At 26.6% G+C, this 72,089-nt stretch overlaps 2 protein-coding genes across 4 annotated transcripts; both read right to left on the reverse strand.

Annotated features, from left to right (window-relative positions):
* Positions 1-4,153: 4,153 nt before the first annotated feature.
* LOC129610773 (ras-specific guanine nucleotide-releasing factor RalGPS1-like) lies at positions 4,154-50,099 on the reverse strand. 3 transcript variants are annotated; one of them, XM_055523482.1, is made up of 8 exons: positions 50,071-50,099; positions 12,116-12,493; positions 11,358-11,995; positions 10,024-10,345; positions 9,451-9,902; positions 8,807-9,007; positions 8,177-8,284; positions 4,154-6,047 (listed from the first exon to the last, which is right to left on the reverse strand). In XM_055523482.1, exons 2-8 carry the CDS (start codon positions 12,173-12,175, stop codon positions 5,396-5,398), a joined length of 2,433 nt encoding a protein of 810 aa, XP_055379457.1. In that variant the 5' UTR covers positions 12,176-12,493; positions 50,071-50,099; the 3' UTR covers positions 4,154-5,395. The 3 variants fall into 3 exon arrangements, with proteins under 3 accessions (XP_055379457.1, XP_055379458.1, XP_055379460.1); XM_055523483.1 differs by lacking the exon at positions 50,071-50,099 and having other exon boundaries at positions 12,116-12,340; positions 12,435-12,464; XM_055523485.1 differs by lacking the exon at positions 8,177-8,284 and having other exon boundaries at positions 4,156-6,047.
* LOC129610798 (putative nuclease HARBI1) lies at positions 34,164-35,237 on the reverse strand. Its single transcript, XM_055523521.1, has 4 exons — positions 35,217-35,237; positions 34,765-35,160; positions 34,394-34,694; positions 34,164-34,330 (listed from the first exon to the last, which is right to left on the reverse strand). Exons 1-4 carry the CDS (start codon positions 35,235-35,237, stop codon positions 34,164-34,166), a joined length of 885 nt encoding a protein of 294 aa, XP_055379496.1.
* Positions 50,100-72,089: the final 21,990 nt, after the last annotated feature.

Consider the following 72,089-nt stretch of genomic DNA (forward strand, 5'->3'; position numbering starts at 1 on the left):
ATTAGATTTCGATGTTGAATAGTGGGAGCTAATCTTCTGTACAACAGTTTTTCAAAGATTTTTGACATAATTGGCAGCAGCGATATAGGTCTATACGACGAGACGTCAATAGGGGATTTGCCCGTTTTTAATATTACTATGATTTCTGCAATTTTCCATGTTTTAGGAACGTACATTAACTTAAAGCAGGAGTTTATAATTTCTTTGAATCTTAATAACGCGATGTGGGGTAGGTTCTTCATGATTTCACCAATGATGAGATCGAAGCCCGGAGATTTTTTGTTACTGATGTTATTAATTTCAGATTTGAGCTCGGCTAATGTTGTTAACGGAATTTCTGCCACGTCGTTTTTATAAATATAACTGGTATCTTCCTCAACACTCAACTTAGGGAAGGGTTTAAACACACTTTTCAAGTGAAGAGCAAAGATATCAGCTTTTTCCTTCTCAGTTTTCGCCCACTGGCCGTTTGGTTTTTTAATTGGCGGGTCCTGGATTTTTGGACGCTGGATTTTTTTGGTTGCCTTCCATAATGAGTAATCTGTTTCTTTATAGTTATCCAGTTCGCTTAGATACTTTCTGATGGACTCGTTTTTCGAAAGTAACCAGCTTTCTTAATTTGTTGTTTAATTGATTAACTTTTGTTTTGCCACATCTTGCGATTTGCCACTTTTTCCTAGCCTTTCTTTTTTCTTTGATTAGCTGTACAATTTCAGAAGGATAACTCTTTTGCACGTTCTTTGACTTAATTGCAGGGCTACTTTCGAGTGCAGCTTGCTGTATATCCGCCGTAAGTTGCTCGACCTTTTTGTCCAGTTGTGCACATGTGAGAATTACGTGCCCAGGCAGTGAGAAGAATATTAGTTTTTCCTTGAATACCTCCCAGTCGGTTTTTTTATTTATCAATCGGGGAGCAGTTTCCTTTTCAATAAAGTTGCCATTAATAGTCAGTGTTACTGGAGTGTGATCAGAATTCAGGTCGAAATGTGATTTAATTTCCAAGAAGTTGCTATTAATTCCTTTAAAGACAAAAAAGTCCAAAAAGTCAGGTTTTTGTTTGGATCAGATGGCCAATATGTTGGGGAGCCTGTTGATAGCAAATCACAATTTTTTTCTCTTGCAGCGTTAAAAAGGGCTCTGCCACTAGGAGTTACCAGTCTCGAACCCCAGAAATTGTGCTTAGCGTTGAAGTCGCCATCAATTATGAAATTGTTATCAAGATGACTAAATATATCTACAAACTGTTCTTTCTGAATGGAAAAGCCAGGTCGACAGTAAATAGCAGATACTTTGAATATTTTATTTTTATTTTTAGTTTGGATGCAGGTTGTTGTGAGTTGGATACTTGATGTTTCAATTTTGTAATCTTCATACGACAATAGATTTTCCTTGACAAATATTGCTGTACCTTCATGTGCAACGTCGTTTGGAAGGGAAGTAAAGTAGAAGTTAAAATTACAAATACTAACATATGACTGGTTAGTAAGATGTGCCTCGGATATTAAGTAGATATCAATATTATAGTAATTAAGAAATATTTCAAGTTCTTTTAGACGGGACAATAATCCGTTTGCATTCCATGTAGTTATACGTAAGGGACGAGTCATTATTTGTGCTTATTTTTAAGTTGGAGAGGTCTTGGCTTGCTTATTTCATAAATAATTTTTTCGTAGGACTTTTCCTGTTCGTCCAGCCTTTTAATAATATAATTCAACAGCACCTTGATCGAGTCTTCTTCATTTTTCCTATGATTCTTAACAATATCCGAATATGTATTTTCAACATCTTTGCTATGACTTGGGATGCTTTTTATAGTGTCCTTAGTATTTTTAACCTTGTCTTCTGAAGCACTTTTTACCTTTTTTTCTTGATGCGAAGGAAAGTTTTTTTCAGATAACAGCTTGAGTCTCTTTTTCTGTTGATCTTTTGCGAACGGACAACCCCTATAGCTTGCGCGATGCTCGCCCCGACAGTTGACACATGTAGCAGGTACGCTTTTATTTATTTCGCATTGATCAGAGGGATGATTCTGAGCACATTTGACACATTTATAATTTCTGTTGCAGTACCGTTGGGTATGATTGAAAGCTTGACATCTTGTACATTGAACAATTCTGCTGACCTTTTTGTGAATAGGTTCTATTTTGACTTTTATGCCCATAACCGAAGTAATGCTGTAGATTTTTTTCAAATCATTTTCTTTGCTGAATGTTAAAGTGAACACTGGCATTTTAATTCTTCTAACTATTCTGGAGCCATCTTGGTTTGTGATAGTATCTCTTTTTATCAAATTTATCGCACTTACGGCGTTGAAACCTTGCATTAACAAGTCTTCAAGTATGTCCTTTTCCTTACAAGACGAATCAAGTCCTCTCGCTACAACTCTAATTGGTGTGGTATTGTATTTGAAGTTGATTCAGTTTTGCGGTAAGAGCCCTGTATGAGTCACTGCTTGGAGTATTAACTTTCCAGTTCTGATCCTTGAAAAAAGTAAATTTACATGGTTCTTTGGTTGCATCTGCTGTGACTTCCTTAAGGAAATGAAAGGTTTCGATTCCAGAGACATAGATAGGTGGTGGAATATGCTTATCCGTTCTGTCTACTTCTGTTGTGTTTTTATTGTTCTTAGCTTGTTCTTTTCCTTGAACATTTTTTCCTACCTCAATATTTTGAGATGGGGTTTGTTCAATGTGTATACTTTGCTTACTAGTTTTCTTTTGCTCACTTTTTTATTTTTTTTGAACTGACACCTATAGGTTTTTCGGGTGATTTTTGGCCTTTCTTTTCGTGGCAAGCTTTGATTTAATATTAAAAAAATTAGATAAATTAGTGTTGCTGTCTTCGGTTTCAAAGCCAGTAAAGTCCTCTTCACTTGTGCTAGATGCTGTACGCACACTTGCTACTTTTGGTGGTTCTGAATTATTTGAGCTATTATTGTTTCTTTTTGCGTTTTCCAGCGCTGCTTTCAGTGCTGCGTTTTCTTTTTTTAGTTCTTTAATTTCGTTTCTAAGTTTTTGACATAATGTTTGAATTTCTGACAGACTTACATTTAAAACATCATCCTTTCGGTTAACCGTGCTACGTACAGTGTACTTCTCGGACACGTTTATCTCAGGTATCTGACTCTCCGTGTTGTCACTTTGGTTGTTTTCACCTGACATGGCTTCAGACGCCTTAACATTGGGAGGAGCACGCGGTGTTAATGTGCTCCTCCCCGAAATTCTATTTGTCGGAGTTACCGACGTCGAAGTTGAATTAAGCAATAGTTGGCTCCCCCCCCAGAATCCGTGGGACCGACCTCATTGGAGGGTGGATTTACCAAACTATGGCTTACCACCTGGGGTAATCAATCCTTTTGTTTTTTCCATTGCATCTTCATCTATTGTCTATATGAAAATTTTTATTTTTTACTTTCTACTTATATTTTTTATGCGATGTCATATTAAACATAATGATAATGAATCTGAAATTCACATATGTGCATAATTCTTTCAGTACCTTTTTGTCGCATAATGTACGTTTTTTATACAACAATAGATTTTAAATTATGTTAACTGAATTAATTTCGCAAAAATGTTGTAAGGTAAAATTTAATCACCATAAAGGACTATTTGGGAAACAAAACACAATATAAACTTTAAAGACAATTTTAAATGGTCTTTATTATAACACGGGTTGGGTATAAACTTCAATATTTTTACATAAACTGAAAAAAAAGAAAATAATAGGTAATTAGCTTCCATCTGCAACTACTTTCCAAATATTACTAAAAAATCATATTTTTTCTTTTTAAAATTTGTAATTATTATTAAGATTAATTACAATTTTAGTAAATATAATTCTAAGTTTTTCAATATACATATTTAAATATATGCATAAATAGCTACATGTATATATTATATAGGTATATAAGTATGTAACTACATATAATATAAATATGTATTTATGTATATTTGTGTGTATACAATTCATATTTCAATATAATTATTAAGTTACATATACTATTCTATATAATATATTCATACATAAATATAGATATATATACGGGTATATAAAACAATTCTTTAACTTAAATTAACTGTAATCTGTATATTATACTAATATATTTATATACATCAAATTATTTTAAATGATAGTATTCTTTGTATTATTTTCGACTTGCATTTAGTTACATTATAGAATAAATTTTCTATATACATAAACGTTGAGAGAGCTTTGTTTGGCTAAGATTTTATCTTAAATTTTATAGTAAATGTAATATGATAGAAGCTCAAAGTAGTTATGCATATACGAATATATCAAAAGTTATTTTAACGAAATTTTTAATTTAAATATCAACGATTTATATTAACAAATATTAATAGAAATATCAACTTACATTAAACTTAAGATAATAGTTAATATTTTTCGAAATAAATTTAAAAATCATTGCTTTCTAATTTAATATGCGTATTATATGAGGACAAAACTAAAAATTAATATACAGTGAAAAGTAATTTTTTAATCCTACCAAAAAATTTTAGACAAAAACGGATAAACTTTATTATGCTGTATATTTTTTTGAACTCGTTAACTAACAGTATTACAATAAAAAGAATAATTGTTCATTTTGATTTTTATAATTCTCTTTTTATTAAAGCCTCTATTAGGAATCATTTATATTATTTTAATATATGTATGTATTAATGATATGAATTAATTTAAATTTATTTAAACGAATTTCTAAAGAGTAAAACAAAACTAGATAATATATTGAAATTTAAAGCTTTGCAACCAAAAAAAAATTTTTTTTGACGCAAGTTGTTTCTTTTCAGTCTTTTGATAGTCGATGATGATGACAATAATACCATTGAGTTTTATAAGATTTTAAGCCTATTATTTTTATTTTTAAAAAACAGATATGAAAAATTTGTGACATGAAGAACAAAGGATTTTTTATTTTTATACATTTAAAATTTTTATAAAAATTCTAATAGCATTAATAACATTGTTAATAGTTACATTATAATTAATTTTTTAGCATAGATAATTTCGATTTAATAATTCAATATCGATTTACTAGTTTTAATAGTTATATAAATTACTTTTTCAAGAGCAATTTTATAAAATCACACACAATAAACGATAATACGAAACTATTTTTAAGCATTTTGCAATTAAAAAATCATAAAATGTAAAGTGAAAATTTTACAAACAAACTTATGATTTAACAGATTTTCAATAATAATAATTTGAATTTTTGTCAGGGTATTTAAACTACGCTCTTCAAATCACATAAAGTTTTATTTTAAAACAATTAGCAAAAAAAATTTAAAAGCTAATATTAAACTAATCAAGTTTCACATAATTTTCTTTTCTTTATTCAGGTCTTGTCGAGGCAGGCTTACAAATAATATTATTCAAAAGACATTAAATTGGCTGGTAGTGGTCTCTCAAAATTTTTGGATGACGCTTTGCAAATGGCTGTTACCCATCGTTCGGTCATATTCACACAATCTGTACGAAATTTATAAACGGTACCTAAAGTTGGATTATATAATTCAAATGTATTTTTGTGTTTTGAATTGTCTGAAACTTGAGCCGACCAACCATCCAATGGACAGACTTTACACGGCTCACGTTTAAAGTCTGTTCTTTCAGAACCTTTAAATGATTTCGGTGGGAAATATACCAATGAATTAGCCCAAATTTGTAACCAGTACCGTTGCCAAGATACAACAACAGGTTTTCTACCTTCTTTTAATATTGTTTTACGTCTTACGCATCCTTGAAAACTTAGCGACTGAAAATTGTAATCTGCAGCATCAATATCTAATGAAAATAAAACACCATCAGAACTTCCAGTCGATGTTGCATCTGATGCAAGTTGTGTTCCACTACTCGGACGTTTTTGACAGTGACTATTTATTACTTGATCTTCAAGTACCGAATCATCAAGTAAATGGCGTGGTAATTGATGAATATTGGCAAGACATTCTGAACCATCTGCTGTAACAATTTCTGGATGATGATGATGATGATGAGTACTATTGAACTTCCCAAAAATGCTACAAAATCATGATAAAAAAAAGAATTAAAAACAAATTTTAAACTTTAATTATTCGAAATATTTTAGAGTACAAATAAGGGAATTTGTACTATGCGAAAAGAGTGAAAGAAATTACCCTACAATACAATTAAAAAAAAACTTAAAACAACATGTGAACATGAGAGGTGATTTCATTTAAATCGTTTCAGTAATAAGAATTTATTGAATTCCTACCCGCAAATTCACTAGTTTTTAAGAAAAATTGTAAAAATTTTTAATATGCATGAATTAGAATGCAGGTCAAAACATTTGAAATAAAATGAAACCTAAAGCAATGTTTTAACAAAATGTTATAAAACATGATGTGAAAAACAAAATAAGTTATCAAATATGTAATTTATTTTATGATAAGGCAATAAATTAAAAAAAAAGTAAAATATTTCACAAAAATTTGTTGCTTGAGTGCTTGAATGCATTTTTCTTACAAGCAAAATTCAAATTGAAAAAATAAAAAAAAAAATTGGATTCAAAGTAAAAATCATTTATGTTGAATTAACTCTATAACACTAACGCTTGTAATTTCCATCTAACTTTTGGCCAATTATCACATTCTCCTAAAATTTCGTGTTAATATTTAACTTTAATACTTACATTCTTTAAATTATTTAGAATACTTTTGCAAATTTCAATTTAACAATTTATTTTAAGCGTATGCATATAATATGACTGTACTTTTACATTTTAATTGAAGAAAATAAAGAATTATGACAATGAAATAGCTTTAAAAGGATAATTTTATAAAATTTTAATATAGCTACATGATAATAAGTTGTATTTTACTCAATAATAGATTTAAATATTCGATACATTCCAGGCTTCTTTTAGAAAAATGTTTTTTTAAACTAAATGATTTTTCAACAAAGTAATAAAAAATAAATCAAAGTATAACTTTAAACTATAGAATATTAAAGGTTTGCTGTAGAAATATATGCAAAGCGTAAATGAAATAAAAAAATTTAGAGAAACAGAATATTGAAAAAAATTCATCGTCTAACAGTGCTATTGATAAGAAACTTTATTTTTCTATTGTTAATTTGTTTACTTATATTATAAGTAGTCGACATGTTTTAATAAACCAATTTTTATTCACCAAATATTTATCAATAAGCAGCTTTTTCTATTTATTTTAAACACAAATTGTTAATATGTTGCATCTTTATTTAACTTACACTGCTAGAAAAACACACAAAAACGCTATACGCTAAGAAAACATAGTTTTTGATTGTTAATTCTATTTTTTACTAACAGCTTAATCATAGTTAAGAAACAGTATGAGTAAAATATTAATTTAATACTTTTATGTAACAAAACATATAATTTGAAATTTTAAAATATTATAAAAAATATATAATATGTAATTAGATTAACGTTGCAATGAAAGTAAAATCCAAAAAAGAATTAATACTGGATCTTTAAATTTAATCATAACATTTGGAAATAAATTACATGTGCATTATACATGTAAAATTAGAATAGAACTAAAAGAATATATAAATTTAAACTAATTTACGAGAACTTCGAACTTGAAAAAAATTTTATTGAAACCAATGTGTTCAACTTATGCTCAAATTTAACAAGAGTTTTAATTTAAAAATAAATTGTTATTTCAAAATTTATAACAAATTGGACAAGAGCCACAAAAGGACATAACCTTTTCCAAATCCGCAAGGATAAATTTCTGTCTAAGATCATGCGTGATAAACATAATTCAAATCCAAAAGAATGTATTATAAAACTTCGGGTGATATATCGAAACTTTATTCTACAGTTTAATTTTAATAAACAACTAATTTTGTGATTACATATCAAATTCTTCTTTGTATGCATAAGACAAAAATAACTTTTAGAAATGTGAAAAGTATTAAAAGATAAAATTAACACAATCATTTTTTAGAGTTTGATAACAATTTGCAGTTTTTTATTTACAACAACAATATATCTACATATAATATATTTTTTGATCTCAAAAAGATTTCATTTCCATATAATAAAAGAAAACAATATTTTTAACAGTATATATGTACATAACATGTAAAAATTTTTTAATAATTTTAATATTTTTTTTTGCAAATTTAAATTAAAACTCACCGACATTTGCATCGTTTATTCGAAATAGTACCAATTCCAGGTGCAATAATTATTATCGGGCATTGACATTTTTGATAAAAATTTCTAGGTAAACTTGTACTACGAAATCTATGTATATGCATGTATATATGTATGTATGTATGTGGGATTATTAATATTTAAAATTTCGTTTAATTTGAATATATAAAATTAAAAAAATAAATGTTTTGTTTAATACAATATAAAAAAAATTATTCGTATCAATGCATCGACAACAATCAAAAACGAAACGCATAAAATGTTGGCAAATATAAGCAAAAATACATTATTACAATTGAAATAGAAAACAAAACAAAGAAAAATATAATTAATTTTCAATTAAATTATGAATATATTTTCAAAATTTATATTAAATTTATGTAGTATATGTATGTATGTATGTATATTTATTAAATAAATATATTAATTGATTTGATTCTCTGAATTTAACTAAAAAATAATCAGATGAATTTTTATGAAATATAAATGAAATTATGGCAAACAATAAAAATGATAATTATATCTACATCCTTTTCTCTAATATTTTCTGAGTAATAAAATAAGACAAATTCAAAGATAGATTAGCTCAGTCAGTTTTATTGTATTACTTACTTTGAACCTAAACTTCTACATTTTCGATGTCCTGGAATGAATTTTTGAGCTCCGGTGTTTGATATTCTGACAGAACCAGTTTTTGCTGGTGACAAATTTAAGCATGCCAATGCTGGAGCTGCATCAACATTAAATGATTCTTTTGAACTACAAGATGAGGAGCTAGGAACAGACGATGATGGTTCCAATTTCAAAGATTTCCTAAAAATGAAAAAAGAAATTAATATTTTTACAATAAATAATCATGTTAATTACTTAATAATGTTATAACATAGTTAATTAATAATATTTTTTTATGCTTTTAATTTTATTATTAATCAAGTTTTATAGCACAATTGAAATTATTTCTCATACTTTTAATTTGTTTGTAAAAATATAGCAAAATATATGGATACATATGTAATCAACAAAAAACATTTCAAAAAAATTAAAGGACAATTTTTAATTTCAAAACTGAATAATATAAGAGAATATACTTTATTCAAATATTTAAATATTTGAGTGTTTATAAAATACTTTATATTTTTTTTGTGCAAAATTAAATACGAAATGTGTTTCTCTTATATTTCTTAGGGTATGGTTTGATTTTTGTTTACTTCTTTTCAAACCAAATTCTATTAAATTTATATTCTACTTGCACTAACTTGTATTGATCCTCTTCAAATATATTCTGCAACTCTTCAATATATCTTATAGATTGTAAATATTTTTGAGTCCTTTCAATTGGTACAATATGTCGATAATCTGAATGTTGATAATTTGAAATCATTCTCAATATATTATTCATCTTATTACGCCTTTGTTCTGGTTCTAGTCCCCCAGAATGGGGATGCGCTAAATCAATGTAAATCAAATCAGTTAAATAGAGCCCTAGATATGGTATACATGGTAAACGTAAACTTTCCAAATATTCACGCAAATTTTCCCAATTATTTTGATCACTAAAAATATCAGCTAAACGATCAAATGATTGCTTGTCTTTTTTAGAAAGACAGGACCAAGTTTTCTTTAAGCGATATATACTAGCTGATTGCATTGCTGATATTATAGCAAAAAGAGAATGCAAATTATTCAATTCATAAAGTTTTTTTGCAACCTAAAAATTAAAATTTAAGACTTTAATAAATCACAAAAACTATTTATGATTTGAAAAAAGAAACGCATTTAAAGATAAACAATGTGAAGCGTAAGTTTTTTATAGTGTTTGACATATTTACCTTAATAAAATGTGTCAAAATTTCAGCCCGAAATTTTGGCGTATCTCCACTTAAAATTTCTTGCACAGTCCAAAAACTTGTGTGATTAAATCGTTTGGTAAATGCAACAATATTTGGTGTGTTTACATGTTTATCTTTTTTAGTCCAAGCGCAACTTGTTAATTCGTCGGGTTGTATTGCAGCAAAACATGGAAAATCTAAAAGTGTTATTTGATTTGCCAGTTCTTCAGCAGAAACCCTCAATGCACTCATAATAACTTCATCATAATTTTTTATAGAAGCGTTCGGTGGCAAACTTTGAGTTTTTGCTGGTGGGGTTGACCTAAAATAAAATTAAATATCCGTTCAAAAGTTATTCGGGCAAAATTGTTACTTATGTAATTTTTTTTCATTTTAATTGACCTCCCACGTAGTAAAATATTTCTAATTCCTAAAGGAACCTTTTTGTGATGTTTCTTCATTTCAAAATGAACTTTTTTTCATTTCAAATCAACTCAATTTTAATTTACAAAAGACATTTCGAATATAATTGAAATTCTACTTTACAAATTTTATTATATATTTTTAACTTCGTGAATAAGAAATACTAAATTTGAGGAAAAGTTCAGCCGTACTTGTACTAGAATGCGTAAAACAAGTTTATTAAGTTCCATTCAGCGTTCAAATTTGCAATTTCTCTAGACATTATCTTGTACCTAAATGAACGGTTTCTTTTGAGAGTAAAAGCTGGAAAGCCAAATTCGGCAAACAAAATTTTAAAATCTGAAAAAATTTAAAATGAATCACTAATTATATTATATAATGCCTTGTATTATATTACTATTTTATATAATATCTTGTTTACGTGTTCAAAATGAACGAAATGTTAAATAAAAAAGAATTTTCAGTCCCTTTAACACAAAACTGAGGGAAGAAATTAGATCCGATGCTTAGAATGCTCTTATGCCTCTTACATCAAAAATTGGGACTTTTAAATTGGGCAAGATTTTTGGAACTTTCTGAATTTTTTTTATTCCAGGCAATGATTTTTTCTTATTTTAAGTTGAAATAATCTACACTATTGTTTCACTTAGTTTTTCATGTTATCAAATTTATAATTAACTCTTTACATTTTTCTGAAGGACTAGGATTAAAGCAGAGGTATAGGGCAAAAATTTAAAAACTATGTTTTCTACTATACATTTAAAACCTACACTTTTTACGTAAAAGCCACGTAAAAAGCAATACACGTTACAGTTATTGCTCCTATCAAAATAAAAATTAACTCAACAAAAGAATAAAGTCAAATAAATTGAAAAACTCAGTTTAATTCAATTGCAAATGATTATATTTACCCATAATGATAATAACAACCAGAAGTAGGTGACGAAGACATCGCCGTTAAACATGCTGAACCCAAAGCAGAACCAATTGAATTTTTTCTTCTTGAACTCTTTCCACTTCCAGAGCCGTTGTTACTTCCACCAGATATTGTTATACCACGTACAGAAATGTTATCACAGTCTTTGCTGTTATTACGACTCAGAAATGAACCTCCACCAGGAGAAATAGTGCTATTGCTGTTTATGCTATTGTTAGCAACTACTGAATTAGATGTCTTATTACTATCTCTCTTGTCAGAATATCGGCATCCGCTAGGCAAATAAAATGCAGATGACAATATTCCTTCTTCTGTTGTTGAAACAGTAGCTACACCGTCTGACTGTTGAAATGGTTGTTTAATACCATTTTTCATTGTTATCGATTTACTTGGTGACATACATTGATATTGATCAACCATATCTCCACCATTATTTGAAATAGAACTTAAACGATGCTCCCGATAATAGAAATTATTCCTAGATTCTGGTGTATTATTAATTGTTGTGTTATTTTTTAATGTTGGTGAATTTGATAGTGGGCCACTATTGTTAGATATGTCGCTATTTGGTGATTCGTCACGTAAATTTCGATAAATATAATTTTCACTGTTCTATAATTAATTAACAATAAAAAAAATTGAATAATAAAAATTATAAATACTTTAATTAAATAAATGAAAATTAATATTATACTTTATTAATTAAATAATTAAATTAAAAGGAGTGCTCACTTCTGCAAATCTCAGACTGTCTGATGATAGTTCTCTTGAAATTTCTGAGTACCGCATCATGGCATTAAACTGAACATTTATCTAATTTTTAATCCTGTTCAATTCTACTATTTCCTCTGAATTTGTTTTTTGGTTGTCGTCAAATGTTGAACCACAAATTGTTTTAGTTTTAATTGACTTAGTGTCCAAAAGTTGTAGGCAAAAGTATAGATATCTATAATATTACTACAAGATTCCACAATAAAATTTTTTAAACTTTCATAATTTAGTTAGTTTCAAAACTACAATGTGGCGAGAGCTATACAATAATATATTTCACCTCTATAATTTTGTATATTGTAATAATTTATCAAAGTAATTCCGCCAATTCGAAAAATTCTGAAAAAGAAAAGAATAAATTAAGTAAGAAAAATTACAAATTAATAATGAAAGACTGAAAAAATGGGATTTAAATACATATGCGCACAATTGAAAAATTTAAAATTTATCATTTTCTGTAATGAAAACCAACTTTTATAAACTAATATAGAACTTAACGAACTTCAGGACTCAGGAGTTTAAAAGCTATTGTTTGCGTATAATTGTGAATTTTTTACAGAAAAATTTAGATTTTTAAAAGTATAGAACAGAAAATAAGCAACTACTTTGTTAAAATACAAAAAGAAAATTGTTTTGGGCATATGCTGTTAATTTAATTCAATATGTTATTGAAATTTTAACTTTCTTAACCAGTTTGTTTCCCAAGACTAGTTGCTACTCTTTTACAAATAATAAAGCATAAACCAACAATGGATGTTTTATTCTTGAATGCGTAAACCTTCTTACATTAATGCAATCTTTTAATTTCATGTTGGTTTTTTATGATGGAAAACCGTTATTAAATTTTTTACTAAAATTTGAAAAAGAAAGGTTAAACAGTTTGTCTGCACAAAATGAAGAACAATTATGTATTCTTATAAGAATGTATTTTTTCGACTTGACGGCAGCACATGCATATGGAACTACTTTATACTCGTATATGCATGTAGGCAAGAAGAATTTTATAAAATTATTAACATGTGTACAGAGTGACCGACTGTATTTAAAAGCTTTGGTTTGTTTATGCTTAAATACATCGATTTTTGGACAAAGTTATATTGTTGTAGATACCTAAAAATTAAGTATTAATATCAAAATGTAAAAACACAATATATAGTTTTCGAATTGTAATAATTATACAAAAATTTATTTTTAGGCAATATATACATATACTCTTCCTAGCATCATATTCGCAGCATCAACATAATTTTAAGTGTTCTATACCTCTATTTTACTAATATTAAATTGAAAAGTTTTAAATTTGCAAAATAAAATTAATTTTGAATTACGGATCTATGTTGAAAACTGTAATAAAGTAAAATTACTTCAAGTTATGCATCTTAGCGAATTATGACCGCATTCAAATTGCTAATAAAGCCTTCCAAATACATATACCTAGTTTAAAGATCCTGTTTTCTGATTTGCATTGTTCTTTTTCAAAATTTTAAGCAGTGCACTTCTATCTGATGTTATTGCTTAAATTTTTTGTTGTTCAAATAAACTTGGAATTTTTTGAAAATATCTACGTTATTTGTATTATTTCCCAATTTCAAGAGGAAAGAGGGCATTTTCAAGGATTACAATATGATTTTTCGTACAACATAATTCTTATTCAACAAGTTATAGTTTAAGTATTCCTACTACACATACAAGTAATATTTATATACATATGGTATGGTTAAATAATCATTACGCAGTTAACCTAAAAACGTTAGATTTAGACACACTGTTTTTCTCTCTCATCCATATGAAATAAAACAAACGACAAAAGAAAAATGAAAAATAATAATAAACTGCTGTAAAACCACATTAATGTAAGAGAAATTTTATAAGAAAAAAGACTTAGTAAAGTAACAAAGAAAAGAAAAGTTGTAGGTAGCCGGAAAACCACTTCTTGTCTATCTTCTTGAATTCATTTTTTTCTTAACTATATTACAATATTCAAAATATATTCAAAAAGAAGTCATGAAAATACTTTATTAACCAAATATGCACATATATGTTACATATGTATATATAGACAATTTAGTATTTAATAATAATATGTGTTTTATACGTCTTTAAATTTAAATATCAATCCAATTAGTATGTAAATCATAGTCGAATGAATAGAACGAAAAAACTAACAACCCGTGTAAGTTAGTATATACTTAATCAAATAAAGTTAAATTTGTAACAAAAAAAAAAATCAAGTTGGAGAATGTTAATCCAAAGGTTTAGGTTAAAGAGTGCAATGGATCATAACTTTTTTCAAACATAAATAAAAATTAACCGGAATATATGGAAAAAAAAACTTCGATTTCAATGCAGTTAAGAGACAATAAGAAAAAAAATTGAAAATTAAACAATGGCTGCAAAACAAAAGCATTTTAATTTATAGTTGACCCATTTCATTTATAGATTTAATTTTTTTTTACTGTTGAATAATTATTTACGGTGCAGTGTACCAAGAAACATCTATTAATTCTTCAATGATAAAATTCGTATACTTACTAGCATAAGTACAGATTTATATATCATAAGATTAACAATTTCTAAAAACTATTTAAAAGCTTTCACGATAAAATAAGAAAATGTTCATGGATGACCTTTGTTTACAACGAGAGATATTTTAACACACAAATTTCTGTTTGCAAAATAAGTTTCGGAAGTAAGTTTCAGTAATGTCATAAAGCGTTTCTAAATACTACGAAAAAAAAGAGCCATTTAACTATATATTTTTACTCAACTACTAATATTGATTATTTTATTGACTATGTGCTATCTCACGATAAAAGAAACAAGTCGATACTTTTCTCCTTTTTTGGAATTTAAAAAATTGGTTTCAATACAAGAAATTGTCAAAAAATGATATTTTCGGGAATTTATAGGTTAATTTTTTCTAAAGAGGGGTAAGGTAGGCAAAATTTTTCTTTTAGACTTCTAGAGAAATAGGTTTCTGAAAAAACTAGGATTTATTTGTACATAAATAAAATTTCAGGTTTCTATCCCAAAAGGTGTAGAAGTTTTGTAAACAGAAGCACGGACACAAGGACGGACCGATAGAGTTAAACTAATAATAACATAATAACTTTTTTCGATTTTGTTGATCAAGTATTCAACTTTTAAAAGTGGCCAAGTATTCGGATCTTAAACTGATGGTTTAGATTAAATTTAAAAGTTCAAATTAGAAAATTCATCATGATACAAAATTAAACACAAACATCAAAAACTTTAAAATTGATACAATAATTGCATGAAATCAGATATATGGTAAAATTATAACAAATATAAAACAAAATTAAATAAGCCCAAAGCATCCCAACTGAAGGAAGGTTGATTTGAGGAAATATCATTAACTTTTTATTTAAATCCTTTGACAAGCGTCAAAAATTTAAATTTAAAAAAAAAGTATTCTACTCGTATTTGGTATTTTTTACTCAATGCAAAAAATTATTAAATATTGCATAACTTGAATAAGAAAAATTAAAAAATGTTTCCCTAAATTTAGCTATAAATAAACACTAAATACGTACATATATGTACATATATGTGTACATACATGTACGTAGAAATTCCGAAAATGTATTTGCATGAATTTAGCGAAATCCGAAATTGTATTTAAAGTCGAAATAAATTGTCAACGTGTGCTTGCTACAATATAAAACCGACATACATATATGTACATACTTGTTTGTCACCAACACATAACTATCGTAAGTAAAAACAAATCGAGTATTTTAAAAAATTTTTTAAAAACTATTTATAATCGTGAATGTTTTGCATCGTTACATATGTGTTTACAAAAGTAGACAAAATAAAAGATAAAACAAAATTAAAAAAGTACAAAATTTTAGGCAGACACAAAGCCTAAAATTAGGTATTTGAAAGTTTTCCTTTTCTTATTTTTAATCCCAACTGAATGAAGATTGATTATAGGAAGCGGCATTAACTTTTCCATTTAAATCCCTTGACATGGTAATTCTTATTGTTTGCGCTATCATATTGTGATTCTAAGTGTTATTATTTTAACTCAAAACGGTGTCGAATTAGTTCTTTTTAGCTAACTTCAAAGCAAATGTTGATTAAACTTTACCGTAAATTGTGCAGATAAGAATTTTTGTAATATGCAAATAATTGAAAACTTTTTAGCGTCAAAAAAATATTTATGTTTAAATTTCTTACATTAAGTATACATAATTGGTATTATATGTATTGCTAGATGTATTGATGCTTACAGTTTATGATCAGAAATTGATATTACATATTCTGAAAAGTGTAATATGAATTTCTGATAACAATTTTCCTCTTTTTCTTTCGTTTCTCTCCATAGCAAAAACGACAATTTTCCACCTAAAACGACAAAAACAAATTTATTGAAACCAAAGAATTTTGATGGCCACTTTAAAAGTTCAAAACAATAGTGACCTTTGCACTCAGTACAGACCTAGAAATGATCACTTGCAAAATCATGTGCCAATTTAAAACAACATTTCCAATTACTTATAAAAAAAACAAAAGCGGAAAATTAACGTTCAAATATTATAATTAAATTTTGTTAGTGAAAACAAAAAAAAAGTTTAATGATTGTGAAAAAAAAATTCTTTTATATAAAATTAATTTTATATTTTTAATTGAATTGAACCTAATTATGCATTTACTTTTACGCTAATAATATAATTTAGCTTTTAAATCACTCAGGGACTGAATTTTCAAAATTCTTATTCATTAAAATTGAATTTAAAATTCACTTTTTAATTTTATTACACGTTCTATTAATAGCGTTTAAGTAAATTAAGTATTAAGAAGTAATGCATTAAGTAATTCTAAATTTTAAGGTGAAGAAAGAAGTTTAACCCCTTGAATACATATATACCTTCAATTCAAAACTTATTCTTTTGAAATCAATTTATTCGTAATAATTATTAAGTTATTCGTTTATTAAGTATAGTTAAATTTTATTAAGTATATCAATTTAAATAACAAAATTTAATAAATGTTTAATTTTTATTTGTTCGGTGCAACTAAGACCAAAAGTAAAAATAAACAGAGTATAAACTAATTGCATAAGAAAACCTTAATTATTAGTCATTGTCATTACACATTTTAAATTTAAATTTCCGTATTTAAGTCAGAGACATACATTCCCCAGACTCTCCTAAATATACTCCAGAAGTGTTATATTACATTGCTGTAAATAACTTTTAAAGAAAACATGCTGAAGTATATTTCTGATGTCAAAAAAAATGTATCAAAAATATTAGCCTCCGTCTAAAAAAAATACTAAAACATTGTTGATCGATTTTATAAGATATGATAAATATTTTGATGAAAAAAAAAATAAAAAATCATTCATGAACCATATTTCATGTGTAAACACTAAGCAAAGCTTTGTTTTTCGACATATTCTTAAGTTGAATACTTTCAATAGAATTTCTTTTAATAAAATTAATTCGTCTTTAGAATGTCTAAACATCTACACATTACTTATTATTGTAAACACTTCGTATAGTAGGTATAAGAATAATTTGAATTTGAATACAAACTTAGCAATATACTCGTACATATTTAAATTCAAATGGCCAAAGTTACCTTGGATAAAAGCAGTAACATTGCTCGAGCTGTACTGCTTCTTTGTATTATTTTGCGTTTGTTCATCCAAAAATTTCTTTTTAGGTTCCGTACAGACAACCCCGTCAGAAGATAAAGTTTTCCTTTCATATTGTTCCACCAGCATTCCTCATCCGCTTGTCGAAGATGCAAAAGCAATAAAATACTGAATTATGCGTTTGTACATATAGCTATTCGTTATTCACAAAAACTTTTATAAATTTTCATTTTTCTTACTATTTGATATATGTACGTAGCTATTTTTGTAGAAAATCAGACATTTTGATTTCATTTTTAAAATTTAAGAAAAAAAATGAATAAAAAATAAGAAACTTTAAGAGTACAAACAAAAATTGGAAATCTTTTTTAAAAGAATTGTTGAAACAACAACATATTTGTATGACTTTTTATTTGTAAAATTTTGAGATTGAAAATATATACGAGATGAATTTTTCAAGTCACTGTAAACAAAACAATTCGCGCTCGAATGACAAAACGTTCTGAGTGAAGTTGTCCTAAAAAATGTCAAACTTTCCAATGGAAGTGTCAGATTGCACCTGGTAGCACTACCAGGACCCGAAATATAAATAGTGACCCTCGTACTAATTTCAATTGTTTTGGAAGACAATTAATTGGTTAGCCCTGTTTTCGATTCTCCGTTTTAACTAAGGATTTTCTCATCCAAGAACCATTATTTAGAAATAGTCAGAAATTCGCATTTGTAAAGCATTACTTCTTGTCATTTTAGTTACTTTTGATTACGAGAGGGTTGATATCGTTAGTTGCACTGAAGACAACAACAAAATTAGTTAGAAATAATCAGATATGCAAAATTGTAATTACGATATATCTTTCGGAGACTAAAAATCTAAATTTTAAAAATCGAAAATTTGTTTATTATTATACCCTGCACTTCGTGATATATATTCTTGCTCATGTCTGAGCAAGAATATATATGTATATATATTCTTGCTCAGACATGTCCGTCCGTTCCTCCGTTCGTCCGTCCGATCGCACGATAACTCAAAAACGAATAATGCAATCGACACCAAACTTTCACATGTTTTTTCTTTTGTGCCAACGACGGCTGCTATTGCAATTGGACCAATTTGGAGAGCGGGTTCGGGTAGCTTCCATACTACTCAAAGAGATGTTTTTTAAATATTTCAAAAAGTAATAGAGATATTACTATCAAATTTTGCAAAGTTGTGTCCAATTTCACTTCACATATGTTCTGAAAATTTTAATGGAATGGCTGCACTGTTATGTGAAAACGAAACTCGGCAGTCGTGTGTCCACAGGTTAGACATAATATCCTTGAAGTTTCTATTGAGTGGTTTGATAGGTTGCCGTCATTAGCAATCAAAGCTATTTCTAAATATTTCAAAAACAAATTTTTAAACTCAGATTGTCAAAGTGCAGGGTATTATTCAGTCGGTTTATACCGACTGAAACGTTTTTACTTTAAATTTGTATAGTAATAATAACATAAACATGAACACGCATACATATATTTTTTTAACAAAATTATTAATAGTAGGCAGGTCAGGGAAATAATGTGTAAACAGAATAATAAAATATTTAACAATAATCGGAAAATAGAAACTTTTTTCCGCTAATTTTTTCGTTATTTATAATTTATTGTTGGTCTATTCTGAATCAGTGGGTGGCAGTGAAAAGGGTCATTTTTTGACATTGATTTTTAAATATATATGTATGCATATATACATATATACATATATTTAAATTGTGTCTTTTATTAGCAAAATTTTATTTAATATAAATGCAAGCATGCGTGATTATACTCATAGGATATGTAGAAATGAACAACTGAGTTCATTAAATTTTTGAAGGCTTTAGCATTGATGAAATGCTTGCAATTACTGAAAACTTTAGTATATTAATGTCGTAAGCATGTGTAAACATAACTTCGATCGCTCATAAAATTTGAAAAAGACAAAAGTTAATTAGAGTTTTTTTAATTTTTTATTTTCGAAAAAGTTTGTTATTTGCGCTGACAATGTCCTATTGACTGTTAATTTAGAAAATATTTATTTAAAATTTTCAAAATAAATTTTGTAATAAAATTATAATAAAAACATACAAAAAACGTTTTTTTTTTTATACACTTTCTATTTTGAACTCGTTTAAAAAAAGGTCATAAGAAATAATAAAATTTTGGAATTGCACACTGATTTAAGACACGACCTATAAATTTTTTTATTAACTAAAATTAACGAGCTTATATAGAATTTGCGAATTATACAAGCGTAAGCGAAAAATCGCTTATGTGTTAAAACATTGTCAATAATTTAAACAAAAATAGTAAACTATTCGGGAAATAAATCAAGCTAATATTTTCTCAAACTTATTATTAGTATATATGTATATGAATTGTAAAATTAGATGGAAATTGATAATATTAATTATAGAAAATAAAGAATACAAGGAAAATAATTCTAAAATATCAGTTAATGCGATTTCCTTTATTTCTTTAAATAATCGGACTCCTGAATTTGTAACTCTTGCAGTTTCTCTATTATTATACTCTCTATTATAATTATAATTGTAATTGTAATTATAATAACAATTATTATTATTATTATTATTATTATTATTATTATTATTATTATTATTATTATTATTATTATTATTATTATTATTATTATTATTATTATTATTATATTCTTTATTATTATTCTCTGTTAATTTCTACAGTTTCCCGTATTTTAACAGAAATTAAGAAAAGTATGTCTGAGAATTGTATATCAGTGCCTCTATAGCCTTTTCCGAAAAATATATTGTATTAGTTGAATTTCTAGTAGCGATCTGTAAAGCTTGTTCTAGTTTGTTTGATGTCTCTTTTTCAAAATTGACTTTTTAAGAATTTTAGAAAAATTTGTCTTTTAATTTCGAATTATAATTAGTATAACAGAGAATTAGCGAACAGAGTTTTCTGGCTGGAATTAAAGTTCCAAAACCTGTACCGAAATTTTACTAATGTTATTTATATAAAACCCACCATGCTTACCACAGAACTATAAAAAAAATTTTAAGTTAACTAATAACCGCCCGCAAAGAAAATTATGTCGTTTAAAGGAAGTGTTTTACAAGATTATGAAAATATCTGTAAACATTTATTTTAAATTGTAAAAAAACTAACAACTTTTAGCTAGGATGAAGTTTATATCTACCAAAATGTAAATTTTCAATCTGTACTAAGAGGTTTACTTTATGTGATCCGATTTCTCTGAAAAGTTTGTCAGTTAGTCAGTTGTCATATTAAAACTCAAATATTTAATATCAAGTACTTATATGCATGTAATTCCTTTAATTAGTTTCTTGCATATAGTAAAATTTGAATCCAAGCTATGATATTCCTGAAAAGTTCATTATAGGTAAAAGTTAGTTATAGGTATTATAGGTATAATATATAGGTAAAAAATCCAAATTTAGTCTTTGAGAACAATTGCTGTCACCTTGGTGCCACCTGATTTCCCCAAAAAGCTACGCTTATCCTATTTGTTGTAAACTCCATACTAATAAAATTTCAAGAAAATCGTTTTAATATTTTCTTCAAAACTATCAAAAATTTTAAATCACCATAGAGCAAAGGTCTTAAAATAGGTTTGTGTTTAAAAATTGTGGATATATTAAATTAGAAAACTCTTACAAAAACGTTACTCCATGTACAACAGTGATTACTCATAAAAATTTCTTTAATGTTTAAAATACAAAAGAAAAAACAATAAGAATAAATGAACAGCTATGACTTTTTTAATATCAATCGGGATGTGTTGATTGATGTCAATTGAATATTTGAACCTGTCTGAGAAAATCAAATTAATTAAAATTAAAAATTCATGCTCGTAACATAAGTAAAAGTAGGTAGATATGTACATAATTCCTTTTTTATAAGTTTTTTCATACCCATATATTTTTGGAAATTAGGTATTGTGCAATTTAGAAAAAATTTAATGTCTGAAATGTTAATGAAATTTTTCATTTATCAAGTACGAAGGTCTTTTACAAAATTCCATATTTAAATTTGAAATTTACAAGGTCAAGATGTGGCCAATGAAAACATTTTACTTTATTTCGCAAGAATTCGATAATTTAATTATAATTAAAATTAAATTGCAATAGCTATACGTATATGATTTTTTGTTAAGCGTTAAATCAGATAAAAGATGGTTAATTTATGAAAAATTTATTAATAGAGAAGAATTTCGTAAAAGTAGTTAGGTACAATATTTAAATGCGAATTTCTTAGAAATTTTTAACAAATTGAAACAAACAAAAATTTCGAACTAAATTGAATTGAAAGAGTTAATCAAAATGATTAACATGACAAGTAAACGTATATGCACGATAATCTACTATTGGCAAGTAAACGTATATATACGATAAACTACTATTGGTTACTAAAATGGTTGGTTGCCGATGTGATCACGAACTATTGTATCCCAAGATTGAGTTTCGGCAAGATATTTTGTATCGAGCTTCCTGCTGTGGGCAGTAGAGAGGACTGACTCCTACGAGAGGTTTTGAGGTTTCTTTATCCCATGTCGCATAAAGATGAGAATTGGCTTGGTGCTGGAGTTTTCTGCTTGATGCTTGAGGTCTCTGAATCGTATCGGCTATCGAGTCAAGCGTCTTTAAGACGATGCTTTGCGCCATATGGAAAGCTTGCGAGATTTTGACGTTTTATTGTCTCTACGAGTTTCAGGTTCTGGGCATGACCAGACTGGTCACATGAGGAAAACAAAAGTGGCGGGTCCGGACGAGAAATCGAAGATTATCATAGGGGATTTAATAGGTTCCTCAAGGGAACTAAGGGGTTAGATAGACCACCTATAATCTTACGCTCAATGACGGCCTGGTGATCACGGAGTAGTGCTAACAAAACGACACAAACAATGGGAAATATTAAGAAATGTTCAAACTGACAAATAAATTGAGAAGAATTGAAAAAATTTTTGTTTCACACAGGTTCCGGATTATTATACAATACTTATATCTTAAAAACCTGAATTTTAACTATACTATATTTGTGTTAAATTTCATTCAATTTCGTGTGTTCAATGGTCGAGTTCAATTTCATTTTTATATAAACATTTTTAAAATTCATATAATATTATGATTATCGACGATTTCTTGAATAAACTATAAAAAGATCGAAATTTGTTAATTACGAATAGAAGTGAGAATATGTATACATTATGATGACCTTCACATTGTTGAATAATAAAGTTGGGTCAAACCAATGGTTTGTATTATAGCACTTTTCCCTTCAACAAGTGAAAATTCTGTTTTTAAATGCAGTCTATGTATACCTACCACACTATTAAAACTATTTTCATTCATATATAAAACTATTTCTAGGATTGCATATATTTAGGATGACGCATATATGCAGTCTTTGAAATAAAGCAAAAATCAATATAAAAAGGGGTTAACATAATGCTCGATTTTAAGGGTTAATTGTGTGAGTTAAGAAAAATAATTATATTTTTTAATTTCATGGAATTTACCGTTAGCTTTTTGCGTTTATAGAAATTTGAAAAAGCTTGCGGTTTATGAACTATTGTTAGTTTATATACAAAATGAACTATTTGTTAGTGTCTAAAAGTGCCTTAAATTTCAAAGTTCTACATTATGGGGTCTAGAAAAAAAACGAGATCAAAAATTTGAAAAAAAGGACTTTAGATAACGGTAAATTTGAACGGCCATTTTGTTTTTATAAAGTTTAACTATAGTATACCGCGCTAGGGGAAGCAAGCCACTGCCTTTCTGCGTTTGAAAAATTTCAAAAATGCTTATGGTTTCATTGCAACAAATATTTAAAAAAGGCCATTTTTAGGGTTTTGGGGGGGTATAACTTCTAGAGGGGGGGGGGGGGGGAGATAGGTAAAAATTTTGTTCTACGGAAATAAGTTTCTAGTGAAGATCTATGTACGTATGAAATTTCAGCTTTCTATCTTCAAGGGTGTAGAAGTTTTGTAAACAGACACACGGACAGACGGACGGACGGACGGACGGACGGACGGACAGAGTGAAACTAATAAGCACTTTTTTCAAAAAATTTTTTGGAAAAGTGCTAAAAAGAGAAATAATAATAAAATACAAAATTTCCACAAGAAAACACGCTTTTCATTCTGTTTATTTAAAATATAACGCTAAAATACAAGTGTCTATGAATAAACATAGCGAAGAAATTTTCAAATATATATGTACATACATATATGATGTATACAATAATAAAGAGACCTCCAAGTACATTTAAAAGAATATAATTAGAAATTCCAAGCAAAATAATCAAATCGACTAGTAGGCAATAAATGTATTTAAATTGAAGATATTTTACAACAGAGTGGTACAGCGCTGTACTTAAAAAAATAATATAATCGATAGGTGCTTATAAATATATTTTAATGTTTATGTACATATATATGTATTGTAAGTAGAATAAACTGATTTGAAAATCCTTACTTGACTTTACATTTTGGTAAGATTACATAAAATATTGGCTTTATGTCTGAAAGAGTTGAGCTATTATTTCCGAAAGAGCCTTCACTTCTGCGATTTGTTCTTTAATTTAACCATTTTTCCAATGAAAAAATAATGGAAAATGCTCTAAATATTAAAAACCTAATGGACAACACCAAATTCAATATTTTAGTAATAACGTATCCCATTCATAATCAACTTATTGCGCTTTATTTTAAACATACTTCTTGCGGATTTTTGAAAATTATTTTTATAGAGTAATGCGACCTCAATTTATGTTTTAACAAACTCATTAATCGGTATAGATAAGCTTTGTGCTATTATATTTGAGATTACTTTAATACTATTTGGGTTGTTATGATGTTCAATTTGGCAACGATACAATTGCTTTAGAGCAGTTGATTTTGACTATAGAAAATAATTTATAAAACATACTTACACCGACTAAAAGAAAATTAAGTGTCAGATAATTTGTATAGTACATACTTATATGTACTCACTTCGTGAAGGTGAGTACATATAAGTATGTACTATTACCCATATTAACTTTGGTATGGAGTTTGTTTGTAACTACTTGAAGGAGCCGTCTCCGGTATGGACATATATATATATTCTTGCTCAGCGTCAAATTCTGCGTCGATTTAGACATGTCCGTCCGTTCGCCCGATCGCACGATAACTCAAAAACGAATAATGCAATCGACACCAAACTTTCCCAAGTTTTTTCTTTTGTGCCAAGGACGAACCCTGTTGTAATTCGACTAATTCGGACAACGGATTCGGGTAGCTGCCATACAACTCAAAGAGTTTATTTTAAATATTTCAAAAACTAATAAAGGTATAAATATAAAATTTTGTATAAATGTGTCCAATTATATTCTACATATGTTTTAAAAATTTTAACGGGATAACTGCACCGGTTCGGGTGGCTGCCATACAACTCAAAAAGCCAATTTTTTATATTCGGAAAAATAATAAAATCAGATTCATGAAACTTGTCAGATTCATGTGTCCAATTATAGGTCAAATATATTTCTGAAGTTTTAGTCGAATTGCTTGACAGGCTCGGGTACATGCCATACAACCCCAGAAGCTAATTTTAAATATTTGGAAAAATAGTAAAATCAGATTCATGAAACTTAGCAGTCATGTGTCCAATTATAGCTCAGATATATTTATGAAGTTTTAGTCGAATTGCTTGACAGGTTCGGGTACATGCCATACAACACAACAAGCTAATTTTAAATATGTGGAAAAATAATAAAGTCAGATTCATGAAGCTTGGCAGATTCATGTGTCCAATTATAGGTCAGATATATTTCTGAAGTTTTGGTGGAATTGCTTGACAGGTTCGAGTAGCTCCCATACAAGTCCAAAAGCTTATTCTAAATATTTGGAAAAATAATAAAGTCAAATTCATGAAATTTGGCAGTCGTGTGTCCAATCATAGGTCAGACATTTTTCTGAAGTTTTGGTGGTATTGCTTGACAGGTTCGAGTAGCTCGCATGCAAGTCCAAAAGCTTATTCTAAATATTTGGAAAAATAATAAAGTCAGATTCATGAAATTTCGCAGTCGTGTGTTCAATTATAGGTCAGACATATTTCTGAAGTTTTGGTGGAATTGCTTAACAGGTTTGAGTAGCTCCCATACAAGTCTAAAAGCTTATTCTAAATATTTGGAAAAATAATAAAGTCAGATTCATGAAACTTGGCAGTCGTGTGTCCAATTATAGGTCAGACATATTTCTGAAGTTTCTATAGAATTGTTTCAAAGGTTCGAGTAATTACTATACAACGACGAAAGGTGCAGGGTATAATTCAATCGGTTTATACCGACTGAAACGTTTTTACTTGTTTGATTTATAATTTGTATCTAAAACATTTGAAAATTAACTACGTATTTTATTTTAGAACGGAAGAATACAAAGCATACTGTTATATAAATGGAATTTTATTTTTTATTACTTTTAATACAGAATGATAATTTACATATACGCGAAAAAAAATAACTTTAAAGAAAATTTTTTTTTTCAATATAAGAATAATTGCTTTCTACTTTAGTGGGCGTTAATTTAATTGGTAATTGTTTATTGTTTAAATGATTATTCTAACATTGATCTTATATGTACTCATATAAGAAAAAAACTTTTTTGGTTACTTCATTTTTTAGTAAATATTAATTAGTAATATTTCTTTTAAATAAACAAGACTTAATTAAATTATCTTCTCAATTACATAATTTAAAAAGTTTTGTATCTTTTAATTTTTATTTGAATGTTTTGTTCTCATTTTTATATAATCTAAAATATCCAATTTAATAATCAGAAACAAAAAATACATACATAGCTTGTATTTAATATCTTATTATAAGAGCTTAGCAATTCTGGTTGAAGTATTTCTGACAAAGTTTAAAAAAAAACTAAAATTTTAAAGGACAGGAAATTTTACTACTTGTAGTAGTCTACTGTACACCAATAAATTTTCTTTAAATATTTTTTTTACGTGGAATTAAAAAATAAACTATTAAAAGACAATTAAAAAATTTAAATAATTTGCAATCATAACAATATTTCAATCTATCAAATATAAAATTTTATTTTATCTAAAGGAATTTTTCAAAATGAAATAAAGGAAACCTTGAATAAAAAAAATTTGATATAGCAAAAATATAATTAATATTTTTTAGCCTTTTCTTAGGCAATAAATGGCAAATATGGAAGATTATTTTATAGGCTCTTATTACCGATCGCATTATGTATACAATAAGGTGATATGTGATGGCAATAAATTTTGGGTACCGAGTTATCGGTTGGAACGCACTTCTCCATGGTAGGAAAACATAAAAAAACTATTTTTAGAGAGATGTCGGTTCGTCTGTCTGTATGTGGACGCGTGTATCTCTAGTTCGATTGAACCGATTTTTATGAAATATTATATGTTACTTTATTTCGGCTATTTCACGGATTGATCAACTTTTGGGATATGGCCTCGGAAGCTGGACCTTTTTGCAGGCCAATTTTAAATTTTTGGCCATATAAAGAGAAATAATCAACCAATTTTCTTGAAATTTAATATTTAAATTAGAGTGTTAATATAAATTTTTTGAAACCAATTTTTTATCAATTATAATAGTTTTTTACCGTTTCTAATGAATACAGAAAGTGCAGATGAAGAGTTTTGCTTAGATGCTTTGTCAGACTATAGCAGTTATTCCTTACATAAGGGAGACGTTACGAGAGATACCACTCTAAACAGATATTAAAAAATTTAATTACTGTTACCTTGAATTTATTTCATGAATGTTAGTTAAACAGGCAATAAATTGTATAAAACAAATACAAAATAAAGTATTAATATCAATAAAATTCCATTACTTTTAAACAAAAGGAATAAGCGCAACGCAACGCATAGTGAAAACTTAGCCGGTACTGGGAGTAAATTCGGGCAGCCTCAACCACAACCGGTCGATAAAGTGTTAAGAATTGCTATAATTTTCGAGCTTATTTTTGAAGAATATCAAAAATTTTTAACGATGCTTTGGAACTTAAGACATGCTACGATTTTCGAACTTATTTTTTTACCAACATCCTATTTTACAAATTTTAAAGTTTTTATTTGTCGAATATATTTCGTATTAATTTTTAGTTAGCACGGAATTATTGAAAATAAACAATATTTTCTTTAATGTAAGGATGTTTTCAGTAAAGCTTTGTTATAAAATGAAAATATGCTTAGAGTTTCGTGAAGTTACCCTATAAAAATTTTTAAATTTAAAGTTTATTTTGAATTTTTTTCGTAATTTAACTCAGTACACTTCTAAATGGCAATGAGAGAAGTCTGTATCGATTAGGATTAATCGATTTTAATAAATATTTTTAATGAAATTTATTTCGAACGAAAACTTTTCTTTTTTGGCAATTCTTTTTTTGCAAGAAGTAACAAAATAAAACTTCAAAATTTATTTATATGAAAATCTTTTTAGGCATTTTTAGACGTAAAGGACTTAAAACAACAGTCATTCTATTCTAAATAACACGTTTGAACGTTAAAGGTAATTATTATGAGCTAAGTGCTCATATTTACTGCACTTATTTTTTCCCCTATATAAGGAAAATTACAAACAATATAATGTTAAATGGAAATCCAAATAAAATTTTAAATATTCACACAGATTTTCCCTTTGTATACAATCATAAATTCTAAAGTTCTTTAGTAAATATTTTGATTTAAAAAAAAATAAGTTTCGTTTTTTTACCGACAGCCATTACATACAATAAGGGAGGTGATGTGATGGCAACAATTTTCGGATGTCGAATTTTCAGTGGGAACACACTTCTTTATGTAGGGAAGCATAAATAAACTATAGAAACATAGAGATTTCAGTTTGCCTGAAGCTTCAGTTTTCGAGGAATATTAACTTAAAACTTTCCAGTGTCCTTAAAATTGTAAAAAATTGTTTAAAACGCATTTTGATAACCTTCTCTAACACTTTTACTAATCTAGACAATAACCATTACGGTAGGTTATGTGCTGACCACATTCGATTTTTTATTTTGGAAGTAAGCCAAAATTTGATTGAATTTTGTTTTGATATTTTTTTTTTTCAAATAGAAATTCAAAAAAGTTTCATTGATAGAAATTGTACGAAAGTCAGACATACTCATGTACATAAAAATTTAGCATCGTTTTGAGACTAAATAAGTTAGTAGCATGTTAATATATATAAAACTTATTCAAATACAAGTATAGTGCAATGTACACACATGCACAGTGTATAAATTTAATTACAAAGTTTAAATGAAATGAAATAAGGGAACAGGAAAGTAATTGCAACATTATATTTAACATGAAATTTAAATATTAAATATTAACTAATTTCTTAATATTTGCAAATATATTTAATTTAAGTAACGAAAATGTTTTGATCAATTAAAAAATAATGCAAAAAATTCAAGTAAGCACATTAAAATAAAATTGTCTAAAAAATTTTAAAACCCCAAAATAGCTCCGAAAAATTTTTGCTTGAATTAATCAACAACTCTTAAATACTAGTGAATAAATATAAAATAAAAATATTTATAAATCTGACTTTAACATATTTATATACATATAATCGTTGTACCCGTTCAAGTAAGCAAAAAAAAAGATTATCATTGGGAGACTGAAGAAAATATTATACGGAGAACTTTTACCTCTCATATTGTCGCATTGAAAAAAAAAATAATAAAAAAAAATCTTCGAAAAATTCGTGTTTTTTTAAAAAAAAGTTAAAAACAAATTCAAAATTCTTACTTTGGGTAGCTTTTTTCAAAAATTAAAAGTGTGTTTGACCTTAAGTTTTCAATCAATTAATTTATTTTAAGAACAAAAATAAAGATCTAACTTTAAAACAATTATCTAATGGTCCACTCCGAAGTTATTTTTTATATGACGAAAAATTTGGGGCTGATTTTTTTCAATAGGCTGAAGCTCGGAAACAAGTATATCTGCACCCCAACCCATACGATTTTCTGCTGAATCATTAAAGATCATGCAAAAAATTAAAGAATCATCCCTGAACTTGTTTGCAACCTTATGTGAAACGCCCTCTGTGCCTATGTAAAAATTAATATTTTCGCGTGTACGACACAAACTTCATATATTTGATGTTTACACATGATTATTTTACGCTGAAGACCTTATCCAATAGAATTAAATCTGATTCACATGAAAAAAAAACAATGGCATTGTAATCATAAATGAAATTAAATTGTTTATTAATTTTAAATTATATATATACGTTATAGTGATTTTATTACGATGACCTATATTTTATATAAAGTTATTCATATTACATACTTAATTAGATTTGTAATATACGAAACTACTCACCTGATTTTAAAGTTTTCTTAAACTTGTTTATAAAACAAAATAAAAATTCTTAAAATACAAAAGCGAAAAACAATATTGCATTATTATCTATGTAGCTATGTAGAAGTATTTGCGTTAATTCACTTATATATGTGCATACATAACAATATTTTTTGCGTTTTATATAGTTGAAAAAAAAACAAGACCTACTTCATTTAAATTTAAGCTTTAAATCAACCACAAGCACTTACATAAAACTGAATTATTATATTTTGCAATTTTTCATTTTGTTTCTTCGATTTCTTTTTGTTCTTATTTCGAACGTCTTGCAGAAATTCGCAATAATTCAAGTCTATTTCTAGTAACAAAGTCCATTTTTTAATTAATTAAGGTTACCAGCAATCAACATGTATGCTCTTAATTTAAACGAATATTGTCAGTGTAATCATCAGTGTAAATACGGTTTGTAACAGGTGAGTAAAAGGCTTGGTTAACGCAAAAAATAAATAATATAAGTATGTATGTGCAAATTATTGTTTTATGGCTGTTATAACTTAAACGTCTCAGGTTTTAGTAAAATATTACATATCGTTAACCTTATGCAATTTTTTTAAGTTTCTTTCATTTATAGCGTTATTTTAAATTGAATGATTTAGCAACTCTAAATATAAAGAAAGGCAAGAAATTAAGAATTTTAGCGACGAAAATGAACGGGTCTAAACAATTAAATAAAAACATATATGAGATACATTATATTTACAAAACAAAATCGAGCTTCTTATTTGATTAAATTATACTTAATGTTTAAACTAGCTATTTTACAAAAAAACTTTTTGTAAAATTATCTTTTAAAAATTTTTATTTTAAAAAAATTCATATATTTGAAAAAATAAATATATATGTATTTTCACTTGTACTTTATAAAAATTTGCGATATTAAATAATTGGTCCGTCCGTTCGTCCGTAGACACTTTTTTTGTTTACAAAACTTCTATACCCTTGAAGACAGAAAGCTGAAATTTAATACGTATATAGATCTTTACTAGAAACTTATTTCCGTAGAACAAAATTTTCACCTACCTCCCCCCCTCTAGAAGTTATACCCCCCCCCCCCCCCTAAAAAACACAAAAAAATGGCCTTTTTTAACTACTTGTTGCAATGAAACCATATTAAGCATTTTTAAAATTTTGCAAGCGCAGAAGGGCAGCGGCTTGCTTCCCCTAGCGCGATATATTATAGTTAAACTTTAGAAAAGCAAAATGGCCGTTCAAATTTACCGTTATCTAAAGTCTTTTTTTTCCAAACTTTTGATGTCGTTTTTCTTCTAGACCCCAGCCTGTAGAAGCTGGAAATTTTAGGGGATTTTAGACATTAACAAATAGTTCATTTTGTTAGAAGAAATTTTTTTCCATCTCCACCCCCTCCCAAGTTATCGCCTCTTGAAATTTGTAAAATTTGAATTTTTGACACCCTATATTTCCGAAACCGCAAGCTTTTTCAAATTCCTATAAACGCAAAAAGTTAACGGTAAATTCCATTAAAAAATATTTTTTTTTATTTAATAAATGATATTGCAACTAAGAAAATAATTCCTATATAGGAAATTTTCTGGCTTAATATGGAGGTTATGGGTGTATCATCCACTGATGAGTTCCCTGTACATTATATTTGTCTAGCCGATGAGTTCAAGCGGTCTGACCCTTTTTAATCGTCGATGTACATGATCAACATCTAAAAGTTGCAGCATCTCGGGGTTTATCATGCTGGAGTAATCTTGATTGAAGATTGATTGCATACTTCTTTATTTCATCTTTGACTGTCGGCACGTTTAGATCTCGATGTAGAATATCATTAATTACGTACAATGGTGCATTTACAATGATTCGGAGGACCTTGTTTTGGAAAGTTTGGATGATTTTCAAATTGAATTCTTTGGTACAGCCCCACAGCTATAAACCGTAAGTCCAAACAGGCTTAAGAACCTGATTGTAGAGTAGTAGTTTGAGGTTAGAATGTCTTCCAAGAAGCCAATACATGTTTCTCAATTTGATGTTCAGCTCATTTTTCTTTTTTTTAACATGCTCTTTCCACTTTAATTTAGCATTCACTGTCATACCTAGGTATTTGGCTTCGTTGGCGTACGGAATTGTTACCCCATTAAGTAAGACACCTATTGGATCGCCCCTTCTGTTGGTATAGCTTACGTGTACTGGTTTAGCTTCGTTGAGCTTGAACCTCCACTGTTTCGTCCAAGTAGACACTTCGTTCAATGAGACTAGCAATTTATTCCTAGCTTCTTCAACAGTTTTACCGGTCGCTAATATTGCCGTATCGTCTGCAAAAGTTGCTAAAAAAGTTTCTTCGCTTTGCGGGATATCTCTGGTGTAAAGCAAGTACAAGTAGGGTCCCAGCACACTTCCCTGAGGCACACCAGCCCTCAAATTTTTAAAGGTGGAGTACTCTTCCTCAAATTTTACCCTGAATATTTGGTAAATTCTTAAACGTCAAATTTTACAAAATCTGAGTTGTCTGAGTTTACGGATACTCTACTACGTTTTTACTCTCAGTCAAAGTTTAAATTCTTAAACGTTTAAAAAAAGTCAATTAAGCGTCAAAATTGTAGATTTTTTTTTTACATGCAAACAGTCTGACGTAGTAATTCAGTAAATAAATTTTTAAAAATGTATTGAGTGACTATCATTACGTTAAAAATAATATAAAAAATACATTTTTTATTAATTTTTAATGTGTAAGTATAAAATTATTTTAAATCTACGAGTATACATAATAAGTGTCGCAAAATTTTAAAAAGTTTCGTTTAAATTAACACATTTTTGTAAAAATTGAAGGTGCAACAGCGAATCAGAAGAGGAAGATGCAGTGGGCGGATGGACAAGCTCTGTAATTAAATTATTAATAACAACGCGGTTAGAAATGGAGGAAACGTTCAAATCAGGAAAACATAAAAAGGCGGTGTTGTGGGGGAAAGTTCTACGAAAAATGAAGGAATCTGCAGATATTACCCTTTCAAAGGAAGACATCACAAAACTTAATTTATTACTTAATTAGATTTTTTAATTTATGGGCTACTTACAAACGAATCAAAAGAAGAAACAAAGAAACTGGTCGCGATGTTACATCATGGGAATATTTCGAACTTTTCGATGAAGTTTACGGAATCAGACATAGCATCGATCCACCAGCAGAATTTTTGGCATCAACAGCTGCATCTCCTCAGCAAACTGAAATCGAGTCGACCAGATCTTCTAAAAAAACATCTAAAATAAGTCAAGCCCTAAAATTTCTTCAAGAAGAATCGAAAAGAGATGAAGAGAGGTAAGTATTTAATTTCTGTTATAATACCAGTTATGTATTGTTAACATTTCTATTTCCAATTTTTAGACACCAGGACTTAATAAAAATAGAGAATGAAAAATTGAAAAAGGAAGCAGAAAGGTTGGAAACATTAAAAAGTATAAAGAAGTTAATACAAAAAATGATACCTCAACCCACCATGGCTTCAAGTGACGATGATTCTTAAGTTTAATTCTAATTTTACATTAGGTGTAAAAAAATTTAGTTAGAATGTATGTTTTTTTAAAAAAGGCTGTGAAGTAATGCCTATTTCCTTTTTTAGTTGATTAGTATTGTAATAGCTACCATAAAAAATGATACCTCAACCCACCATTCAAGTGACGATTATTCTTAAGTTAATTCTAATTTTACATTACGTGTAAGAAAAAATAATGTAGAATGTATGTTTTTTTAAAAAAGGCTGTGAAGTAATGCCTGTTTCCTTTTTTAGTTGATTAGTATTGTAATAGCTACCATAAAACAGAAAGGTGGTAAATTATTTTTACTTGATATGTACGTTATAATACAATAAAACTGATTTTTGGCTTTAATTCCTATTATTTTTATTAAATAAAATTTCAATTTAACTATATTTGAAATTACTTATTTCTATTCGAATTAACTTTTTTGCAGGTATATGATAAAATTATAATATTATAAAACTTTTTAACTGCAAAACAGCATGGCCAATCTGTCACGAATTTCCCCTCCTTCATCTGAGTCCACTACATTTTTGTTACCAGCATCATCAATATTTGGTTCAACAAAATTTAAATCGTCATCGTTATTAAAATCTTGAATACCTTCATAGTCGATAATTAAATTATGTAGTACTATACATGATAAGACAGTATATTTTATGTAGTTTAAATTTTTACTATCTATATATTTTAAAATTCGAAACATAGTTTTTAATCGTCCAAATGCTTGTTCTATTATTACTCGTGTTGAACTGTGAATATAATTAAATCGGTTTTGCTGGTCAGTTAAAAATCCATTATCGCGGTATCGTACAATTAAAAATTTTGACAGTGGGTACGCGGAATCTCCTAGTAAGAAAGATTCATTAAAAAGTTTCCGCTTCCCCGTTTTTACATCCTTTGCAAGTGGACTATTTTCCCATACCGCGGCATCGTGACAAGAACCAGGACACCCAAAGAAGACATCAATAAATTTTAAATTGCTGTCGCAAACTGCCTAAAAATAATGTTTTACGTAGGTTTATTTGTATTAAATGTAAATACATAAAAATTTATACTATAAGTACCTGTAACACCATTGAATGCACTTGCTTTCTGTTAAAATAGCTTATGGAGTCATTTTTCGGTGCACTAATTTGAATGTGACAGCCATCAATACATCCTATTACAAAAGGAATAGGGTTTTTTCTTAAATTTTGGAAATCTTCACAGCATTTTTGCTGTGCTTCTTCAGTATATGGCCACTTAACAAATTTATTTTTCATATTGAATAAAATTTTAACCACTTCTAAATATGCTGAAAATGTTGCTCCTCTGCCTACATTGAATAAATTGGACAATTCCCGAAAAGAACACCCAGTAGCTAACCTCCAAATCGTCATTAAGAGAGCAACTTCCAGTTTTAGTTTTATACGGCCGGTTGCTTTTTTTTTCCACATAGGTTTTACTTGTTTCAATAGATACTAACAAACAAGATTAGCATGCTTAACTTTTACTCGAAATATTTTTTTTTACTTACCTGAAAAGTACTTCTTTCCATTCTGAAGTGACTTCGGAATACTTGAGGGGGAAACTCATGTACTGACTTTATAAAATCCTTCACTTTTGGCACATTTTCTTTTTTCTTTTGATGAAACAAAAGAAGCATTTTCGCTGGTTTCTTTTTTTTCATAACTTCTATATTTTTCATAATTATATTTTTTTCATTAACTTTTTTGTCGTTTAGTTCTACAACACATTGCAAAAACATCGGCAAAATTTGTCCATCTGTACTCATTATTGAAATTTAAATACGTAGTTCAGAATTATTATAATTTATTATACCCGTACGAATGTATGTTCGAAGGGTATACTAAATTTGCCTTACCGTTTGTAACGTTAAGAAATAACGGTGTTAGATATAGACTTAAGTGTATGTTTTTGATCAGCGTCAAATTCTGAGTTGATTTAGCTTTGTCTGTCCGTCCGTCCGTCCGTCCGAACGATAACTCAAAAACTAATTGAGCTAAGTTGACCAAATTTTCACAAATGATTTATTGTAGTAAGTGCCAGAACCCTATTTAAATTGGACGTGACCGAGGTACCGGTTCGGGTAGCTGCCATACAACTTCAAAATTTATTTGGCTATATCTCAGAAACTATAAAAATTATGGTATTGAAATTTCACACAAACGAATATATTAGTAGGGCCAATGGGTCTCATAAAAGTCGTTGAAATTACTTGGCTCCTTCTGGTACCTGCCATACAACTTCAAAAGTTATTTGACTATATTTCAGAAACTATTAAAGCTATGGTATTGAAATTTCACACAAACAAATATATTAGTAGCGCCAATGTGTCTCATAAAAGTCCTTGAAATTACTTGGCTCCTTCTGGTACCTGCCATACAACTTCAAAAGTTATTTGACTATATTTCAGAAACTATTAAAGCTATGGTATTGAAATTTCACACAAACAAATATATTAGTAGCGCCAATGTGTCTCATAAAAGTCCTTGAAATTACTTGGCTCCTTCTGGTACCTGCCATACAACTTCAAAAGTTATTTGACTATATTTCAGAAACTATTAAAGCTATGGTATTGAAATTTCACACAAACGAATATATTAGTAGGGCCAATGTGTCTCATAAAAGTCGTTGAAATTACTTGGCTCCTTCTGGTACCTGCCATACAACTTCAAAAGTTATTTGGCTATATCTCAGAAGCTATAAAAGCTGTGATATTGAGATTTCACAAAAGTGAAAATATTAGTAGGGCCGATGTGCTTGATAAAATTCGCTAAAATTTGTTGGCTCTTTCTGGTAGCTGCCATACAACTTCAATAGTAGTTTGGCACAACCAGTATTTTGAAAAACACATAGTACTGAAATTTTGCATAAATTAATATGGTAATACGGCAACTTAAAGTCATAGTCTGCGCCATAGTTAGTTATGGCACATTAGTTATTCGCTCATAGGATAACAAATTCGTACGGGTATCACAGAGTTGACAAGGTCAACTCTACTTTTTTTCTCGTTTTTGTTAAATTTATGAAAATGATGAACCAAACACGCGCCTTTTTTTTTTTGGAAAAAAAATTTTTTGACGTTTACGGAGGCTCAAAATTCAAAGTCAATTACGGGTAAAAAGTTTACTACATTTCTGTCCGTAAAAGTTTTAGTTTCAGACAGTTTGCAGACTAAAATCAAAATTTTCACGTTAAAGAATTTGCGGATTCTGTCAGAAAGGTAGGACTTCAATACTTTTGGAAATGGCTCAGGCAGAAACTCCCTTATTTTGAAGTTCAGGCCCTTGTGCCAAACCGTGTCAAACGCCTGGGCTACGTCCAAGAAGACAGTTGAGCAGTATTCCTTGCTTTCAAGCGCATTTTCAATGACGTTTGTTAGCCTGTGTACTTGGTCGATAGTGGAATGTCTAGACCGAAACCCAAACTGATGGTCGGGGATGAGACCTCTATTTTCTATTATTGGTTTCAGGCGATTCAATAAAACCCTTTCAAACAGCTTCGACAACACCGGTGGGAGTGAAATAGGTCTACACGACTGCATCTCATTGGCAGGTTTTCCAGGCTTGGGTACCATGATGATTTCTGTGACTTTCAGCGACGCATTGAACAGAAAAAGTAGCTTTTTTACAGCAATGTCTGACAGGTTTTTCAGTATTTCAGCTGTTATCAAGTCGTAATCTGGGGCCTTGTTATGTTTTAAGAGCTTGATTTCAGCCTTGAGTTCAGTTATTCTAATTTTCGGAACTCGTACAGCGTCAATCATGTTGACTCACACAATTAAACCTTAAAATCGAGCGTTACGTCAACCCCACTTTATATTAATTTTTGCTTTATTTCAAAGACTGCATATATGCAACATCCTAAATATATGCAATGCTAGAAATAGTTTTGTATATGAGTGAAAATAATTTTAATAGTGTGATATGTATATACATAGACAGTATTTAAAAGCAGAATTTTCACTTGTTCAAGGGAAAAGTTCTACAATACAAACCATTGGTTTGACCCAACTTTAATAACAATTAAAAACAAAAATTTAAAGTAAATTAAAAAATATTTTTCCAATATACACAATTAATTATAGATTTAATTAAAATATTCAATGAAAATTATTACCTCAAAAATAGGAATACTCTAATTATTTATTAAAAACTTAATGAAGTTCGACTTAACGTTTCGGGTAGTATTCAAATGTAAGTTTAATTTTTCAAAAATTCTATCAATTCCAACGATCCTTAAGCCAAGCACTTTAATATCTAAAACGACAAAAAGATACAAATCCCGCACATAGAAAATATTTGAAAGCAAGGATCAAAGTTATCTTATCACTTATTACGCAAAGCACGTATCTTAATAAATTTGATATTATTATCAAACGAATAGTACGTATTGAAACTACCTATACTTAAATGCCCACAATCAGGTACATTTATGGGAATTGTGTTAAACAAAAAATTTATTCAAAGACAAGAAAATGCGTGTACATATATGTATATAAACAATATATGACATAGCACATATGAAAATTATGCCATTACAAATTACGTATATGTATCTGAAAGTTCTGCCGTATATTGAATATATATATTTATAAATATTTTGTTTATATAATATATATATGTTATATTATATACTATATATATAATATATATACAGTATATATTATATACTATTTATATGTACTCAATTTGCATACTCATGACACATTTCCAAGGAAAATCAAAAAAAAAATATGCTTATTAGTTCCATTCTGCTCGTTCATCCACCTTGCTTGAATAGTTATTACAACGTTTATAAAAGAAAGCTGAGAAAGACCCAGTTGTCGAGAAAATTATTTTCCTATATAGTAGAAAAGTTTTCTTTTCTACGATTTCTTTTAATTTTTTCGCATTCTAAAAGTATGTAAGAACTATTAACTATCAATATGTATACAAGAGTTTTCTCTTGGAAATGCGCTACTGCACAAACAACTTTGTTTGATACTAATTTAATTTTCCTAAAGTTCTTATTTTAACAAACAAAACTGTAATCGCTAAAGTCATACAGTTTCAATTATTTTTTTCAAAAAGAGAATTGAGGTTAAGTTGCCAAGAACAAACATAATTCAACAAAATTCGCAAAGATTTTTATTTTTCTTCCGCTAAACACAAATGTGTTATTTAAAATTTTATGCTAAAGAAAAGCAATTAAAAGGTTTTATTTGTGAAAAAAAAGAGCAAACAAGAACTGAAAATATAAGTAGGTAAAATGTATAAAAAGTATTAAAACGAAAACATTCCATATGAAAAATTTTATTAGAGGAACAGACATACAAATATGTATACATATATACATATGTATAAAAGCAATTTATGTATTACATAAATAGACTATATACGAATCTCTATTGTATTAATTATGAAATGTTCCGTACAAAAACAAAAAATGTTAATTTATTTTATGACTTGAAAATTAAAAAGTTCAATTAGATTCGCTTAATGCAAATTTAAGCCTAACTATAACAATTTCAGTTATTTTTCTAATTATTTAAGTACATAAGTATTTATGCTTCATATTACAACCTTACGACTTCTTAGAATATTTTAATTCATCTGACTGAAAACAAAAAATTGTACTCAATTTATTTAGGAATTGCGTACAAATTAACAGGTTTTATGTGAGGGTAAACGTAACAAATGATTTTCTGCAACTATTTGAACCTATTCTTCCTAATTTGTTATTTTATTTCTTATATATTAATTAGTAAAGAGAATTTACATAAATCTAAAAGAATCTATCTTAATTTTGAACTAGTAATTGTACACTATATATAAAAATACATATATGATTTTTGTAGTGAAAAGGTGCTGCCAGATAAAGGCTTAATATTTCGTGTCGTCATAAAGACTTTTAAAAATAAAATTACTAAAATTTTTAAAAGCTAATATTTCTTAAACCAAGACATTATCATTGTGTTCTACAGTATGTTCTAAATTTTTATACCCTGCACTTATACCCTTTATACACAGTGAATATGCCACTTTAGTATGGAGTTTGTAACCATTTGAAGGAGTTGTCTCCGGTATGGACATATGTACATATTCTTTCTCAGGGTGAAATTCTGCGTTAATTTACCCATGTCCGCCCGTCCGATCGCACAATAACTCAAAAACGAATAATACAATCGACACCAAACTTTTACAAGTTTTTTCTTATCTTCAAACCAGAAAGTGTAACACGAAATTGAATGTTTTATTGTAAAATTTGTGGTGCAGTCAGCAATGTATTAGGTATTGACTTTTAATTCAAAAGGCCGCAGATTCGATCCCAGATTGTAATAAGGAACATATGAAATATTAAAGTACTTAATTATTACCTTTTTTATGGGTGTGTTAGAACAAAAACTCTGATGCTGTTTGACCAAAAAATTTAATTAAACTCTGACTTCATTTTTGAGTTACTTCTTATAATTAGTTTTATATAATCCAATTGCTTCTCATTTTTCGTATAATTTTCTGATAACTGTAATTATTTCCGTACATTGTGCAACTTAATTCTAATCACACTTATTCAGAAATATTTGAGTAATCATTCTCCTGATATCGCTATCAATAAACAACTAGTAACAATTAAAAGGGAAGACGGATCCGTCCAAATCGTTATTATTAAAAAGGTTAAAAAAATTTCAACGTACATACATATGTTTGTATGTGTAGGTATATAATGTAAACCATCAAGTGTAAATATAAAAATCATTTGATTATTTATTTATGTTGATAAGAAAATTCAATGAACCGATTGATAAAAATTATTTCAAATTTTCAATACTTTTGGGTTTCTTTAAATTTTCTAGGTACGTATATTTTCAATCAATTAAATATTGTATTTAATAATATTTCAATCAATTTGTTAATAAACGTTTGATAAAAATTTAAAAATCTGGAAATAAGTATTTATTTCCGTTGAATTAAAATATTGCGGCCTACATTACAGATTTACATTTATTTTCTTTTTTATGTAGAAGATTTTTTTGGGGTAGTATGAATAAAAAATTAATTATATGTACTAAGTATATGTACATATTTAAAATAAACAAAAAAAATATTAAAGATGTCTAATAGAACTTTTCCACAAAAAAAAACTCTTAACAAATATATTTGATGTTAATATTATAAATGAAAGTTTACCTTGCTTGAAAGAAGCCTCCACTTCTCCCCGGCCATTTTTCTTACACTTTTAAAAACGCAAACTTATTGTGAATCGCACAAGTTTTGATTGCCAGTGTTAGAAAGGAAATCAAAGTGCGTTTTGTTTTTTTTTTGTAACACACTCGAAACTGCCAAAACAGACATAAAAAAACTTAATTTTCTTTATTGTTATTTACAATTTTCATTATTTACTACTTATAATGAAAATTATAAGTAAGAACTAATTTGAATAAAACTTAAATTCAATCGTAAAAATTCCTTACAACTTGGATGGTTCAACCAAGCTATCTGCAGTCATTCTAATGTCACAGTTTTCGTGAAATTTCTTTCCCCATACAATAGTATGTATCAGATACATACATATTTAGTAAATTTTATTTGAGCATAAAATTCTTTGTACACCACAAAAAAAAATCGATCGAAAAACATTAAATTCGTACTGATGTTTCTATTCATTAGCATATAAGCCCAGTACACAACAAATGAAAAAAAAAAAAATTTCTCATCAGCATTTTTTATCAATAACAATAATGGGATAATTTAAGAAAATGACGTCATATTATATTTGCATTTATCCATATATATATATATATATATATATATATAATACAACGCCATAATTCCATTAGCAAATAAGCGTCATAATACCATTGACATTAACTATTTGATGGTTTGATTTAGAAAAATTATTATACAGTTCTTCTACCGTTTGCAATTATCAAAAATACTTATATATTATAAAAAATTCTTTCTAAGTATATTATGAAATATGTGAAAATATCCCGGAAGTGAAGACAAAATTTTAGAGTAAATATGCCATATTGCGTCTTTAAAAACTTTAGAAAAAATATGATTTTTGTTTTTTATTGTTGCAATATCAAGAGCATTACAGATGCATGTTGACCAATGTAATTCTGTCACTTCATTTTGTTAAAAAAAAATATTCTCCATTAGACTTTGGCTTTTGTTTTTGTCAAAAAAATTGCTGTAGGAAAGAAAAAATATAGTCTACTATCGGAAATGCCATATAAATAACCAGCCAACCTTTTCAATAAAAAAAAACTTATCAATGTGATCGGCTGCTCTTAAAATAAGGCAGATTTTGCAACAAACTTACGAACAACATTCACAATTGCGAGGCATATATTAAATGCGCACGAACAAGCCTGTATGCGAAAACGAAAATATTTCTTTTAAGAACTGATATCCTATAGTGTTAAGATAAACTTATTGCAATTAAATATAATTGTAGCTTTCAAAAAACACAAGGTCAAATGTTGATATATGTACATATTATGTTGATATAACGTATTGATTTTCATGTTCCGCTCAATTCTACGCGTAAGAAAATCTCATAGAAATACTTATAGAAAATGTTACTTGTGATAAAAGCAAAATTGGTTTAAGTACTGATTAGTTAAAAGTAAATAGGTTAATTTCAATCCAACAATTACGTCAGGAAAAAGTTTCCTTCCAGCAACTAATTCATATTAACTTAATCTAGATTTGAATTCTTAAACAAAATTATTTTTTAAGAGCTGAAGTAAACAAGAAAGGAAGTTTTCAAATTGTTGTAAAAATATTGCACTAAACGTTACGAGTATAACTAAAAATAATGGGCATAACTTACATATACTTATATTTTATATATTTTATATTGTATCACATATTAACATATATTTTGATTAAATAAGTTTATCAATTATATTCAAAATACCAGTGATAAATGTTTAAATTGTGTGCACATATAAAACATCTAAAATTAGATTTGGTGCAAAGTATTTCAATAACAGGGACACTTATCCTAATGAAAATCTTATTTTTATTGAAAATTACTGTAGCTCCTTAAGTGCCATTCTTAAATTTTAATTTGTCGGGATTTAAAAAATTTTTTCTTATATTTTATACTTATAATACTTACTCTACAATAAAAGCGAGATAACAAAGAAAAAATCTAGTAGCTATTCGCATGATTCGCACTTTTCTTGTTACAATGATGATAATGAAGAAAATGATAATAATTAATTAGAAAAATGGAAAAAAGTGTTAACAAGGTGAAGTTAATTTACACATTTTCTCCAATTATAGTGGAAAAAGGATAAAAACCAAATTTTTTATCTCAAACATTATCATACAAATTAAGAGCCCATAAAAAATTGTTAAAGTTAAAAAAGAAAAATTGAGTTATAACTTATCCGTCAACTAATAAGTCATTTTAACGGTAATATCCATAGTCGATGTTAAACTTACAGTTTTCGAGTAATCGCTATATTGAAAAATAAAACTGAGAATTTTTCGAGAACCGTTAATTATCTCAAAGAGGGGCGTTATAACTTTTTCTTTTCCTAATTAGCTTGCAAGAGGAAGAAGTACTTTGATTTTCGCACTATAAACAAATATTTCGCTCAATTATTTCTTTTGTAACGTATACGTTTTTTAATAATATTATAGACAGTATATGACACTAGAAAGACTGAAATTTTTTATATACATATGTATATACCTATGTTGTCCAAAAGCAGTCAAAATGACTACATTGTGTAACAATAACTAATGTATAAAACAATTTGTTCAAAACTCATTTCTAATATTTTTTATATTATTTACAGTTAAATAACAAGTTATTAGTAAATATTTAGGGCGCAAATGATATAAAATAAACAACTTGTTAGAACAAGTATCACTGCATAAATATACGAAAAACAATTAAGATAAGTGTCGCTAATACTAACAATGGCGGTAATACTGACATATATGAGGTTTTTTTAATTATTAAGAGATTTTTTCTATAAGTACAACATATATATATTTTTTTATTTCTAGATAAATTCAAATTATCGCAATACTTTCTTTTATTTAGTTTTAAAATAACTCCAAAATATTGAGCATAAATCCGTTTTGTTTCCATAGACATAGCAAAAGTAGATTAGATTGGAGAATTTATTTTTTTGCTTAATTTTTTCGATTTTGTTTTTATTGTTTTTTGACTTATGTGAGGGTTAAAATTATATGTATTTATATTAAATTAAATATTTTGATTATTCTTTATCTTATTTTATAAGTTATTCGGAGTAAAAACGTTAAATAAATAAGAATTTTAAAAAATTTCTGTCAGTATTAGGAACATCTAAAATTCGACCCTGCTTCTATTACTGATATATGTGTCAGTAATACGTCAAAAATCCGTATCTTTAAAAATGTTGTCATATTTAAAATATTTAAATTTTTAATTTCGTATTTATTTAATTAAAATCGAATTTGAATTTTCTTTCTAATGTCCGAATTCTGAAACTAAGAATTCATTATAGTTTCGGAGTATTTTAGCTTTAAAAACTAGTGTCAGTAATAGGTTCCAAAATGGGTCAGTATTATGTACAAAATTATGTCAGTATAAAGTTTTGATTTTGATATTCATTTTAGTTAATTAAAATACTTTCTTTTTACTTTAAAATTGTTTAAACTATTTCTGTCGAATGAAAATCGATTATATTTGTGAAAACCTATATCTGACGCAGACCTTTTTACCTTTTTAATAGTGATATTCATATGATAAATTTTGTTACAATATTGTATACAATACTGTCAATAAAACAGTTCAAATCGCCTTCTAAAAAATGCTTTAAAATTACTCTACACCTTCCCGTCATAACAGATATCACAACGGAAATGGTTCTCTCCAAAAAAGAAAAAAGTAGTCCTTTCTAATATCCCGAAATGTTGTTCCAAAAATTAAGAATGGGTTGCTCTCTTATAATTTCTTGTGATATGGTACATCATATTTTAGGTATTATTTATAAGAATACATTTGTAGCAAATATTACTTATAATACTTTATAAAACATTATGTAATTTCGAATTAGATTTTCATAAATTTCTTTAAAACTTTTATTTATTCATTGTTGCATATTAAGACTACTAGTAAAAGCACATTCTACAGTAATAATAAATTCAAAGCAGCTGAATTTCACATATTTTTACCTTTAATTCAATAAAAAATATGTTTTTTATTTTTGTTTGAATTATAATTTGATCCATTTTTAATTTTTTTTAAATAAGATGAAATATCCATAGAAATCGAAATTATTATTCCATTTTTATTGAATATTATCATTTTAACCATTTTAAACCATTATTCATATATAGAATATGGATTACAGCATATGAAATTACATTGTCAGTATTAGGAACACAAACTGTCAGTAATAGACACAAACATTTGCGGATATGTCAATATTAGGAACATTTTTTCTTTTCATTTTTAATCGAAAAAATCATGAATTAAAAAATATTTTGGTTAAATAATTTTATAAAAAACATTATTCGCAATTTTCTAAATTATTCAAAAAATCAGAAACACGATCACTTATTGTGCCCTACATATAAAATATCTCACGCCAAAGTTGATTTTGTTGCGAAATATGTCAGTATTAGGGACACTTACCTTATTGAGCCACTAGAAATTATTTAGTTAGCGCACGTTCGAATCGACATTTTAACATATACATACTTGCACGCCATTATGTAACGGTCATCGAAATAAATTTTATTTCAACACAGAGCCGAACCGCGGTCATATAATAAATTTACTCATTTCAACAATAAGTCATTTGATTATCTTAAATTTCACTAGCAGTCAAAATGACTGCTTCTTTTGGGTAATATACATAGGTATAACATATACAGGAAATGAGTGAGGAGGGGAGGTAGCTACAATTATCAATGAACGCATTTTTAGGTTGTCATAAAATTTTATGAAATTATATCATTGCATACAATAATTGTTTTTCTAATCGAAATTAAAAGACAGTCAAAATTCCTTCCTTGGCCAATCTAGTGTTAATAATGTAGAGCTTAAATTAATTAAATATTATAGTCTTAATTCCTTCTATCACAAGTTAAGATTGAAATAGTCTTTGAATAATGTAGGAAATGCAACATAACAATGAAATATTTTAAAACATAGTAATAAATAAAAAAAAATATTGAGGAAAATTGATAACAAGTACACAATGGCGACACAAGTGTCTAATGTCAGTTTCTTGTATTTCATTTTAATTTCCTATTATTTTCTATTCTTATTTCAGTTTTTCTTTCTCCCTATTTTAATATTTGCTTGTGTTATAAGTTTTATTTTATAAACAAACAAAAAAGTCAACATTGATGTCTCACTCCAATTAAAAATATGAAAACGTAAATATAATTATCAACTAGCCAGATTGTACCAGGCAGCAAAATATACTTATTATACGCAAATATAAGCACTTATTAAGGGAAAACAATATCGCACCAAAAATAAAAAACTAATGAACTTACAGATATAATATTATGTAAGTATATGTACATTATGTCAGGGTTTATCAATATGAATGAGAAATAAAATAAAATATAAAATGTAAAATATTCAAGTATGTTACTTATATCCATTACAATTATGTATGCATATGTACATATTTACAAACGAAAGAGAAAACAGTGTATAAACGTTTTCCTTAAAAATTTTCTAAAATAGATAATTTTGTGACAGCTAAGAAAATTTCTCATTTTCATGCGTCATACAATAATTACTTCATTATTTAATATCTTTTTATGATGAGGTTTACGTTACTTAACTTGCTTGTGTGAAATTTGGTCTATTATAAAATAAAATTACGGCCACGTTTTATTGGAACAGTGGCCATGTTACTAAAGTCCTTATTCAAAGTTTAAACACTATAACCCTTATATAATTGGGAGACCTGATTAAATTTTTAAAATTGTATGGCAACAATTGTTAAAAGTTATAAAACCAAATATTATCGTAAAATATTATTAAACTGGTATGTAAAATTAAAGCTATGCAAATGTACATATATGCAAAATGTATGCAAAATAAAAGCGGTGCAGTTTTTATAGTTCCTGAATGACTAATGAAGTTTGTTCGCGAAAATTTGATCGGCACACTTAATGCATTTTTGTTTTACGAGTATCTTGAATATGGAAGGTAAATCAAAAATGAGTTTGTATTATGTGTATAATTAACTCTCCTTAAAAATATTTGCATTTATTTGCCTTCATGAATGTTAATTTTTTTTTATTGAGCAGCAATTCAATTTTCAGGTGATAACTGTTCAAAATATTCTTACTCTCTTAATATCATTAAATTCAATAATTTAGATATTGAAACATCTTGTACATCATGTACCTGGGTGTTATTTTCATAGGGTGATTTAATTTAAGAATGTATTGAAAATATAAAGAAAACATAATTTATCATTTTCTGTATTTAAATACCTAGACTCTTTCTAATATATGCTTTGTTACTAAAACGAAGTATTAGAAAGAAGAAATTGAAAAATAAGAAAACAAACCAAGGGAATAAGTGACAATTACATATTGTTTTTAGCGTAAATGTAAAAATTAATAAAGTTGGGTCAAACCAATGGTTTATAATGTAGAATTGTTCCCTTTGAAAAATTAAAATGCCACTTTTAAAAATAATCTTTGTAATGTAAAATTACTGTCATTCATATTCAAATATATTTCATTTCAAAAAAATTAAAGAGACCTTAACATAATGCTCGAATTTAAGCGCTAAATGCGTAAGTTAAAAAAAATAATTAAATTTTTTAATGACATTTACCATTTGCTTTCTGTATTTATAGAAATTTGGAAAAGTTAGCAATTTAGGGTAAGTATATGAGGTACGAAAGTTCAAATTTTACAAATTTCAAGAAGCGATAATTTGAGTGAGGGTTAAAGGGGCAAAAAAATTTTCTTCCGACGAAATGAACTAGTTATTAGTTTTTAAAAATCAGTTTGATAAACAACCTGAAAAACGATATCAAAAATTTGGAAAAAACGGATTTTCAAAATTTGGAATGTTTCGCTGCAATAAATAGTTGAAAAATGTCATTTTTAGGATTTTGGGGCGCTATAACTTTAGGGAGAATAGGTAAAAATTTTCTTCTACGGAAATAAGTTTCTACCTAATTTTTTCTACGGAAGTTTCAGCTTTCTATCTTTAACGATGTAGAACTTTTGTAAACAGGTCCACGGACGGACGGATAGAGTGAAACTAATAAGCAATTTTTTCAGAAATTTTTTTTTGGAAAAGTGCTAAAATAAGCAGACAATAATAAATACAAAATAGTAAAGAATGTTAACCCCTTTTTTACAAAAAAAAAAGTTTAATAACTTTTCAAATTCCATTTTGTAGGAAACTTGAGCTGAGTTTTTTTTATTTTCCAAATTGTAAAAGCGAATAAAATATAATTAATGTTTTTAACATTTAAAATGTAAACTTAATTATTAAAACTAGTTTATTTTTTTGTTGCTATTAAAAATATATGTTCCCCAAATTTCTGGAACTGAAAAAATCAATCAATCAATTTAATCTTTAAATTTATTTTTTGAAGGTGAATTGAACGCAAATTATTAAAGCCAAAGGTTAAGGTTAAAGGGAATGGTTGGAAAATTATAATGCAAAATTTTGTGGAATAATATCAACTGTAGAAAACAGAGATTTCAATTGGGCTTTTTGAACTTAAATGAAATCTGCAAAAAAAATAAATTTTAATTTAAAATTAATTTGAGTTTTTTGCTGAAACTGGTTAGATTCGAAATTATATTTTGGTTTACAAGGGAACTTTCAGTTCAAAATATAACTAACCTTTATTTTATAGATTTCACCAAAATTTCTTCTTGAAATCAACAGGTGGCATGATGATTTCATAAGATGGTACTATAAATCAAAATTACTTAATACATTCACCGACAAATACGTACCAAGAACAGTTAGAATATTATTAATTTGTCTCAGTTTTAACTTATTTCTGTACTTTAAATTCTCTACAGTCTCGAATTGAGTTCGTTTAATATTTATATTTCTCACGCGCTTACTCAATTAATATCTAAAATTCGCAAATTGTAGACAGTTGTTACAAAATTTTTTAAAAAGTTCATTTTTTGTTTGCGGCTAAGCATTTAGACTTTATACTTTTTTTTTGCTTTAGTTATTTAACTTTAGATATTTTAATATTATTTAAAATATTGTTCAAAAACTAAAGTTTCAAAAATCAATTACTTATGTACAGAAACTATGTTTCTCAATATCAGAGAAGACATTTAAACTCCGTAATCTAACTCGAGATTCGTTGTTAATAGTAGACACTATTAACAACGACACTAACGTAATAACGAAAGCTGTAGACTCGAAGCAACCTGGAATAGAAATACTTTTAATTTTTCAATATCTTTGCAAAAATGTTAATTGTTGACGACATATTAGAAAAAAAGAGTCACTATGCCTCGAACAGAATTAAAAAACGTTTAAAGCTGTCACTTATAACTAAAGAAAAGCAGGCAAAATATTTCACTACAAATGAAAACATCAGAATTTAACAAAAAAAATCTGATGTGATCAACACATCAACGACCGCAATAATTAAAAATTTTAAGGAAATTAACAAGCATACCTAAGAAGGATACGTAATATATATACATATAATTCCCCATTTATATATTATTCATATACAAAGTATATGACGACTTTTCGCTTATTCTTAATTATTTTAGGAAATTTTTTAGCTAACATACCTAAAAAAATGTAAATTTTATAAATGTAAAAATTAAGAACTCTTAGTAGAATTTCACTTTGTGTCACCCGAATTCTCTGAAAGGTTTACCAATTACTTTGAGTAACAACCAGAACTCAAATATCAAATTTTAAGAAATTACATCAATCCGTTCCGTAGATATGGTAAAAAATGTCTAATATATCCAAAAAGTTGATACACGCGCACAAACACAGACAGACCGAATTTTTAATTCGGTCTATTATTTTTATACAATTGTCTATTATTTTTAGACAGTTGCTAAAAATAATAGACAATGCGGCCGCTAAATATTTAAATATTAAAGGGAAAAGTGCTACATTACAAACCGCTAGCTTGATCTAACTTTATTTTTGTAAAATTTTGTAATGTTAATGACTGAGAAATGGGGAAATATATATTTAATATCTTTATTTTGACGTTTTTAGGGTGTGTTTTTTCCATTTACTGTTGAATTATAAGTTCTAAATAAAAAAAGAGTTGTCTATTGAGACATAAAAGAAAAATTCTAAATTTTTTTTATGTATATGAAATAAAGCCAATGTCGTTTAACCTTAAAAACGTTATGTTTTTCATTATTACTCACCTGCGTTCGATACTTTTCAGTAGAAATCTGAAAAGAAAAATATGAAAATTATTAAATTTAATGAAAATCTATATAAACGTGTGTTTATAATCAAGGAAAATGTAATAATGTAAAATTTTTCAAATGATAGTCGGAAAGAGCAAAAAAAAAATTTTATTTGCGAAAAACTCAGCAATATGTATAAATGTTATATAAATCAAATAAGAGTTATATAAATAAGAAGAAGTAAATGTTATATAAATAAGAAGAGTTTCATAAAATTAAATACACTTTTCCCAATAAATTGAAACTTCTTTTACATGTATTTATTAGGTTAGAAGAATTGCAGTTATTTCTACACTCGTTATTGTTAAGATATGAAATCAAGAAACTGATGTCAATTTAAATTGTTTACGATCAAAACCTAAACAATTTGGAAGTTTAAAATTTTCTATTTTCAAAAAATGCACAATGACGTGATGTTAAGGTTTGGCTTGGCAGTGTTATAAAATGAGAATATTTTTTACTTTAATCTAAAATATTATTTACTTTAATAATATTTTTTACTTTAAAAGTATTTGATACTAGTTTCGGAATTCAGAAGTAATATAGCTATATTGTAGGACAAATCTGTAAATTTTAAATTCCAAGCATTCAAATACTAAAGCGAACTCAGTTCTTTGGGTATAAACGGTAATTATCGAAATTTAATTAAAATAATGAATATAAAAGAAATTATAATTTTCATCCAAAATTAAGAACGGAAAGCATTGTGCTCTTTTCTGTATATTGAAACATGCGGAAAGTTAAGAACATTTACATATATGTATATAGACACACACATATATATATTGATGTAATACATACATACATTAATGTATATATATAAATACATTAATTCAATAAAGAAATCGTATATATACGTTATATATCCTATATTCTTAATGTAAAACTATGAAAAGCTAGTTTATGGCAGCTTATTAAAAGCAAATGTGTAGATATATACATGCTTCTAGATGAAAATCGTGAACAGAAATCATTAGTTAAAACTGTTTCAATTACTTTATTGTGAATATTTTGACTTAAATTAGTTTAATATCCATATTATACGAATATCAAATTTACATAAATATTCATACATATTTTAATCGATCTTCAGAGCATTAGCCATGTATCCAAATTCAGTAAATTGTACGTCAGTTCAATTTTTTTTATGAATTGATTTATTACCAAAAAATTTAGAATTGACGTAGAAATATACTAAAAAATACATATACTGTACCTGACATATAAATACCTGACTAATAACCTGAAGATAGGTAAGAAATAGGATCAGTATAATGTCGACATAAAAACAAAAGTAAGATACAGTTTTACTTGAATAAATTATATATTGGAACCTAATAAAACAAAATTTTCATAATAAACATATGTACAATGTATACATGTACACATTAATCAATGAAGAAATCATATGATCATTAAAATGTATATGTAGAGACATTGTAGTTAGTAAAGATAAATTTCACTAGTTATTACGCAAACATCTGCATAATTTTTGGCATTAATATCATCAGTATGCATTAAATTTTATTTATAGATATTCAATAGTCATATCCGTACGTATACATATGTCCGCGCGAATATAAACTCATCAACCGTAACAGTTTAACCAACTAAAGTTGCTTCAACTAAGTTAATCAATTTTTATGCTTTTCTCGATTTTTAAGTTCCGCGCATTCATTATTAATTATTCTTACTTTTACATAATATAACCAGTATATTTTATTAAATAAAACTTATTTGCTCATAACATAAAAGTCGGTTAATTTATTACACGTTGAGGTTAGTTTTTACAACATATTTTTGTAATACAAAGCAAGTAAATCATTTTATTTTAATCATAAGTGTTAATCCGTGCATAAAAATCATTGAATTGTAAACAAATAAAATATTTTTTTATCTCGTACTAAAATTTTTTTTTGCTTTTTCTTTAATGTTTCAAATAAATTGCAATTTATAAGTTTAGTCACAAGTTACATATGAAAATTAGAACAATAAATACACTCACAATCAAAAAAATAAGCAAATTATTGTGAAATATTTGGCTTTACTTAAAAAATTATTAGTGGATATTAGACTAGTGTTATAGAACTAATGAACGACAAATATTTTTTATTTTGCAGCTAAGTTATAACTGAACACAACTTATAGTTGTAGGTGCATAAAATTTGGTAGTCGTTTGCCCAATTACTACATATGTATGTACGCATACTTAAATTTTTGAGGAATAAAAGCTCGTTTTAAATTTTTCAAAAACAAATTCTTAAATGCACTCAGATTTTCATGATGCCGGGTATAATTCAGTCAATATACGGATGTTTTTCCTGATTACCGATCGCATTTCATACAGTAAGGGAGGCTATGTAAAGGCCCCAAATTTCGTATGTCGGATTATTGGTGATAACGTACTACCCCGTATTCGGGAAGCGTAAATAAAATATTTTTAGAAGGATGTCGGTTTATCTGTCGACCTGTGTGTCCGCGTGTATCTCAAGTTCGGCTGAACCGATTTTGATGGTCAGGCTCGGGAATGTCGATTTTGATGAAAGGCCGGATAATTTCGCAGGCCAATTTTAGAGAACGGATTAAAAAAAATTCTTCAAATTTAATATTTGAGCTCTGGTTGTTACCGAAACTAACTGGTGAACTTTTCAGGAAATTCGGATGACACAAAACGAAACTCCACTTAGAGCCAAATTTACATTAAAGCTTACTAACTTCCTTTAAATTGAAAAGAAGTGATTAAAAGAAAAAAGGCATTTTCATAATCTTCTGTAAGACTTTCGTTAAACTAGACAGTAGACATTACGGTGGGTTAAATGCTGACCACGTCAGATTTTGTTATATCATTTACAATACAAAGATTCTATCATTTTATAACAAAAAGTTTTAATTTAAGAAAATTGAATAGAACTTTTGTTTTAGCCAAATTTTCACCATTTTCGTCAACATTAAATTTATTTAATAAACATATCACTGCACAAAAAAAGAATGATAAATACCAAAATAATAATGATTGTCTACGAATTTAATTAACAATGGAATTTCAGTATTACACAATAATATAATAAAAAAAACTTAATTGGAATAAAGAAATACAATTTTTATATTTTTCTTTTTTTAATTAAATTTTTCTTGTTATTAAACACCAAATTACATAAGAATATAAGTAAACCATAATAAAAACTTACTTCAACATTTTAAATTTCAAAGAAATTTCGCAATTTGTTATTAATATTAATTTTTAAATTCAGTAAGAACAAAGCAATATTTTTGTAAAAACATTAAATTATTAAGAACACTGTAAATGATAAGAAGATTAAAGTTGAGGAAATTTGTAGGAGTAACGCAAACATGATAAAAATATCTCACGATAATTCGTAACATAAGAAAACAGATTTTCACTTCAGAACGTTTAGAAATACAAAATTATGAAAATTTTATTAATGAAAATTTTTGTTAGGGCAAATTCATTCTGAATTAAGCTGAAAGGAACTGAATAGGAACTTTGCATATGTATTTATTAAATAGTGTACCAATTTTAAAAATAATATGGGCAGACCTGCAAATACAAAAATGTTACTGTCATTTTCGGAACTATACGTGTCTTAAATTGGGGGTTTTATTCGGATCTATGGAACCATTATAATTTTTATTCAAAATGTGAACTCATTTAAGTAAAGTGTCGCATTTGATGAGTTTTGTATATTTTTACTATTTATTGTCCATATTATTTGTCACTATTCGATAAGACAAGCTGTCAGAAAATCCAAGCACGTTTTGAATATGAAATTAGCAAAATTATTTAAAACACTTTATTCCCGAATAATTGAATAAAAAACCATTTTTTTTAGTTTTTTTTTTCAATATTTTAAAAGTCATTTAAAAGTCATTTAGATCTCTTCTCTTTTTAAAAAAACAAAAAGTCAACTATTAAAAGACTGCATTTCAATTCATCATTATTACAAAAAAAAATCTGATGTGGTCAGCACATAACCGACCGCAATGTGTATTGTCTAGTTAAGTGAAAATGTTACAGAATATTATAAAAATGTCTGTTAAATACTTCTTTCCAATTTTTAGGACGTTAGTAAGCTTATAGTTAACATACCGAGCAAAATGTAAATTTGGCTCTTAGTAGAGTTTCGCTTTGTGCTACCCGAATTCCCTGAAATGCTCGCCAGTTATTTTCGGTAACAACCAGAACTCAAATATCAAATTTCAAGAAATTCCATCAATTCGTTCCGTAGATATGGTGAAAAATGTAAAATCGGCCCGCAGATCAGTTTTCGAGCCCTGATCTTTCCAAAAAATCTATATATTCATTGTTTCAATACGAGGAATTTAAATATTAAATTTCAATGAAATCGGTTGATTATTTCTCTTTATATACACAAAAATGTATATTTGGCTAGTAGTAAACGTCCAGTTGCTGATGCCTGATTTCTTCCAAAAGTAAGGAATTTTTGCGGACAGTCGAGCACAGCTTATATATGAAATTTCAAGAAAATCGGTTGAATATTTTCTTCAAAATGTTGAAAAATGTAAAACAAGCCCGCTAAAAAGTGCAGTTCCCGAGGCCTGATATATCCCAAAAGTTGATCAATCCGTGCCATGGTGAAAATAAACTTACATATAAAATTTCATCAAAATCGGTTCAGGAGAACTTGAGATACACGCGTGCACACACAGACCGACAGGTTGCTAAAAATAGTTTATTTACACTTGCCTGCTATGAGGAGAAGTACATTCCCTCTGAAAACTCGATATGCAAAATTTGTTGCCATCACATAACCTACCTATTGTATACACAAAGTACGGTCGGTAACAAAGTACCCAATACAAGTAATTTATATTTTCTTTCACACATATTTACATTGTAAAAGAATTATATATGTATATACATACATATAAAATTTATGTACATATGTACTCATATACTTACTCACTACCTTATTTTTTAAATTGTAGTAATGTCTTTATATCTAACAAGTCCCAATACTCAATTTTTTTTACGAAATGTTACGAATTTTTGGCCTCGTTGTTGGTTTTTTCTTTAAATGCCACTGATCGTGTCATATTTTTTATTATTTTTTTCTTTTTTTTTACGTAAAAAAGAGATTAATATTTTAAAAAATCTCAGGATATTATACACATTTTTTAAAAAGCTTCCCATTTAAATTCTATTGCACGAAAAAGAAAGAAAGGTAGGAGGAAAGAAAAAATGAAAAAAAAATTCAAATTCATATTTCAGTATGGTTTCAAATGTTAATGAGGAAGGATGTATGATTTTTTATGCACATTTTGTATTTCCCAATAAGGTAAGTTGAGTAGTGTCGGCTAACAAAAATGTTATTAAAAGTAATATAGGTTGACACATTTCAACAATTTGAATTATCTCATTTCGATTATTCACACGTTACTTATAAAATTGTTTCAAATAATTTCAGTTAGTTTTTAAATTATTAAAAATAAATATGTATGTACCTACTTCCAATAAATTTTTTTTTAAATAATTATTTTAAAACTATTTCAAACATGTTATATTGAGTGCTTCAAAAATTTTGCTGTGCTCTTTTTTCATATTTTATTAGCAGGTAAACAAGAGCAATCTATTTATAAAATGTCCCTGCATGTGTATGTATGACCTATCTTAATTCTAAACGGAAAGAATTTTAAAATACCTGAACAAAAATTTTAAAATACCTGTTATTTTACAGTCGGAATTTTCGAGTCATTTGGTAAAATACCATTTATTTCAAAAATAGAAAAATATTCAAATCCGGTCATAAAAATATATGATTGTTTTTTCCAAACATTTTAAATATTTTTTCAAATAAAAATAGAGGTAAAATTTCGAAGTTTATATAAAATTTGTATTTAACAAATAATATTTGATTGTATTTTAGATATTATTTTCTAATTCCCTCTTCAAATTTTTTCTTTACTATGTATTTATATCAATATTTAAGAATTATCTTTCATTAATTATATTTTCAACTTGACACCACAGGTACTTCCCATATCTTGCGTTAACTTACCCTATGAGAAAAAAAAGCTGTTCACTTAAAAATAATGAAATGCTTTCAGTAACAAATAAAACGTTGAAGGCGAAGGTTGTGTTTTTTGTTTTTCCGCTTTTTTTTAAATTTTAAAATAATTATCAATGAAAATATTAATATATTTTTTTGATTTTTCAAATATATGTTCTAAATTTTACCTGCTTTATAATAAGTGTGAATTTATTTTAATATTTCTTCTCAAAAAATAGCCACTTCGATTTAAAAAAGGCCATATAAAATAAGGTGTGCTTTCAAGTTTCTCTCTGAGCATTGGGACTTGTTAGATATAAAGACATTAATTGTAGACAAGAAATTGAACATTTTCAAAGTAGAAGGAAATTTACTTCAAGCGTTGAAATGTATTTCATAAAAAAAGGTGAATGTCTGAACTTTTATTATTGCTTTTTCCCCATTTCACAAATTTATCTTTATTGAAGTAGTTTAACTGCTTTAAATACAACTCTACTACATAATGCTTGAATTACAAAACTTTTGACTTAAATAGAAAATTTTTTCCAAAAAAATAGAATTCTATATAGAATAATATTTGATTAGAAAACTCTTTCAAAAATAGTATAAAATCGGTTTTTTTCTATAACCCTAAAAAACTAGGACCTTATACACTTGTACATCTGACCAATCATATTTTTGGAGAACATTTAATAAATATTCTGCTAAATAACCTACTTTTTAAGAATGAAAAGTTTTATTATTATTACGAGCCATAACCATACTGGAGAAGATACTAATCATAGCACTCATGCCAATGTAGGCGATAAATGAAATAACTCTGTAGTGCTAATTTCTTTGTATTTGCTTTGAAAACAACTAAGTAAAATTTACAAAAATAGCTCAAATAATGCAAATATATTTATTTCTTGAATCTTCCTGTTTTGTTCTCCAATGAAAATATTTTTAACTCTACTAGAATTTTTTACAACACGTCAAGTTTTTTAAATTATTCGAATTCACTTTTGCATTGCGTTTTTTTTTTCTGGAATGAAGAAATAAAAGTAAAAAAAAAATTTGACAATAATTATTGTGAATGAAAATACGTTTTTTCTTTTTTCCTATACTAAAAACTGTGTTATGTGCATGACCACATACATATGAATACAATTTTATTCTTACTATACGACATACAATTTGTATAACATACTTACAAAGTTAAGCAAGACTTACTCATTGTAACAGAGAGTCATATATCACATAAACGTAAAATGTTTTTAATGGTTCCCAGACGTTTTGTGTTTTGTTACAATTTTCTTTAATTTTCTAGATGTTATATGACACTGTAAGTTGTATTATTTAAATCGTATTCTACAAACACATATACCTGTGTGCTTAAATTATAAAGTCAAAGAACAAATTCACTTCGTTTTTTATTAAATTCAAATGAAATTGAATTATAATTTTCCTTTTCGAATATTCAACATTTTGATATATTACTGAACTTGAACATGTGAAAAATTGGAATATTAATGTAAATAAAATATATTTAATGAATTGGAACCTAAGTATTTTTGCTTAAAATTCTTAATATTTCTAATTTGGTCGATTCCTGATTAAATGTTTCGATTCTCTATTTATTTACAGTATATGCTGCACAATAACATTCATTTGTTTTGGGTGTAACAGCAGTCACAATTAGTAGGCATTAATAACCCAGTGGTAAAAAATCATTTGATTTTATATTCTTTTACCTTAAACTTAAGCTACCTTACATTTATAAAAACATTTTGTGTGCAAAGGTACTGTTGTCTTAAGCGTCTGTTATCCAACCATTACTTAAATCTTAAAATAACACGTGAGAAATCTTATTTAATAATAAAAATAATTAAGTATATGTTTTAAATATTCTGAAGGTTCCTTTGAAACTTAATTTCATTTAATTCTAAATATTATATTTTGTTGCGTTTTTCATTTTACGAATTAAGTCTTTAATCTTATTCTTAAATTTATTCATACTTTAGAAATGTAAAAATGCCAACACAATTATGGTAATTAAGTATATTTTTTCCAAATTCGAATGTATTAGAAAATAATTTTCCAAAGCATGTACTTATAACAAATCATTCATTATTTAACTGTTATGCCAACAACATAGTCTATTTAAACATAAAAACGTGTACATATATGTACATATACCATAAGCATATATATGTTACATGTACATACTAACATATTTATACATCTTTACTGAGTAAAAAAAAATTCAGTTCCTTTTGTAAAATCATTAAAATTTTCATATGAATCATCCATTATGAGTCATCCAAAAAGTGAAAATTTTCCTTTTTTAAAATTTTCATTCAATTTGCTTTAATTTTTGTATACAATATAAATTTCCATTTTCCATTCAGCTGTTATTAATCTTATAATAAGATCTAAGTAAATAATTTTTCACAGAACGTTTTTGTTCTATTTTTTGTTGTTTTTTATTTTAATTCGATTTAATATATTAAGTATATTTATAAATTTTAAATGCCAGAGAATATAATGTAAGAAAAAAAAAGGAAGACAATACTAATGTGTGTTTACATTATATCAAATTGGAAGAAATTTTCCAATTATAAGTAAGTATTTCAAACCTGAAAGTATATAAGACTCGTAACAAAAACACAATGTAATTTTATTGATTTTCGCTCATTTTCTTATTTTATTTTTTTACCTCTCTTTTTTTAAGTTTTAATCTCTTTAAAATAATTGTAAGTAATCGTGTCAATTGGAACATACATAACTTACATATTGTGTATTTACATATATCAAAATAAACTTTGTTTAAATGTTTTTTTTTAATGTTACAAACACGTTTTTTCTTTCCATTTAAACAAGTATTTATTTTCCTAATTTTTGTGTGCAAATTTATAAAGTTAAGACTGTGAGGTGAAAACTATGTTAATATTGTGCATTTGAATCTACAAATACTTATAAGATAACAATGTAAGAACCTAAGTACCTCCTCTTTAGGAACCTTTTACACATTCAAATCAAAAATCAGCTGGTGCAGATATGGAATCAGCTGATTTTTGTGTTTTGCCTTTAATTTCATTTTAATATAAAGATTAAAAAACGAAACACTGTTTCGGATTCCTAAGAGTTAGCTGATTGTTTTAAAGCAAAGTTGAGAATGCTAAACATCATATGAAAGCAAATCCCATGTACAAAGTAATTAATTGTTACACTTTTATATTTACAAGTCAGATAAATCATTTATTAAAAAAATAAACCTCAATACTAATTTTAAATTGACTTGATTAAAAAATAACTGAGTTTTTTTTTTGAAAATATCAAACTGTATGTTAAAATTAATACGATTTGTTATTTTTTTAATAAGATAAATGAGTTTAAATTTAATTCTGTTTCGTGAAGGAACCTAATGTAATGTAATTTTCACTTTGGAATGACGTCTGTCGTATTATGTGCATGCATACATACGTACTTACATTAGTTTTTTCTAAAAATATCATATATTTATACTAAATTTACTACTAGTCACTTTATGCTGAAAGGACGATATTTTAAATTTTTTACTTCACAAACTCTAATAAACATATGAGATGGACAGGACGAGACTGTTAAGAAAAATTTATCAGTCCATAGGGAATGATCTCTAATATCTCTTGCACCAACCTTTTTTTTACTGTTTAATCAATTAACCAAAAATTTATTTATGTACCCGAAAAGTACCCGAACTCTATATTATTAAAATGAAATTTGTGAAATATCGCGCAATTTTTTCATAATAGCAATTGTTTTGTAAAATTCATTGAATTCAATTTCATTTGAAAATAATCTTCATTTTTTTTTGAAAAATTTGTTTATTTTTTCTTTAGTTTAAATTGACCATCGAATTCTAAATAATTATTTTGAAATGGCAAAAAAAAAATGAAATCAATTTCAATATTCTTATGCTTTTGACGCAATTATTTTTACGTTATTTCAAAATATTATAATTATTTTAATTTAACATGTGCCCATATCAATTTTAAATAGTTATTCAAAATAAGAAAATTTGACACCCCCAACGAAAATACAGTTGGACATAAAAAATAAATATAATTCATATTATGCCCTTGTTCAGTTAACAAAAAACCAAATATGAAAACATTTCGTTCATAGTTTTGATATATCATAATTTTGTGGAGAGAAAGTGGAATTTTTTATTTGTTTTTATTTTATTGCTTATTTTAAAATTTATTTTACAATAAAATTACAATTCCGTTATTGCTGATCTCTTGATAAATTACCTACACAGAAAGCTAAATAAAATATTATTGGGTTCACTGCTTTTCAAATGGTGATGTAATTATGACTATTGTCGTTCCTCAATTTAGCTCAACGTTTATAAATAACTGAGATATGTAGCATCAAATTTTGGGGGCTAAATCCGCTATTATAATTTCACTTAAAGTTAAAGTTTGATAGCCAAATATATTCAGACAGCTTTTTGATTCATTACGATTTTTTTGATTAAAGAACCTATTTCAAAATCTTTAAATTATAAACTTTTCCTATACAAGGTTCTTTCCAAATTATATGCTTATTGCTATATTTATGGCGCGCAAGGATTAAAAATAAATTTTGACAAACTAGAAACGTAATTCTGCTCGTACAAAGGCTAAGTAAGTATTTTTATAAATTTATTACATGATACTTATCAGTATATACACATACTCATCTCTTCTTGATGACGTTGTAAATATTTTTGCAAATTATATTTTTCTCCTAAACTTCCAAAAAAATAATTACAATAAGTGATTGATGTAATCGAATTCGTAAGCTGCAAACTGTGTTCATATAAGGTAATACAATGCATTTAATGTTGAGTAATATTCTCTTTCGTCTTAATCTATATTACATTAGTATTTGCTTTGAATTTTAGAAATCCTCGGAGTACTAAGAGGCTCTTTCACTTAATATTTTAGCCAACTTTAACTTTAAAGCAGTCTTTATTCGGAGACTAGGATATCAGGTTTTTTCCCCTTCTTCTCATAAATTTTCAATCGTGTTAAGTCCAAAGCTGAATAAAGGCTATTCAATTGCCCTCAAATTACTGTGCATTCTTTGCCGTATGGTAACTGACATATCATCTTGTTTAAAGATAAAAGTCCTACACTGACATACCATCTTGTTTAAAGATAAATTTCTTCGACAGAAAGAAGTAAACATACGCTTAGAATATTTTGGTGCTCTTATGCACTCATCGTTCCATCAATAAATCATGGCGGGCCTACTCCTTGACTAAACCACCATTCACACACCATTAAATGAATCACAAATTTGTGTGTTCAGCGTTTTTTTCATACAATCAGGATAGTATATCTTCGTTTTTCCTTTATTATTTCGCCTTGCTGATCACCCATTCTAAAAACATCAAATTTTCATTCACCACTGCCCAATAAGAATTCATTTACTATATAGAAGGCAGACTTTTAAATCTTCATTTAAATTAAAATTTATCTTGTTAAGAACAAATACTTATTTTAAAAAATATTAACAATTGCACAAAAAACTATCTTAAGGCCTGTGTTACTTCTATTTTATTAAATGGTATTGGTTGCCACCTACTTTTCTAATAAGTATACCAAGTACCGCGACTTAATCAACATTTTTTTTTTAATTATGGAGAATGAAATCTTACTCAAAAAGTTCTAAATTGATAATTTAGTAATAACATTTCCGTTTGTTAATCATTATAAAACAAAATTAACACAAAAAATATAAATGCGAGCATCTTAAATATTTTTGTTTAAACTTATTTAAATTCTATTATAAGAGATTTTTTCTTTGAGTTTTTTACTTATAAAGGAAAGTAAAAAGGTTTACTTTTTATTGCTAAGCAAACTTTTGAACGTTTTTATTTAGAAATACCAACGTTTTATCTTTAATCAATTAATCTTCTTATCATTTAAAATCAGAGAAGCAAAGTAATTTTTGAATAAGTTAGCATGTTTATCTTAGTATATTTTAAAAATTATTAAAATAACCGGGATTTATTTTATATTTTGCCAAGCAAACTTTTTTTAGATCAACTTGAGTAGGTACTTAATAAATCACTATCGACAACCATTTAAATTTATTGCTGTAAAAACGTTTTAGTTGCCATCTGCAACAAATTGAGCCTATAAATAGCGTGAAATTAAACAAGGTAGGTATAATCGTTAAACTAGAAAAATTCAAAATTCAGATTTCTTACTATAAAAGACAACAGTTCCCAATTTAAGAGTTTAACCAATAGATTTTTGATAATTGATTGTGTGTTAAGTGTTTTATATAAACGAACAATAAAAAGGTAGATACAATAATATTCGGCCTTAAAAAATTTTTTAGAGCTGAGAACAATACTATAGCGTTAATTAATAAGTAAGGAATTAGCAACTCAATTAGAAGAAAACTAGTAGCTAAAGAAATACAAAATAAATTGTCATTCTTTATAAATTTTGTTCTCTGAATATGCAACTAACTAAATAAAACTAACAATAACTAATAGGAAAATTTCACAAAAATTTTATAACAAAATGACCTATTTCTAAGTAATTATAAAGACAGATAGAAAGATAGAAATATGAGGAAGCAGGATACACTACCAATCATTCTAACCTGGTACGCCTACATTTATGACTAACATAGAAATCGGGGAAGATAAACAGAACATTAGTCAATCCAACAAGCTAACTAATTTTTATATATTTTGCTATAATTGAAAACAACACTATGTATTGAATTCAAAAAAATTATGCTCTTAATTGATTTTATTATCAATTATAAGAGCAAATATATTGAGATTATATATTGATAGTTTACTATTATCAGTAATATTTCTATAATATTAAATTGCTTAAATCCACAGGAGATACGATTAAATGTCTATAAAATTGCCAAAAATTTATTAAAAGTACAATGAAGTTAGGCAATAATTAAGTAATTTAGAAATGAATCCTTCAAATTAAAAAAAAAAACAAGTACCTATCTACCTACTTATACCTACATATTAATATGTTCATACATACTCATATGTATATGTACATCTTAAAATGCAACAATAATAGAAAAATTATGAAAATATTTGAGCCAAATAAAAAGTATATGTATGTATCGTGTTTGAAGTTCCTACTGGGTTCGATAGCAAAAATATTTCGCCATTGCAATTCTGTCAAAATTTTATTTCACATTCATCCTTTTCTTCTCATTATTATTCACTAGAAAAATATTTAGCTCGCAACCTCATTTGACTAAAATCCAAAAAATTCGTTAGTAAATTGAAAATTGTAGACTTACCTTTTAATTTGGGATTGCAAAGCAACGATGTATGTAGGTAGGTATGTATATACATATGTACAATATTTAAAATAATTATGATTTTTGTGTGTATAAATCCTTATAGAAATTAGATACTATTTTTGGTGTATGTATCTGCATATATTAGAGTACTCATATATTATTAGAGTAGAGTATGTAAATTGTAAATGCTCCCATAAATTTTATTCCTGGTATACATAATATCATAAATTTAAAGAATAAATTAATTTATTTTTAACATAAGGCGTTTTTTAAAGTTTTGAATACACTTTTCTCACTTAAAATTGATAGCTACTAAGGCCCAATAAAATTTTGTACACTATTTTTTTCGGTACAACTAGGGGCCATGCAATTTTTATTCTAAATTTTTTTCTTTTTTTATTGTATAAAAATTTGACTAAATTTAAGAAATGCTTACTCAATAAATTTTTTGTTTTATTTTAATAAACACCAATTTCAATTAGTATTTTATTTAGGAATTATTTTTTTTCCTATTTTAGAACATTTTCTTAATTTTTTTAATATTTATTTTAGTAAAAAAATGAAGCACCAATAATTAGAAACGACAACCTTACGCAAAAATACTTAACTCAACTAATGACACTATTCAACTAAAAAATAAATTCATTTCAACTTCAATTTCACCTAATTTTTCTTTCAATTTGCTTTCAAATTCTTGAATAAAACAGTGACATTCGAAAATGACAGCTGACACCCATATATTATCAATATTGCCGTAGTATATCTAAATTTCAGATTTGTCGTGGTGATAAGATTTGTTGTGAAGATGATAATCATGAATATTTTGACAGTTTTATATTAGATTGAAATTTGTATAATTTTATGTACAATTTTTCGAAACATAAAGCAAACTTTTTAATATAAAATATTTTTCTAGATTTAGTTATAATTTGTGTTAATTATATAACTACCATTTTTTTTATAAATAATAGATCCTCTTGACAAGACAAAAATTAAATTCATATTTTAAAGGAAAATAATTATTTTTGACAATTTGTAATTTTTTCTTTCCTTCTTTTTATTTAATTTTTTATTGCGCAGCATCCGAAAAACCAAAAACAATAAAAATAAATTTTTACTCAGTAAAATAAATTAACGGATCCAAATCAACTCGATTATTTTCAAAAATTAATTTACATATGTAAAACAGTTTTATATAATGAATATTGAAATTTTATTAAAATTAACTTTGTAAAAAAATGTCAGATTTGAATTTTTTAAATAAATATTTTTATTTAAATTTTAACAAATTAAATTTCCTTATAAACATATCTAAAATGCCTTTAAATATTTAAAAAAAAAAATATAACTTCCCATAATTCGACAAAACACTTTATTTGCTAAGATGCATTTCGTTTCGCATCACACTCGCTTTGACAGATTAAATCGTCTTCTATTACAGAACAGTCCTACACAACAAAATTGTTAAATGGTATAAAGACAAGCTATGCTAATTGAAAAAAAATCTGTCGCCATTTTTTATGTACATTACGTCATTTGTTTCTATTTGATTTGACAATTTTATTGTTTTGAAAATTAAAGTTTGAAAAATGTCAAAAGTAAATTTAAATTGTTTAGAAAAAAAACGTTTTAAGTTTTCTCAAATTTCTATATTTAAATATTTTGCTTTCATAGTAACAAGTAAATACGTAAGTATATAGTTTGTGCACGTTGTTAAAAAATTTTTTGCGGTGCTGTTAAAATAAAAAATTTCAAAAGAAAGTACTTAAAAAAATTTTTAAGCGATGAATGCAATTTGCAAAATGTAATCTTGTAAAAGTATTTGTTTAACAAATAAGGTGCAAAGGAAGGAAGAAATGGATAAATGTTGTAATAAAGAATTTTAATTTGCCGAAAATACTACAAAGTGCAAATTTTATTTTCGTAAAGAAGATTATTCTTTAAAAAGTAATCTCTTAAATGTACCTTTGTATGAAGAAAAGTTGAAAGAAACAGCAGTTCCAAAATTACATTTAATAAATCAAGATAAACCTTCAGAAAAACATATCACATATAAGAGATCAACAAAGTAGAAAATAATTGAATTGCTACAATCGTCAATGTCTAATAAATGCGGGTACTTACAGGTACAGCAGGCATTGTCACATATCCAAAAACCAAACTTGTATACATATGCGAAACGTGCATAACCTTATGTTAATGCAGCTGGAAACGAATTTTTACGTTGGTTTGTTCCGCAATTTTTATGTTGGTTTTGAGAAGCGCAAAGAGAATCAGTTCAGTGTGTCTATAAATTAAGTATATATTTGAATCAGTTTAATTTTTATAAGTTAAGTAAATTTGGAATTTTCAGAATTTTCTAAAAATTTAGAGAAGTGTAAATTTCTAAATTTTATAATTATTTACCTACTTATAAATCTATTTTCCAATATTTTACTATTGGTTAAACGTGTTCTAGCCATGTTCGGAAGCACATATATGTATGAACAATTGTTTTCGAAATTAAAAAATTTATATGACTTAAGTTTTATACTACTTGACATGCTTGAGGTATAGGATACTCCGTTAGAAAATTTAAAAAAGGTGCGAAAAAAAGTTCAATTTCCACAAAGTATCACATTCTAAAAAGTTTAGTAAAAGCTCTTGACCTTGTACGCTTTTCCAAAATGATTTCTATACGTAGTGGATACGTAAAATAAACGTAAATCGGGTATCGAAAAAATCGGGCGTGCTTTTTTTATACATGTCATATAAACGTAGACAGAAATAACCAATTAAATAAACCATGTTTTTAAAAAAAAATTTATTGGAAGTAGGTACCTACATACATATTTATTTTTAGTAACTTAAAAACTAACTGAAATTATTTGAAACAATTTTATAAGTAACGTATAAATAACCGAAATTCAAATTGTTGAAATGTGTCAACCTATATTACTTTTAATAACATTTTTGTTAGCCGACACTACTCAACTTACCTTATTGGGAAATACAAAATGTGCATGAAAAATCGTACATCCTTCCTCATTAACATTTGAAACCATACTGAAATATGAATTTGAAATTTTTTATCATTTTTTCTTTCCTCCTACCTTTCTTTCTTTTTCGTGCAATAGAATTTAAATGGGAAGCTTTTTAAAAAATGTGTATTTCTAAATTAAATGAGTACTCAATGAAATCCCAATGAATGTACTCTGTTAGTGTTATTTTGCCACATCTGTTAGGACTAAGTATAGTAGATCCTTAGGACTAAGTATAGTAGATCCATTTTAAAATTATTATCCAAAATAAAGTTTGTTTTGTCAAGTTTTAAGTTCGCGTTTTACATACATACATACATATGTATGTGAATTAACAGTAAGAAGATCGATGTGTACATGTGTTTCGCAACCATTGAATCGAAATCCTTTTACTTACTAGTTTCCTTGCACATTTTATCTCACTTACATATACATATGTACCTATAGTTCGCATCCCTTATGTATGCATTTTCAATTTATGCTTGGTTAACAAACTCTTTATAGCTTGCACAAAACCCATCCTTGTAAATACATTCCCGTTCTTACGAATAATTCGTGATAGAATCAAAATAGATTTCCTTTCATTTTGAAGTTTAAACAATTAATTTTAAAACTTAATCTTAAAACTTTTGCACAATAAACAGTTTTTTTTTAAGTTTGGAAGTCATAACAAATTAAATGACGTTAGCTTAAAAAAAAAATTTTATAAACCAGTATATCCACAACAATTAATTAGCATATAAGAAATAGTCCCCACTGGTACAAAATGGTTAAGAGGCGCGTTTCTTTGTCGCTAATTTTTTTGTGATTTGAATATTGCATTCAAATTTTCTCTTTACTAATGTTAAAACAAAAATTTTTTTCGCCAGAATTAAAAGTATAATTTTTTTTTCTCTTTTTATTTAATGTTACATACTTTTTATTTTTTATTTTTAATATTAATATGTATTAATTTTTTATGTATTTATACATATGTATGCATTTCTAATTGAGACATATACATATATTACAGTATGTACTTAATATGTAGTATGTATTATTTTATAAATAAAAATATGCAAGTTGTCGCTAACTTTTGTTTTATTAATTTTAAGGTCATTTAATGTTTTTTGTTTTCATTTTATTTAACATTAATATATAGTGAATATTATATAAATTATAATATGTATGTATATATATATTTATATATAAATGTATGTTAATATGTACATAAATGAATGAAGTTTATTTAATAAAAATTTTTGTAAAATCATTTATTTTACAAATTTTATATTTTTTTAGCTATGATTTTTTTATTACATCATTATTATAGAATTATATCATATCGAATAAACTTTATTTATAATTATATAAATATAAAATATATAAAACATAATGTGTAAATGTTAACATAATTTATTTATCTTTTTTAATTTTTATGTAATGTAATTTTTAACATAAATATATAATTCGTAAGTGCATAATAGATTTATCTTATGTATACCTATACAATATACCAGATAATACTAAGATAAATCTGTCAGTTTAAATACGTTTTTATATCGTATTAAAAGTATTAAATACAATTTGGTAAATAATTACATACATACATACGAGTATGTATATGCATCATAATTTAACCAATTATTAAATGGATGACATATAAACAATGCTTCTAATAAGTTGTTTAAAATATATATGTACATATATTATTCACGTTCTAGAAGCTTATAAAAAATATGTTTTGTTTTTGCAAGAGGAATTTTCAAAAATTCAGCTGTAATTTAGATCATAACAAAAAGTACCTTCCATAAATCAAAACTGCTAGGTCTATACAAATGTAATACGATCGACAAATTTCTGCTAGGAAAGAAATGTTCGAAATTGCAGATGCTTATTTGAAGTTCTAAAGTATCTTTAAATAAATTTTTAAATGTTGCAAAAATATTTTTATTTAAGTAAGAAAAACGTTATATGCATATGAAAAAATGTCGAATATAAAAATTTTATAAATCTCTAGTTATAGAAAAGATCTCTAATTTTTTAGATCTCTAATTATAGAAAAAAAAACCTTTTAGGATTTAGGATTTAGTATGAATTACTGAAAATTCTCATCATTTACAAATTGCTGAAAAAATTAGGTTTTCACATTTAGATTTTCAGGAAAATAATTTCATATTTTTATTAATGATTATAAATAATTTACAAGAAAAACAAATTTTGTACATGTTTCTAAGGTTAGTAGTACTATGAAACTAAAAAATATATACCAGGCATTTGACTACACACAAATACATTTTGCATTGAATGAATAATAATATGTATATGTATGTATATCCAGCATGCCAAAATTTATTCATTTATAAAATTTTGAAATTTTTGGTATATTTTGTAAATTGTGAATTTTTATTAATTGAATTTAATGGCCCTTGTTCTGAGTATCGAATCAATAATTGATAATAATAATTTGTATTGTAAACACAAATAGATTCATATAAATATATAAATTATTTATAATAAATATATAAATTATACTCTAATAAAGTATTTGAAACTTTTATGTTAAATTTCATTTTCACTTAGTGATTCGGTACTGAGAATAAACCCCTAATATGTTTAGTATAAACTTGTGTAAATTTGGTTAAATAGTTTTACATAGTTAAATAATGCAAAAATATTTTAAATAAATTAAATTTCTTAATAAATTTATAAATTTTTCTTAATATTTAAACAATTATTTATAATTTTCCACATATTTAATAGTTAAAAGTCTTTTAAAGATAATTATTTTGTTATTTCATTTTTGTATAAATAGTTATATGGATAATTATTATATATATATATATATATATATATATATATATGTACATAAATATTTTAAATTTTATCTTTTTCTTTTCTCAGTTTTAATGCTTAAAATTTAAAAAATTTTTATTTCACCACAAGTGATTTATTTTTTTATGTTTTTTCTTTTGTTTTACAAAGATATTATAATTTTATAAGAAAATATATAAAATTGTGTAGGTATGTATGTATTTTATATTTATTTAATTAATTTATCTCTTTTTTTTGTACAATTGTGTACAAGAATCTGATAAACTATGTTGTATGGTATAACAATATTTTGAGCTATACTCGTACATACATACATAATTTTGAGTGCTATTAGCAAATCTGTTCTAGTATACAGTAAGTATTTTGCGCATCCTAATGTTTCGTTTCAAAACAATATAAATTTACGAAATAAATTTATAAAGAAATTCTTGTGTGTATCGCAATTGCATAGTATTATTTTTAAAATTGCCATGTTACATATTAATATCAATTTTCCTTATACATGTATGCATAGGAAAGATCAAATTTTAATTTCTTGTAACGAGTACTTTTGCTCATATCCCATAGTTATCTTATAAGTTCCGAAATAATAGCACAAATGCAAACTTCATTATCATAAAAGCACTCTTAAGTTTATGTACAATAAAAGCTGTGCTCTATTTATACAAAATAAATTCTTTTAAAGTGTTTCTGCTCCGAAGTGAAATTAAAACATATTCAATAATTCTTTAATGGGATAAATTGTAGCTAAAAGCCAAGGTATGTACTTATGTCTATTAAAAGTATATTCACTTTCCAAAAATCGTAAGGTTATTTTTGCTGAGCCTTCCAAATTTTTCAAAACATTTCACATTTTGAGTACAAGAAAGATATAAAATATTGGTACCAGATGAGTGTGCCAAAAATGATGGAACAATAATTAAGAAGAAACAAAATAACAATTATGTTAATTTTTTAAAAATAAACGTTCATCTTTTAAGTGTACATATGAAATGCATTTTAAACGCTCTTACTTTAAATATATACATATATATATATATATAAGTGCTTTTAGTACACATTCATATTTGGAATACATATTCATTTTTGTTATATATAACAGTACTTTTTGAATCAAGACTGTTCAACTTCTGATTTTCAAAATACAGAGCTTTGCTATAAAGCCCTAACTATGTACATCTGTAGGAATTTCATTTTTCACACTCTTTTCTTTTTCTTCAACTTAACACTTTTAAACTGTAGCCCTTTTTCAAACTAAAACCAAGAGGAATTGAATTTTTTTTCACTTTGGAATACTTTAAAATATGCACACATAAATGGAACACAGATAATACTGCATAAAATGTGTTTACAAATTTTTTTTATATTCAAATATATTTTATTCTTTTTTTTAATCAAAAATTGATTATCTTCATAAAATTTATATAACATAAGGAACCTTAATTTTTTTAATAATATTTTTCGTTTTAATCCAGATTCAAAAAATTTTGCTCCTTAAAATAGAAATGAATTGTGCCAGTATTAAGGTAACGGACCCAATGATTATTTGGGTTTCTCCATTTCTTTCATACTTTGACAGCTATAATGAAATCACAAACTGTACGTAGACGATGGAAGTAAAATTTCGAAATTCAAGTTCTTGACAGAAAAACGATGGTTGTCTTTCTTAATCGATTTTGATTTTAATTTTTTTAAAAACTTGAAATTTTTTCAGAATAGAATAAGTAAAATTAATTAATTGAAAATAAAGAAAGTCTTTTAAAAATAAAAATTAACAAATGGAAGTGACAGCTATTGTCAAAAAGTTTAACAGGTTATTAAGTCTATAGATTATTTTGCTTACTTATTAGTCCCTTTATGAACTTTAAACAAGCATTATGTAAAGCGAGCAAAATATTTTAATCTTTAGGACCATTACCTTTATGCTTAGCTTTCTAAATATGAATAAATTTTCAACAAAAACAAAAATGACTTTTTCTTGCTCTACAAACGTATTTTGAATTTAGCTTTATATAAACTGTTGTAATTCATTTTTGATGAATTATTTCACTCATTGATTACTTGTAGTAATCAAATAATAATGAATTGTCATCGACAAGAGCAAACGCTACCAACATAGCAAAATATATTATCACTTCGCCTAAAGTTAATAATAAAATTAACGCGAGTGAAATGATGTTATAACATAACATTTCTCAATCAAATAAAAAAAACTAAATTTGAATAAATTAAATTAAAATTTTCAACTTTGAAATAAAATTTTTTTTTGATCTTATGGGAGAGTTTGTAAATAAGTCACCCCTTTATTATAATTTTATTGTTATTGAAAAGTAAGAAAACCGATTAGTTGATATTAAGTTAAAAAATATTTAAAAATTAAATATTGATAATTAAGCATAATTTATAAGCCACTTTTAAGATAATATTTTTAAATTAGTTTTATAATTTTTTGTTACTTGCAGCCATTCTCATTATTTTTTAAGGAAAGGTAATTTAGTGGCATTTGTTAATTTGTACACAGTGTATAAAATCAAAAATTTATTTGACGGCTTCCATATTACTTAAAATTTGCTGCTTCAAAATTATAAAATTACGTTAGATATTTTGCAATTTATAATTCCATATTGATTTTTGGCCTTATCTTTTCTAATTTTAATATTTATTGGCTGTGAATTGCTTATAATATAGAGGTGTTTACTTGAATCTTTAATAAACTTTCAAAAGTATTATTAATACTTTATACAATAAAATATCAAATTTGCTTCAAAATTTTGAAAACCTAAAATGTAAAATAATAATT

This window comes from Condylostylus longicornis, unplaced genomic scaffold (genome assembly GCF_029603195.1).
Source record: "Condylostylus longicornis isolate FDR11 unplaced genomic scaffold, ASM2960319v2 ptg000048l, whole genome shotgun sequence".
In the NCBI taxonomy this organism is placed as follows: Eukaryota; Metazoa; Arthropoda; class Insecta; order Diptera; family Dolichopodidae; genus Condylostylus; species Condylostylus longicornis.

Coding starts and splice junctions, on each gene's coding strand:
- LOC129610773 (XM_055523482.1), bottom strand. CDS start 12,175: ATGATGCGGTACTCAGAAATTTCAAGAGAACTATCATCAGACAGTCTG. Junction 11,996..12,115: donor ACAGTCTGAGATTTGCAGAA/GTGAGCACTCCT, acceptor AATTAATTATAG/AACAGTGAAAATTATATTTA. Junction 8,285..8,806: donor TGTAGAAGTTTAGGTTCAAA/GTAAGTAATACA, acceptor GCATATACATAG/ATTTCGTAGTACAAGTTTAC.
- LOC129610798 (XM_055523521.1), bottom strand. CDS start 35,237: ATGGAAAGAAGTACTTTTCAG. Junction 34,695..34,764: donor TGCATTCAATGGTGTTACAG/GTACTTATAGTA, acceptor CATTATTTTTAG/GCAGTTTGCGACAGCAATTT. Junction 34,331..34,393: donor ATTAAAAACTATGTTTCGAA/TTTTAAAATATA, acceptor TATCATGTATAG/TACTACATAATTTAATTATC.